This window comes from Cyrtonyx montezumae, unplaced genomic scaffold (genome assembly GCF_038088225.1).
Source record: "Cyrtonyx montezumae isolate F1298 unplaced genomic scaffold, pur_monq_1.0 scaffold_41, whole genome shotgun sequence".
NCBI classification, from domain to species: Eukaryota; Metazoa; Chordata; class Aves; order Galliformes; family Odontophoridae; genus Cyrtonyx; species Cyrtonyx montezumae.
In genome coordinates, this window is record NW_027072047.1 from 2,263,205 (window position 1) to 2,334,244 (window position 71,040).

The 71,040-nt window shown below is 43.8% G+C and overlaps 3 protein-coding genes across 4 annotated transcripts; all 3 read right to left on the bottom strand.

Moving 5' to 3' along the window:
* Positions 1-567: 567 nt before the first annotated feature.
* On the bottom strand, positions 568-2,180 carry RAX (retina and anterior neural fold homeobox). Of its 2 annotated transcripts, none has more exons than XM_065747092.1 (3): positions 1,856-2,180; positions 1,545-1,762; positions 568-1,160 (listed from the first exon to the last, which is right to left on the bottom strand). In XM_065747092.1, exons 1-3 carry the CDS (start codon positions 2,124-2,126, stop codon positions 708-710), a joined length of 942 nt encoding a protein of 313 aa, XP_065603164.1. In that variant the 5' UTR covers positions 2,127-2,180; the 3' UTR covers positions 568-707. The 2 variants fall into 2 exon arrangements, with proteins under 2 accessions (XP_065603164.1, XP_065603163.1); XM_065747091.1 differs by having other exon boundaries at positions 1,533-1,762.
* Positions 2,181-7,054: 4,874 nt separating this feature from the next.
* CPLX4 (complexin 4) lies at positions 7,055-22,471 on the bottom strand. Its single transcript, XM_065747115.1, has 3 exons — positions 22,305-22,471; positions 19,460-19,547; positions 7,055-7,655 (listed from the first exon to the last, which is right to left on the bottom strand). Exons 1-3 carry the CDS (start codon positions 22,469-22,471, stop codon positions 7,428-7,430), a joined length of 483 nt encoding a protein of 160 aa, XP_065603187.1. The 3' UTR covers positions 7,055-7,427.
* Positions 22,472-24,570: 2,099 nt separating this feature from the next.
* On the bottom strand, positions 24,571-44,354 carry LMAN1 (lectin, mannose binding 1). The gene is made up of 14 exons (XM_065747114.1): positions 44,164-44,354; positions 43,214-43,368; positions 43,022-43,129; positions 40,530-40,591; positions 39,727-39,826; positions 38,157-38,280; positions 37,707-37,765; positions 36,980-37,112; positions 36,493-36,686; positions 36,305-36,375; positions 29,973-30,126; positions 29,146-29,267; positions 27,484-27,552; positions 24,571-25,172 (listed from the first exon to the last, which is right to left on the bottom strand). The coding sequence occupies exons 1-13, from the start codon at positions 44,351-44,353 to the stop codon at positions 27,516-27,518; spliced, it is 1,509 nt and encodes a 502-aa protein (XP_065603186.1). The 5' UTR covers position 44,354; the 3' UTR covers positions 24,571-25,172; positions 27,484-27,515.
* Positions 44,355-71,040: the final 26,686 nt, after the last annotated feature.

The window sequence follows — 71,040 nt, forward strand, 5'->3', positions numbered from 1 at the left end:
TACTCACTCAGCCCCGCAGCACTCAGCCTCACAGTGCTCAACCCCAAAGCACTCACTCAGCCCCGCAGCACTCAGCCCCACAGTGCTCAGCCCCATAGCGCAGCCATTCCCCTCCCAGTGCAGCCACCAGGTCAGGGGGACAGGGCTCACAGGACCTGCTAGTCCTCTTCTCTGGGAACGATGGGGCCAGAAGCACAGCGTGGGGTGGTGGCAACGTGCATTCAGACCTCAGGCCACCCCGCAAAAACATGCAGGGATGGCAACCACCACTGGGCCACGGCCCCAGCCCTGGTGGAGCACAGTGCTGGGGGACAGGAGCACCCCGTAGGGTGTCAGCCCCAGCAGCCCCTAAGTGTGCAGACCCTGCGTGCTGGCGGTGCCACTGAATGGCACAAAGCATAGAACCACCCCGGACCTTGCGGGCCGCAGCTCCCAGGCACTCTGCACAGCTCTGCACCCTACTGCAGCTTTTATTGCGACTAAAGCATCCAGCCAACGAGAGAGAGCTTTTCCCAAGCTACGTCCCGGCCCCAGCTCCGCGGGGCACACGGCCAAGGGTGGGGGGGGGCAGGGGTGGTTCAGAGGACCACAACATACAAAGCGATCTGGGGCACGGGGCGATGCTGGCAGCGGAGCGGGTCGGGGCGATCCCACAGCTTCCCGGCACCGGCTCTCTCGGCGTCCGCATCCCAGAGCCGCGAGGGAGCTCAGATGGTCTGCCACGGTTTGCCGATGGACTGGATGTGCTCCTTGGCCTTCATGCGCAAGGCGGCAATGCTGGTGTTACGTGGGTCCCCTTCGTCTAGGGGGAACTTGTCCACAAAGGCGGCCCCGCACTGGTAGGGCGGCGGCGGCCCCATGGCCCCCAGGGGCTGCAACGCGTGGGTCACGGCTGGGGAGTTGAGGAAGGGCGGTGGTGTGTAGCTAGAGGGCAGACCCTGCGGAGGGGCCGCGAAGCCGGGCAGGCTCTGCAGGGCCGCTCCGCCGGGCACGGGAGGACCGAGCCACGTCTCCAGCGGCAGGCTGCCGCCCAGCGCGCCCACCGGGGCCGCCTGCGGGGAGCGGCTGAACGAGAGGATGGGCGAGTCCTGAAGCTTCATGGAGCTCACCTCCAGCTTCTCCTGCCGCCGCCACTTGGCCCGACGGTTCTGAAACCACACCTGCAAGCACAACCGCGTTACCCGGAGCGGAAGACGGAGCGGCGCGGGCTCGAGGCCCGCAGAGCGGCGCGAGCCCCGCGGCGGAGCCGTCCCGCCCGCCCCGACCGTCCGCCGTCCCGGCACGCATCGCCTGGATCGGGACACGGCGGAGAAACGGCGGCGGCCGGGCCTGGGAACCCCCCCCAGCCGCGGCTGCCCGGACGGAGAGAGGCCCCGCGCCTCCTCCCCGACAGCGGGGACAGCCGGGACAGCGGCACCGACGGCCGCGGGTGCTGCTCCGCGGAGCGCCCTGACGGAGCTCCCGGGTCAGAAGGCGGGGCAGAGCCGAGCTGAGCAGGGCGAGACCGTCGGCGGCCGGAGCGCGGGCGTTACCTGCACGCGGACCTCGGGCAGGTTGACCTTCATGGCCAGCTCCTCGCGGCTGTACACGTCGGGGTAGTGCGACTTCTCGAAGGCGCGCTCCAGCTCGTGGAGCTGGTAGGTGGTGAAGGTGGTGCGGTTACGACGGTGCTTCTTCTTGGGCTGCTCTTCGTCCGACGGCTTCCCGTCGCCGCCGTCGCCGGCGGGCAGCTCGGGGCTTGCGCTGCTCGGGCAGTACGGCTCTGTGGGGGGAGACAGACGGCTAAGCGGCGGGGCGGCCGCCTCCGGGTCCTCCCCGGGGCGTGGGACACGCGCCCGCCGTCCGCCGCGCTCACCTTGGAAGCGGCTCTGGTGCTCGGCCGCCGGCGGCTCCGCGGGTCCCTTCGGGAGGCAGTGGCGGGGGCCCCGCTTGTCCGCAGCCTCCTTGGTGCTGCCGACGCCGCCGTCGGGCTGGAAGGGACCCAGGAGGCCGTCATCCTTGGTGAACCCCAGGATGGCCTCGATGCTGTGCAGCCTCGACGGGTTCCCCCCGGGGCTGCGCGCCGCCGGAGCCGACAGCGAGAAGGCGCCCTCGGCCATGGCGAGCGGGGCGCCGGGAGGGTGCATGGGGCGTCCGGCCCGGGGCGGCTCTGGCACGGCACGGCGCGGCGCGGCGGGCTGCCCTCCTCAGGGCGAGGGAGGAGTGCTGAGGGGCGGTGGGCGACGGGGAAGGCGAGGCCCCGCACCGCTCCGTCCCGGCGGGGGTAGGCAGGGCATCCCCAGGGCCCCGCCGGCGAAACCCGCCGCCCTCCCCCCCCCCCCCTTTCGCCGCCACGCCCCGCCGGCTCCGGGCGGCCCCGGGCGATGCCATCCGGGGCCCGCGGGGCGGGGCGGGGCGGCTCCCGGCTGCCGATGTGGCTGGCCCCGGCCGGGCAGCCCTCCGCGACCCGCGGCTGAGGACCCGGAGGCGGTCGAGCGCCGTCGGAAAACGTCGGGGGACGGCAGACTGCGGGGACCGACCCGGGAAGGGAGATCCGGGACGGTGCTACTCTGGAGATGGAGCCCCGGGTTGCGTGGATCAGGGGCCGGTGGACAGCGAGCTGTGCGCGGTGCCGCGGCCTCACGGGGTTTAAAGAGTTCCTTTCCCCGACAGCCCCCGCTTGCACCTGTCCTGTGGGTTTGAGGGCACGTCGGGCTCGGGGCAGTCACGCAGTGGCACTATCAGGTGATGGTTAAATACACAGAATAAAACATACTGCGGGAAAGAGCTGCTGCTGTTGGGGTACATCCCCTGTGTCTGACTGCCGTCAAAGTGGTGAAAATGCACGTGGATGGGCGCTGCAGGAGCTGGGCTCAACCTTTCAGCTCTCCTCCCGAGGAAAGCTCAGAGGGAGGGCAGTTTCCAACTTGTTGGTATCTCTTCCGATAGAAGAATTAGTTCTACATCCCCATTCCCTGTGGAGGACATGGGGCTGAGGACTAGGGGCTGTCACTTCAGGTTTGTGTCCTCCTCCCAGCACACAGTGTTTCCTCCTGCCCTTGCCCACGCCTTTTTAAGGTTTATGGGATGATGTCCCAGAGTTAATTCCTTTTGGGATCGCTCAGCAGCTCCTTCAATAGTTGCAGGTGAGGTTGGCCGTCTCAGAGTGCTGCTTGAAAGATGGAGGAGGGAGGTGGGGGGGAGGGGTACAGAAAGAACTCAGCCATCCATTGGCAAAGAGGGAAGAGGCCAGCAGAAGAGACAAGAAAAGGTTAGTGTGGCTTTTGTGCACAATATAAAAAGCAAGTCAATACCATTGGAGGGGCATTGGAGGGTACTCAAAGCAATCAGCCAGGGGCCATTGTATTCCTTTAATCTACATGTGTATTTCCCAAGAACTCTATTAGTGAAGATGAATGAACTGTGCAATGTCCCTAATTTCTTCTAATTTTGAGCTGGGTTTTTATGGCACTCACAACCAGCACAAAACACGCCTGGCCCTCCAGAAGCTCCGGGCATGCTCAGGAGCACTTTTTGCCTTCTGTAGTTAAAAAGGAGGTGGACAGCAAGGTGAGGTGGAGCGGCAGAGCCCTGTGGCTGGGCTGGCAGTCAGAGCCATGAAGGGGACCGGGTCCTGGCACAATCACTGTCTTATGAGCACCTGTCAGTGCTGGCAAACACAGGAATGAGACATATGATTTTTTCTATTAATCACAATGTGACATACAGCAAATTACTACTCCCAAAGTGGTGTGTGTATATCCTGTGCCACTTCCCATGGATGCTAATGGAGACTGAACAGGAACAATTTTGTTGCCACTGAGATGAATGTATGGCACGGGGCTTAGAGCCATGAAATTGGCACTAAATAATGTGTTGGGTTTCTCTTCCTTTACCAAGGTCTTTTCTGTATGTTAAATGGGAGTAATGAGGTCAGCCTGCGGGTAGGACATGCAGCAAGGATCACTGCCCTGAGCGATGAGCAGGACAGCAGATTGTGGAGGGGAAGGTGGGAGCAAGGTGAAAATGGGAATGTCCATTAGCAGGAGCCTATGCCCTGTTTGCATGCCCCACATCCCCCAGCGATGCAGACATCACCTTGCTGATGTGCCCCTCCAGAGCAGAGAGTGGAGGTTCATGCTGTAAGGCTATATTAATGCAATCCTTCTTTACTTGTTTTCCAATTAGCCTAATTGAATTCAGATTGCTTAAAAGTGGGCACCAGAGACATTTATCTTGATGGGATGACGGCCTTGAGCTCCAGCGATCCTATTAACTGTAAGAACACAAATCCCAGGTAGGGCCCATCCAGCAGTATCTCCCATGTGACCTAATGCCTTTAATCTGCTCCTCTTCCGCGCAGCACACACACACACACACACACACACACACACACACACACACAGGCATGTGCACACGTGCACACATGCGCACAGGTGCATGCACGTGCGTACGTGTGCAGTTGTGCACACATGTGCACACACACATGCAGTGGCTGACTGTCAGGATTAGAAGTATTCAGTGCAAGGCCTTGGAGAAGGGTCTTTTATTCTCCTTATATGTTCACAGAATGGGAACCAGAGACCCATTGACTGGTTGGGGTGGGCAGGGCCCTTTTACCCCCAGTCCCATGCTGCCCCAGCGCTATGCCCAGCCCCATGCTGGGGGCTTTTGGGGGTCCCTCCAGCCCCTTGTCTTGGTGCAGCTCTGGCACTGCCCAGCACAGCAGTGCTGCTGGGGGCAGGGGCAGCTCCTGGGCTCCAGGATGTGTCCAGTGCACTGGGCAACACTGAAAAGACCTGGCTGCATTTTCATCACTTCATCCCTTCAGGTGTTTATGTACGTTGGTTGAGATATTCATAAACACAGATATGTATTTATATGGAGTTGGAGCAGTCAGTGTCCTTCCTGCCCACTCTGCTCCGGGCTCTCCCACTGTCTGTCTCTAGGGCTCAGCACTAGTTAGCTGTGCAGAGCTCCGTGCTGAGCTCTGTGAATGCACACCCCTTCCACTCTCCCTAGGAAATGCTGTGCTGCTGCGGCTGACAGCTGAGCCCAGTCCTGCCGGCTCTGTGCCCCCAGCTCCATGCTGGCTGCTCAGGGCTGCAGGAGTTGGGTGTGCTGCTGGCACTACTGTTGCTGGGGTCCCCTGGCTTCACCCCAAGCCAGCTGCTGCTCCCTGCAGGTCACTGCTTCATGGTGGTGATAGGGTTAAGGTCGCACTGCGTTGCATTGCACTGAGTTGCACTGCACCTTGTTTCATTGCATTGCATTTGTATTAGGGTTAGGGTTGCACTGCATTGCATTGTTTTTGGGTTAGGGTTAGGGTTGGTGGTGGTCGTGAGGTTTCGGTGACCACAACCACATGCTGTGAGCTCCCACCACCCAGGGACACTGCAGCCAGGATGCTGTCCAACACCTCGTGTGACCTGGCCCTGCCGTGCCAGGCTGAAGCTTTTTATGTCTTCAGCTCTAAAAATGGTGCCTAAGGCAGCCCAGGCGCTGCCAGCAGCAAATCAGCTCAGCTGTGCCCAGTGCTGGGCCCGGCAGTGTCCCTCGCTGTGGGCAGGGGGCTCTCGTACCACCCATCCCATCCCCCAGCTGCCTCCAGCCCTGCTCCCCTCTGCTGACCTGGACCATATTTTGGAAACTCAGTAATCGCTCGTTTGGTGTTTCTGACTGTACTTTCTTCTTTGACCCCTTAAACCACAAAAATGCTGATCCCGTATGTGCTTACGAACTTAATTAGCTCCTTTAAACCACCAGATGCTTTCAATAAGATTTTCAGGATGTCCCAGGCACATTTTAATTCAAAGGTCAAAAGTCTTAGGCCTGTTTACCGTGGTGTTTTATAGACAAGATAACTCAGCCTGAAAAACAGAACGGCACGGATACACCTAATAACCTTAAACAAATGCAGGGAGAGATGGGTGTATCCTCACTAATCAGAGGCCAATGGAGCTGGGCTGGCTGTTCTAACTGCTCTGTGCAAAGGCCTCCTTTTCCCATGTCTTGGTGTCAGCTGCAGTTGCTGTCCCCGTGAAGAGCAGTAAAACACTCAGCAAAATTCTTAACTCACTGGGGATTGGTAGAGCCTCCACAGTTCTATGGGCTGTGAAGGATATGACCCAATGCAGGCAAAGGGAACTTGGAACCGGGGGAGCTGTGTTTGGAGTGCATTGTAATAGTAACTTCTGTGCTTTGTAGACATGTAGAGTTCTGTATCTTGTGCTTTGGAGAAGAGGGAAGGAAGAGGATGGGAAGGGGAAGGGAGAAGACGGAAGGGAAGGGAAGGGAAGGGAAGGGAAGGGAAGGGAAGGGAAGGGAAGGGAAGGGAAGGGAAGGGAAGGGAAGGGAAGGGAAGGGAAGGGAAGGGAAGGGAAGGGAAGGGAAGGGAAGGGAAGGGAAGGGAAGGGAAGGGAAGGGAAGGGAAGGGAAGGGGAGGGGAGGGGAGGGGAGGGGAGGGGAGGGGAGGGGAGGGGAGGGGAGGGGAGGGGAGGGGAGGGGAGGGGAGGGGAGGGGAGGGAAGGGAAGGGAAGAAGGAGACAAACCACATTTACTGCAGTTATTCATTTTGAAGGAATATTTTTATTTGACTGGGTGGAGTCTGAGAGAGAAAGACACTTACAAACCTGTAGGAAGGTGCTACATATCCCCATTTGCATATTTCATTTACAAGCCAGCTCTTGTAGAATTTACAAAGTGCTTTATTTTACAGAATAGCAGGGCTCCGTATGAGTGCTTTTATATTATGAGTGTCAGGCGTGCGAGAGGGTAACGTAGGTCCTGTGTGGAATTTCATGTGCGATATCTCATTGCTGTGGGTGACCTGCAGGTCCCCACTCACATCCACATGCAATGACATGATTGTGTGGTAGCATTTTACGCTTCAACTTTTTGCCTTTTGCTTTATTTACAACAGAGGTGATCAAAACCAATTTTTTTTTCCTTTGTTTTAAAACTCTTGCAAAATGTTCAACATTTAAATATTGATTTTGCCTTAAAATGTTTGAAACAAGGTGCTTTGATTACATATATATACGCATATACTTCTGAGAGCAGTATTAAATGAGTGATTGCCTATACATCATGCAGTGGGAGGACAATAGTAATGGACAATGACACGTGTTCAGTAGTATTTTGGACACTTTGAAAAGATGGAGAAAGGCACGCTTTTCCCCCAGCATTTGCTTTTGTTGTTGTTTTGTTTTAAGCCATCTTTTCCTTGTGGAAACAAATGTTACATTAAAAATAATAATAATAATAATAGAATAATCTCTGCCACTACACTAAGCAGGCACAGCAACTAAATGCTCCCCCCCAGGAGGTTTTAAAGTCTGTCTCTCTCATGTTGACATGCACTGCTATAGAGCTAGGTGCACCCCCTGCCTGCCCACAACCCTGTGAGATAGAGTTGGACTGACAGCCCTGGGGTGGTGATGTCTCTCCTACATCACAGAACATTTCTGCTCAGCAGCCTGTTTGATCTCAGTGAAGGTGGCTTGTGCCTTTTCCTTGATTGCATCCATGTCCATATTCTGAATGTTCTGCAACTGTCCCAGGATAGAGTCCTTGTCTTCTTCTTCTATCTGATCTTCTGCCACCATCTTCTGGAGGTCTTCTGGCAAACCCACATCATCTCCAGCCATCTGTATCTGGTTCTCATCCAGTTCGCTCTGACACAAGAACAGAAAACAAAAACAGTGTGCTATGGGATTTCAGGACCTGACAGTGAGACTCCTTTGTGTTTGTTTGGCTTTGTTTGTTTGTCTTCACAGAACTGTGGAATCACCAAGGTGATCCAATACCTCCAAAATCAATCAGTCCAACCACCCACCTACCACCAATATTTCCCACCAAACCACATCCCTCAGTACAGCATCTATATGTTTCTTGAACACCTCCAGGAATGGTGACTCCACCACCTTCCTGGGCAGCCGGTTCCAGAGCCTGGAGAAGAGATTTTTCCTAATGCCCATGAGGGTGGGTCAACAAGTTCACTGCACAGATATTTCCATTGAAATATGTTGTTGCAGCAGAACTGTAATCATAAATAGGTTCTTCTGCTCCAGAACTGAATTATCCACCACTGCTGTGCAGTGTCTGCCCATAACAAATCAAAGCAAACCAGAAAAGTCAGGTGCTTTATATGTATATATGCAAATTGATCTGCAGAAAGAAATTGCTGTGCTGGGGTCTACCACAAACCCACAAGAACAGCCACAGTGCTTGGTTCTATATTCCAGTGTCATTCAAGTCACGCTAGTTCTGGCATCTGTTTCTCTGTTCCTGTTTTGGAGTTTCACCCTGGAAAGTTGCTCTCAGTTTTGCATTTCATATACTTTCTATTGGGAAGCAGTAAGGAAAAGATAATGATCCAACTGCACATTGAGACAGCTGTCTGAACAGCTAGATATACAGAAGAGAACAGGCCAAAAACTGTCTGCAGCAGATGCAGTAATTCCTAAAAAAGGATGCAAATAGGGTTTCTGACACTAAGGTCTGAATGCTTTTCTGAGTTCTTAGTGAAACCTGAAAGAAACCTGATAACAAATTGGAGGGGTTAGTCTGAAGTGTCTCCTACCTACAGCCTCACAAAAACAAAGCTCACACATTATGAGAAAACCTGGAAAATAATTGCTGGAAGGAAGGTCTGCATCATCACCAAACTACATTTAACCCATGCCTGTGTGGTTGGCACTCGGAGTCATGATGAGGAGCTGCTTGGCACGCATTCAGAGCAGTGCTGGTAAGCAGGGAAACAGGAGGGCTGCGGCAACCAAGAAGAGGACTGAGGTTTGGTGTGAGGAGGAGAAAGTGAAAGGAGAGAGGAGAAGGAGCTGTCTGAGTGGTGGGAAGCATTGGGGTGCAGGGAGCAGGGCACATGCTCCTTCCTGCTGCCAGCTGCAACGCACTATCGCTGCGGCTCCGTCGGTTTTTCAAACAATGGTGATTTTGTTCACATTTTGTGGTGGATTCCGATGCAACCAGAGCTCAGAAGAACAGGATATTTTGACACAGTTCACACATCAAAGATAAGCATTAATGCCTCATTACATCTCCAAAATGAAGCATGACAGCAGCAAAGGCCTGATATGAATAAGCAGCAATGCTGTCAGCAGGAGGTGTTCTTGAGAGTGAGGGGTCTTGGGTCTGCATGAATGAATGAATGTATGAATGAATGGAAGGATGTATATGAGCAATGGCTGTGTAGTTTCAGGGCTTTGCAAGGACAAGGCAGGTTGGTATGCTTGACTGCATAGACATTATTTTAATGTTATATTTATTTGCACAGCATTATGTTTGCAGCAACTCTATTGCTCTTTAATCTGATTTCTCCCTGTACCTCTTGTGAAAAATACGGACGGTTTTTCATAATGGATACTACTATGTGGCTAAAATGAGTAAGGGTGTTGCCAACAGGTCTAGGGGAGCTACAGGCAGTATCCCAAGCAGCACAAGTGTTCTTGACTGGTGGTGACATGGGAGCAATTCTTTATGCTTTCCATCCACAAGCACTGGCTATCAGACGAGTCGCTCTTTTGAAATGCTCAGTACAGGGAGATGAAAAGAGATGAGGTTAGTTACTGTAGTCCCCATTAACCACCCTACACTCATTTTCTTTCTTTTAGAGAAACTTACTGAAGATATCATCACTGCATGCTAGAGGATATTATGTGTAGAAATGGCCATACAACACACACAGTCCACTCTGGCAATGCCAAGCACTGCTTGGCAAGGCTTTGCAGCAAAGTCCTGTCCTGCTGAAGCTTGAGATGTGACGCACAACACTGTTTGGGGTTTCAGAGGGATCTCTGACCCCAGATGAATGTGCTCAGATTTGGATGAAGGTAGAGCAGTTCTGCCAGAAGCATTGGAATTACACTTGCTTCTGCATTCAGCCTGGTCCTGTTCTCAGCAGCCCTAACATGAGCTTCAGCAGTGGGGGGCTGTTCACCAGCAAATGAAGAAGCCCACAAAAAGTGCATGGCCTTTTTCTCCTGAAGTTTGCCAGATCTGGCTCTGTCACTTGAGTACTTAAACAGAAATGTTGCATTAAGCATCCAATTAAGTGTGGAGGTTTGTGTTTGTTTTTGTGTGTCTGACTTTTAAAGCCTGGTGGAAATAAGGTCTATTTTCATAGAGGTGAGATTTTCCCACAGGACATTCTTAAAGTCAGTCTGACACTGCAAGCACCTGCATACGCAGTGAGCATGCAGCTCCAAGTGGTTGCTCCTGCATGCAGTGTTGGTGATGCACTGCTGTGCCTGTCCTTTGTGACTGTAGCACAGATCAGAGTACAGCTGGGGCTGCAGGTCTAGCTAGGTCTGCCCCTCACCCAAAGCCATGCACAGCTCTGGTAGTGGCAGACACACTGCCCTGTGTCTGGATACACCCATCTCTGCAAGGGCTTAGTACCCCTTTAGGATCTCTGCTAGCACAGGAGAACATCTATTGCTAGTCCATTAAACATGCCTGGCACTGGCCTCTTGCCCCAGGGCCAGCTGGCCTGCTATTGAGCTCTCTCGCCCTACAAAACATCCAGCTGCCCATTGGGAATGCCTGTCCTCGCTCCCAAACCAGCCCCGTGAGCTGCTTGGGAGGCTGCCCAGGCCAGAACTGGGGCAGACACCGCGCTGACAATTCAGCAGCACAGACGATGGAGCCCCAGTGCCTGGGAATATTGTTTGGACCTGACTGTGCTCCTGATGTAGTCAGACTCAGCTAGGTCCATTCTGTTAGTGATCCAACTGAGCTCCTGATAGGAGCATGGCACACAGGCATAAAAGTAGAAAAGAGTATAACCATCTGCTTACATCAGATCTGTAAACATAAACTTGCAGACTAATTTATCCACTGTGGATCCAGAGCTGTTCCACTTTGGGCTGTTAAGGAAAGATTTGGATCACCAAGAAGACTTAAAAGTCAGCAGGATTTTTTGTTTTCAGGCACTTATCTGAAGGCTGCATGCATTGAAGTACTCCCGAGATAAGTTCCTCTTCCTGCCTGGTTGATATTCATCCCCTGTGGTCTCTAGATAGAGAGTGATATTCATTAAAGTGGGGCTTCACAATATTCCCATCTCAGTGCAATAGAGCAGAAGCTGCTTGAGATGATGTGACTGCATGTTCTGCTCATGGCGAGATGCTTTCCTTTCAGAAGTCTTTATCAGCATTTGCTATTGAAACAGCACCTGATGGCATCTGAATACTCACTCCCTCTAAATACCAAAGAATGACAAACATCCTGCTGTTGAGCAGCAGATGATGGTGAGGAGCAGTGCCCACATCAGTGCTTTGGGAAGGGGCAGGGATCCTCCACCTGGAGCAGATGGCACAGCCACTCCCTGAGGTATGCGAAGTTCGGCCATCAACACAGCCCCCCATCACTGGGGCAGAAGGTGTGCCCTGGTGCAACCATGCTGCAACAGAATTCCTGCTTTCAAAGGGACACAGTGAGTCTATGGTGCAGGTTGGTGGCTTGAAAAAGGCAGTGAGGTCATGGGGAAGAGTTGCTGTGCTGTGGATGCATTCTTTGTACAGGTTGGATGGGGGCAAGGTCAGATGTTCCTCTCCTGCATCACAGGCACCATCACCTCAAGCCCCTCCGCTAAAACCTTGAAGAATTCAACTGATTCCAGCTCAGAAAGAAGGCAAGAACTGAATAAAAGTCTTTTTCTGGGTGTTTTTGTATGTGTGTGTGTGTTTTGTTTGTTTCCTTGTTTATTAACACAAGTCACCACTTGCATCACCATGCATTGAGTTTAGTATATACATCTTCAGGCAACACTTCTCCCACCTCATGTGGAGCTCCTCAGCCGACTGCAAGGGGATGGTATGAATGCCGAGCATGGAGCAGAAAGATGCAGGAAGCAATCTGTGTGCATCCCGAGCACGTGCTCACCTCTCGTTTCCCTTCTGACCTTCTCAGTTGCATTCACTCGCTGTTACCGATATCTCTTTCCTGGTTCTGGACGTGCAGTGTCCCGAGGCAGTTGTGCAGTTAGAGGGGTTGCTCCAGGCCCATGCTTCTGGTGTTTTAGATGAAAGCTTTTCATTAAACACATCTGAACTCGATCAGTTCGGATGACCAGCTTTCAAGGCATATCTGATGGTGGAACTTTTATTTTTGCCCTATGTCAGATTTTAGATCTGTTCTTAGGTGACCTTGTGTTGAAAGCTGCTTACAAGAAAGCAAGCTGAATGAAATCAGCTGGTAGTATCATATGAAGAGCAGTAAAAATGCACTTTCTTTTGTATGGAACTTATGCGCTGAGTACTCTGCAAAGGCAAAATTGTCCATAGACTGAATCTCTCATGGCTAACAACATCTTTCTGATGACAAACCTAAGTTGACAATTCTGTTAATAGGATTAGGTTCATTAAGGGACTGCTTTCTCTTATAAATCTGTCCCAGATAGCATGGAGCTTTAGATTTTGCACTGAAAAGGGGGCCCTGCTCAGTCCTGAGTTTCATGCTTTCTCTGTCAGTGTTTGCTTTGCGGGTGATACTGGCAATATTTAGAGCTCCTCTTCCAAGCTGCGCTACCTGAAATAACTTGCATTTTTCAGAATAACAAATATGTTTGGACTTGTTATCACAAGTCACAGCCCAGAAGGTCAGCCGTCCCCTGGCCTGCATCCAAAGCAGTGCAGCCAGCAGGGTGAGGATGGGATCTGCCCTTCTGCTCCGTGCTGTGAGACCTCACCTGGAGCACTGCATCCGATGGGGACTGCTCAGTGCAGGAGGGATGTGGACCTGTTGGAGTACCTAAAGGGGAGCTGTAGAAAAGAGGGAGACAGACTCTTATCTGAAGGGTCTGATCTGGGAGGACAAGGGGAAGTGGTTTAGTGGTTTCAAACCGAAAGAGGGGAGATTTAGACTGGGTGTAAGGATAAAAGATATTTGCAATAAGTGTGGTGAGGCACTGGCACGGGTTGGCCCAGAGATGTAGTACCCAAACTCTGCAGAGACCCGAGGTCAGGCTCCTGGAGGGACTCTGAGCTCTAATGGAGCTGTGGGTGTCCCTGTGCACTGCAGGGATAGGACCACATGGCCTTTAAAAGCCCATTCCAACATCTTTATGCCTTTGACAGTATCACTTCTGAGGATTTAAACCCACAACCTTACAGGGCATGGTGAGGCTGCGGGGAAATGCTGTTCAGTGGCTGTCTCAGCCTCCAAAAAGGAAAACAAAGCCTAACAACAACAACAAAAAAATCTAATGATATTTTACTGTTCATCCACTAATTAAAATGCTGGTGTTTAGAGATTTAAGCCTACAATCCAATCAACCACTTAAAATCTTGTACTTCCCTTTTTTACATAATTAATCCTTCTGTAATTAAAGTTGCCCTCAGGATATCTTTTCCTCTTTCTGTGCCTGTCACTCTGCTGAGCACTTGCAGCCTGGAACAAGCGGCATTTTGCCACTTATGAAAATAGAGGAGTATGGTGGATATTATTTTATGCCCCAGGGACGTCACCAGTCATGCACAGAGCTAGCATACATCCATGTTTCTTGCAGGAATGGGAAGATATGGTATATTTCTCCAGACCTACAGTCTGGAGCAGCTCTGGGCTCTGGTGGAGCTGTGGGAGACAGCTTTCTTCTACACTGTGCATTGTGAGGGCAGGGCAATCAGAGGTGACTAAAATGAGACCTTATGCACAGAATTATTTTGTTTGCTTTTTTTTTTCTTTTCCTTTTTTCCCAAATTTATTTTTTCCTTCATTTTTTCCTTTCTTTTCTTTCTTTTTTCTTTTTATCCCTTTCCTTCTATTTCCTTTTCCTTCTTTTTTCTTTTTTCCACTTTTTCCCTTTTTATTTTTTCTTTTTTTTCTTTCCCTTTCCCTTTCCCTTTCCCTTTCCCTTTCCCTTTCCCTTTCCCTTTCCCTTTCCCTTTCCCTTTCCCTCTTCCCTTTCCCTTCTTTCCTTCCTTCCTCTTTTTTTTTCTTTCTTCTTTTCTTTTCTTTTCCTTTTCTTTTCTTTTCTTTTCTTTTCTTTTCTTTTCTTTTCTTTTCTTTTCTTTTCTTTTCTTTTCTTTTCTTTTCTTTTCTTTTCTTTTCTTTTCTTTTCTTTTCTTTTCTTTTCTTTTCTTTTCTTTCTTTTCTTCTCTTCTCTTCTCTTCTCTTCTCTTCTCTTCTCTTCTCTTCTCTTCTCTTCTCTTCTCTTCTCTTCTCTTCTCTTCTCTTCTCTTCTCTTCTCTTCTCTTCTCTTCTCTTTTCCTTTTCCTTTTCCTTTTCCTTTTCCTTTTCCTTTTCCTTTTCCTTTTCTCCTCTCCTCTCCTCTCCTCTCCTCTCCTCTCCTCTCCTCTCCTCTCCTCTCCTCTCCTCTCCTCTCCTCTCCTCTCCTCTCCTCTCCTCTCCTCTCCTCTCCTCTCCTCTCCTCTCCTCTCCTCTCCTCTCCTCTCCTCTCCTCTCCTCTCCTCTCCTCTCCTCTCCTCTCCTCTCCTCTCCTCTCCTCTCCTCTCCTCTCCTCTCCTCTCCTCTCCTCTCCTCTCCTCTCCTCTCCTCTCCTCTCCTCTCTCTCCTCTCCTCTCCTCTCCTCTCCTCTCCTCTCCTCTCCTCTCCTCTCCTCACCTCCTTTTCCTCTCCTTGTCCTCTTTTTTTTTTCCTTTTCTCCCTCATGGTACCTGTTTCAAAAAATCCTGCCCAACTCTCTAGGGATAACAGTCCTCTCTTCTCCCTTCCCCTTGGGAAGTCAGTCAGCGAAAAACGTACTTTTCATCCCAGGTTCCGAACTAGGGCTCCCAGACATTTTCAGTACAGGCTTTCTCTCAGTCACGAGGCGGGTTCGTTGCTCAGCCCGAATTGCAGCTTCGCCTCTCGTTCAGATGTTTTTGCAGAGAAGAGCGGTGCAGTTCTGCGAGAGTGGCACTAGAGGGCAGCCGGGGGCTCAGGGATGGGCTCGGCACCTCCAGTACGTCGGGGAAAAAGAATAAAATTCAGCAAACCGGGTGATTCGTGGCTCGTGCTTATATCGTGCAGGCACTTCTTTTCACAGCCTACGTGGCTCTGCTTTCTAACGTGCTTCGTTGCCTTTGCTTCTGGCATTTCTGTGGGTGCTTCAAACAGTGCATCGGGGGTGGATGCGGATGTCCTAATATTCTCTCGTGCTTGTCGCACACAGGCAGACAGACACAGCGACCACAGAGCCCAACATGGAGTGATGTGGTTGAGGGAAACCCAGTGAATTCATCCTGACGACAGCAGCGCGTGGCAACGGGAGGAGCGATCTGGACCGGCTCACGGCTGTGGGAGGAGGTGGCATATTTGGTGGTGGACTTTCTGAATATGTGGTCTCCTGCGAGTGAGAGTCCAAGGAATTAGGAGAGGAATTGAAATAAATGCCATTTTCAGACCAATGCTTGATGAATGTGAGCAATGCCACATCACACTGCTGGAACAGAGCAACATTGAGGTCTCTCTTGTTACTCAGGTAACATCACAGAGGCATTTTTCGTAGCAGAACTTTCACTGATCTCAGGCCCACCTACAACATCTGCTCCTATTCATGAGTTTCATTGGTCTTCCTCCCAGCTCTCAAAACCTCATCCGAGCCAGAATAACATCTTTCTTCTCCTTCAATTAGGTACAGGGAAATAAGGCCAATCATCTCAATGTGAAGGAGATTTTTCTGCACTGAACACCATCAGCCTAAATTAAAATGATAGGCTGATAGCCCTTAACGACTTAACAGGACAGCAACCACAAGGTCACAGAGCCAGAGCTGCAAAGAGATCCTGACCAGCTATTCCACTCATTTTCTCACGTTCCTTCCATATCAAGGATAAGAAGCTACATAAAACATCTTCAGTGCCTTTGGCCAGGAAAGATTCCTCCCACTGTTTGAAACAGCAAGAGCAAACTGTCAGCTCAGACAGGTTTAATATTGCTGCTAGGGTTGGCAGAAATTTTCCAGAGACACAAAACCCCCTTGTTTCTACAGAAATATGTCAATGGGGTATTTTTAGTGCATGGAAGTTCTAGCATCAAAAAGGCCCACCTCTTTTAAAATAATATATATATATATATATATATATATTATTATGTGTATATATATATTTATTTTTTTAACAGTATCTTTTGGAAATGTTGTTTCCATAAATAATGATTTTACAAAGTTTTCTTTTAAATGGAATTGTTATAAAGTTGTCATTAAAAGTGTTGTGAATAACTTAAAGAAGAAAAAAAAAGGAAAAAAAGAAGAGAAGGAGAAAAAAAAAGAGAAAGGAAGAGAAGAAATGGTTCTCTTCAAACCCCGCAGGGCAGTGCAACAGAAGAAATGCTTGTAGAGCTCTTTTCCTTGTATTTAACTACTGACTTGTTAATTTTGGGCTGTGGATCAGCCCTTGTAACACAGCTTAATTAATCCTAGTGAAACCAGTACTGAGGTGAAATGAAGAGTAGCTAAAACTGCAGATTTTTTTTTCAGGTAGTTGATGGTCAGTGAAGGACACAGCATTAATTAGGACAGCAGCAGCCATCAGATGGCAGAGCCTATCCAAGTACCTGGACAATCTGGCATTTATCTTCCTGACTCTGTAACAACACATCCCTCTGGTGGGTGTCAGCAGGCAGGATCGATGCTCTAGCTTCACACAACCACTTTGCAAGGCTTGTGCTCTGTCAAAGCTAAAATCATGAGAGCTGACAGCTCCCGGAAGGGTTTCCCCTTGGTTTTGCTTCAAGTTGGGTCACAATGGGGCAGATGCCCACAGGCTTTGGGATGACTTTGTATTCCCTGCTGTGATAGCAACCCTGAGCCTTTATGAATGAAATATAATGTGGTATTAATAATTTGTTAACTGAGGATATCTTGAATGTGTTGGAATCCCTCTTGATAGTTAATTTTGTTACTGCTGCTGAATTAATATAGAGAGTAAAAAGTTTTGTGGATAGTTCTCACCCTTGACTTGTGCTATCACTCCAATCACAGAATAGGAGGGGCTGGGAAATATGAGCCGTGTAGTACTAGAATACTGTAATTATGCTGAAACAAAAGCCAGGATTCTAACTACCTGGGCTCCAAACTGACAAGAAATATGGGCTTTCTGTCCCACTCACTACAAGGAAGACATGGAGTCACCAGCCCTGGAAGTGTTCAAGAAACATTTAGATGTGGTACTTAGGAACATGATTTAGTGGTCAGTATTGGTGGTAGGTGGATGTTTGGACTGGATGATCTTAGAGGTCTTTTCCAACCTTGGTGGTTCTATGATGGTGGTTCAGCACATGAACACCTTTGTAGTTATGCACAACAGAGCAGGAACACAGGACTTAAGTTAAACACATCTCAGTTCATCCTATTTAGAACAGGGCTGATATGACAAGGCCCACCATGAGACAGAGAAGCCTACATTTTCATGTGGCCACTGGACCAGCAAGACCTGAACTGAGCTGGCTGCAAGAAATGAAATGAAAAAAACAAAAAAAACAAAACCCTCACAGAGACCGCATGCATCACAAGGTCATAGAGTTATCTGCAAATGGAGAAGCAAACAGGGAGCTCCAGAAAACAGATGTTATTTCTGGGAGGCATTTGCTCGAATGAAAACATTTCTGTAAATCACTGTAGTCACATTTCAATAACTATACCTGAAGAACGTCTTAAAGAAGCTGGAAAATTAGTCTGTTCAGAAATCCTTTGTAAGAAATGAAAGAGTATCCAGGATAAGAGCAGTTCAATGACATATAAACCACCTCAGCTTCCTTCATTTCCCAGCAGATTTGCCAAGTCATCAGCAGCAAGTGGAGAACCTCTGTGGTGGTGTACATCGTTTGGCTGAACCAAGGAAGATGAGCCATCAGAACGTGGAGTGGATGAGGATAAACCTCTCTGGAGGTTTGGATGGATGAGGTTCAAGATGTTGGTCTCTTTGCACTAATGACAGAGTCCCTGCATGGCTGCTTTGGGTTGAGTACTCTGTGTTAGAGTGCACAGTATACCATGCCTAAATGTTTGCAGATAACATGGAAAATGGCAGGAAGCAAAAAACAATGCCCTTTTGGGGCTTTAGGGGAAAAAGAATAAATAAATAAAAAGCCAGAAAAGATGTGGGAGAATTATTTCATATTTTTCTATACTTCCAGAGCGGTCAGGAAGGGGATTTCTCTTCTCTAACAACTGTGAAGCCAGGCACATCATCTGATGTTAGCACTCAGACTGCCACTGCTGATGGAAACTTCCTCTGGAATACTTCTGATTTCAGCTGGTGTTTGGAAACGGTGGCATAATTGTTCCCTATTTACTGCCTTCATGACACTCATGAGCTGACACACATCCATCGTATCCCCTCAGGTCTGACACTGCTGTGCCAAGGCCATTGAGTACTCCATCACTTTCACTGTTCCCTTATCATTATTTTGAGACAGAATGATTAAAACTGCATTCCAACTTCAAGCTGCTAAAGACAGCAGCTTTCATCTAACAACATTTTCTGCTTCTGCTGTCTATTCCTTTCCTAATGATTCTTTAACCACTCCTCTCCCCTCCGTGGCTTCACTGACATTTCCAGCATCCCACCTGCAATGACTTTGAGGCCATTTCCTGAGCAGCAGTAGTCCTTTTGGAGCCACTTACCCACAGCCCACAGGGACAGGGAGGGCTTTCCATCCTTTCTGTCCTGGCTCTCTGCCCTGGTCTGGGAGCGTTGCAGCTCTGCTTGCTGATAGGAAACCTGCAGGTTGGTGACTTGTCATTCTGCTCTCTGTGTTTCTGTTTCACTAGGAGTACTTTGCAGCTTCAGCAGCTCTAAAGCAAAAATGAATGGGCAGTCTGCTTCCACCTCGGGGAGGACAATGGTAGAAATGGGCCTTCCGAATTTTGGAGCATTAAACGTAGAAGAGTTCTCAGTGATTTTCCCTCTTTGCTTTCAGGGTGGTTTTGCTTTGTTTTGTTTTTAAATCGGTGTATGTCACTGAGTTACAGCCAAGCACACTGACAGTAGGGCTCGATCCAAGCAGAGATCCAACTTGTCTGCTCTTGTTTCAGAACTAATGTTACAGAGATAACTGCTGGCATCTTTCTGTTTGTGGAATGGAGAAAAACGGATCTAAAGCTGTGACCAGGCAAAAGAAAAGGCTCTAGGGAGACCTGAAAGTGCCTCAGTATCCAAAAGGGGTATAGGAAAGAAGGGGACAGACTCTTTAAAAGGGTGTGGTGTGAGAATACAAAGGGAAGTGGTTTCAAATTGGAAGAGGAGATTTAGGGTGGATATAAAGAAGAAGTTCTTTACATTAAGGGCAGTGAATCACTGGCATAGTTTTCCAGAGAGGTGGTGGTGCCCCATCCCTGCAGGCACCCAAGGTCAGACTGGATGGGCTCTGAGCTCCTGGTGAAGCTGTGGGTATTTCTGTGCACTGCAGGGAGTGGGACCATGTGGTCTGTAAGGGTCCCTTCCAACTCAAACTGTTCTGTGATGACTGCACAAGAAGTGTTGCCTGGGCCTCTTTGGGGCCACAAGCTGCACCTTACCTTGGGGAGCCTGTATTTCTCTCTCAGGTGAACCCTCAGACAAGCTCTTTCTGCCTTCTTCTGTGCAAATGCTGCATCTCTTTCCATCCTGGAAAAAAGAAGGAATAAAAGAAGTTTCTTCAAGATATTGATTTAATAGCTCTCTTTTCACCAAGGCAGCTTCTGAGCTACACAAATTTGGGTGCAGCAGTTACTCCCAAGGCAACTTGCCCAAAGGCACAAAGGAGAGATAAAAACAAAGTGATGTCAAGGGGCTTGAATTCTCCAATCACCAAACTCTTTCTGAGAGAGCTTTCCCTGAGTTCTCTGAAGAGGAAAGGAGGAACCAGCACTGCTGGTCTGAAGGTTTTGCTGTTCTTACTCACCATAACAATTCAAATGAGCAGAGCAGACAAGCTGTGTTTGTTCCTTGCTTATCCCACCCAGGGCGTTTGCAGTGATGGCAGTGTCCTGCAAACATGGGCTCCTAGTTTAAGGGTCCACAGTGGCAAAATGGCCTTTCTGGGTCTGACCAAAAACTCAAGCATCCCAGAGTTATCTGTCCTGCAGTGGGCAGAGAAAGGATGTAAGAATAGGATAAGCATCCTCTGTCATAACTGCCCAACTTCCAAACATCAGCAGGGAATGGTTTTAAGCTCGAGGAGGGAAGGTTTAGATTGGATGTAAGGGGAGTTCTTCACAGAGGGAGTGCTGAGGTGCTAGCACAGCTAGCTGCCCAGAGAAGCTGTGAATGCTCTGTCCCTGGAGGCATTCAGGATCAGGTTGGATGGAGCCCTGAGCAGCCTGGTCTAGTGCCAGATCTGGAGGTAGGTGGCCCTGCTGCAGCAGGGGAATTGGAACTTGATAATCGCTTCCAACCCAAACCATTCTATGACTTTTATGAGATGATGCTGACGTTCTTTCCACCCCCCCCAAATGCTTTTTTTTTTTTTTTTTTTGTAGAAGTTCTCAGCCAAAATTTGTTTTGTTCCAGACAATATCAAACTTCTTGCAAGATAAAATGTTATTTTCCCTCTCCTTCTGTGACTGAGTTTTTTTGGGTTTTTTTCCTCTTCAGTTCTCATTAACTGGAAGCCAACTTAAACAGCATTCAGTCATTGATTATGGGGATGGTTGTGAAGAGATTGTTTGTGTGCTAGTGGCATGTTTTCCCATTCTTTCTCAACCCTTCTATTCCCCAACCACTCCTCTGCAGGAGCAGTCACTGGTCATACAGTGTTGGGAATGTCCCCACTGGGTCAGCACATCCCTTCCAGTGACACTGCTGTGTACCCTATGAGATGTGGAAGGGGGAATTCTCTGCTCAACCTGAGCTTTTCACTTGCCCTAGCATCACGGGATGACTTGGCAGCCTTCCATCATCACCCTGGCCCTGGTTTGCTGTGGGGTTTAATTATTCCCTGGAATACAAAGTGCTGCAGCTACAGGGAACAGGTGTAGGGGTCGTTGCATGACAGCCAGGGGCAGATGTGCAGCACTAACTGGTGGCCCCTTCTTGCCCTTAATGCTGGAGATTGCCAGCAGAAATCACCTGTCTGCTCCTCCATACTGCATGTTCTCCTGAGAAACAGCAATCCCTGCATTTCTGGTGGGTTTTGTTGCATTAAAAAAAAAAAAAAAAGGAATAAATAAAAAGGCCAATGAAGCACAGAATCCTGTCCAAAGCCAGGGCAGCCCTGTATCAAAGGCCATGACTCCAGCAGAGCTCATCACCTCTCTGACCTCACTTACATAACCGCAGAGCATGGACTGTTCTCAGCAAATTTCTTTTTGAAAGTACTTCCCATCTCCCAAACTGATGTGCTCCTGCACTGATTCCTCAGCACATTTCTGTACATAAAGACACACAGCACTGGAAAATGTGGTACAAATAATACTCTTTCCAAGAGTTTTCCCTGTCCCAGGGACCCTGGTTTGTTCTCCAGTGTCAGCAGAGACCCGTTCCATCTGCAGGTGATTATTTATAAGTCTTCCTTGTGACAAAAACATGAAGCAAAACATCCTGTATTTTGTTCCGAAGCAAACGATACCTGCTTGAGGTCTTATGATAAAAAGGACTGCTACTAAATACAGACCTGGATACCTTGGATTCCATCGGTCATTAACCTTTCACCTATAATCATCTTACAGAATGGATTTACACAATCATTATGTAATTGATCATTAGAAGAACAGATGCATCTCAGATTTAAAAGTCAATTGTTTTCACCATAATTATGCATGCCTTGAACTCCCACGTGGTAGAAGTCCTCTATTTTACTTCTGTTTTCATACAGAAAACAAAAATAATAACACTCATGGGATTTAATCGATTGCAAAGCGCTGCCTATTTTAAGTTGATTTTAGAAAAAGTGACCAAAAACACAGCTATAAAAGGCAACCACTTAAAAACTTCTCTCTGATGTATAGCACATGTTACTTTTTCTATGTCTGCCACAATGAACACAGACAAAGAGGAGTTTACACCTGCACAGGGCTTTAGGAGAGCAAATCATACAGTGTGAGAAGCCACTCATTCCTGTGCCACAACCATCCTTGCAACTGTGGGAAAATGTGACGGATAAAGCAAGTCCCGTTAGGATTGGATCCAGCACATCATGCTGCAGAGAGAGCAGGAAGAGTGTAGTAGAGAGTCAGAGAATGAGGGAAAAAGGGCAGATGCAGCATTTTGTCATCTGCAGTTGGTGAGCTTCTGTTTTGGAAAGCCTCTAGCAAGGATCTCTCTATGTTAAAGCAGAGAGGTGGAGGGGAGAGCTGTCATCTGGGTTTCTCTTGGGATATTTCTACCTGCTCAAGGTCACAAAGATGCACCCCCCATGCCGCTAATAAGGGAACGGGTACTCACTTCTCCTCAACCATTTGCTTCTGGTACTCCTCATACTCCTCTCTGGTCATTCCTGCAGCAGCTGCTGGGTCGGAAGGAGTGCTTTCTTCTTTGCTTTCTTCTCCTCCACCTCCAAGCCCCAAATTCTTTACCTGGTTGCTTAACATACTTTTCATTAGGAAGGCCATCCTCAAGAGGAAAGGAGCTACAGGCAAACAACTATGAGAGAGCCAAAACAAACAAACAGAAGAGTAAATTTCAAAATCAACAGTCGTGAGCAAGAGGGTTTCTACAGCCACGGCAGCGCCTCAGGGGCACAGTGCTAGTGAAACGTGAATGCCAAAACCAGTTTGTCAGCCATAATCTGGATTAAAGAGTGAACTCCTTAATATCTAGAGGCAGATGGTTCAGATTACACACACACAGACACACACAAAAATCATTAGATGCAGCTACCTACTTTTTATATTAATACCTTAAGCTAATTATAGTTAAAAAAAAGAAAGCATACAATGGCACTTTGACTTCTTCCATCTGAAAAGTCTCACTTTCCCAAAGACCAAAACATGCCCAGGGAGGCAGTGGATCTGCAATACAATCCTGTGTGTCCAAATGGTCATCAGAAAACTGCAAAATTTGGGCAGGACATCCTCTGGGATTTACACAGCCCAATGAGATTTGACCAGTGGAACTCTTCATTAAACAAACAAAAAAAAAAACACACAAAAAACCCAACCCAAACCAAAACAGAACAAAACACCCAAGCAATCCTTTTAATCCATTGACTTGTTATCACATTGGACAAAATTGCTCTGCACAGTTGTCTTCATCCACTTTCCATAGGGTTTCTCAGTCTCACAGGTAAATGAGGCATTACTGCCATCATTACTTTTTTAATGAAAAGCAAACATCTTCCTGCTTTATCTCCCTATGGTTTATTTCACTCTTGCCTGTCCTTCTCCATGGTCGATGCTGCCTAGAATACCTGCTGTTGTGGATATTAACTCCCAGTAAAGGAGGAATAAATCTGAGCTACAGCTCATCCTTTCTTCTGCAGCCTCCTCATCTTTCCAACTTTCATTCACATCATTAACCCCACCGGCTCCCATCAGGTGAAGGTTTGCAGGATGTGCTTCCTAGATCGTAAGTTATTTTTTGGGGAAAAAAAAAACAATCTAAAATATTCACCATTTAGGGTTTTGTTTGTTTTACTACACCTGAATGCACTTGGCTTAATGGAATATTCTGTACTCTTGATTATCTAAATGGTTCTCTCAGCACTCTCATAATTTCGCTGGGATGGGAGGATTTCAGTCTGCCTAATGCCTTAATCTGTATTAGAGCCTTTCTAATTAAAGCAGACCTGTTACTATTTAAAAATGAGAAGAAAAAAGAAGTCAAAATAAATAAATAAAGAGGGCCTTCTGTAATCCTGGATTATTCATGATTAAACGAGAAACTTGGAATTTATATTTCAGATAAGTTCTCACTGCAGCAAGAACTCCAAACCACAGCAGAACTCCTTTGATAGACTACAGACAACGAGGAAGTTGTGTTTGTAGCTGTTTGTTTGTTTCTTTAATCAAAACAGATTTTGGTATTCATTATGAATGGGTCCCATGAACTTGAGAACAAAAGGCATTCTAACGTTTGGTTTGGTAATGGGAAGTGTTATAAAGGGAAACGACCCCACCAGCACTGGAAACCAACGAAAGGACTGGCAGCAGAACTTTGTAAGGCAGAACATAGCCAGCTTTTTGTGTCAGGTTGAGGTACTTATACATCATACAACTGTGCACACAAATCATGAATAAACACTCAGGTAAGGGACCAAAGCTTTACGCACTCCCATGTGTCAAAGAACATCACTTCCAGAGGCATTCCTGCTGGTGATGGGTGCTCTGGCTGCTGCCTATGCTGAAGTTACACACTCCTTTCTGCTCACAAGGACCACTGGCTTAATGAAAACGTACAACCAGCTGCTTATTAAGGATCTATGGGAGTTTTGGGTCTTTGTCAGCTTGAATAGTTTCCAACTAAAGATGCACCTGTGTATCTGTTTTCTCCTCGTTGAGGAAAGCCAGTGGTAAATGAGATCCCTCATCCTCTTGCAGGTTGCTGCACACAGTTTACTGGATAGAACAGTATAAATGGAACTGAAACGGACAGGCACACACAAACCACCAAGGAGACTGGCTGTCTTGTTATAGCACACAACTCTGAAGAGCACAGGGACAGCAGCGCTCCCTGAGACTTGAGTGACACAGAACAAATTACAAGAATGGAGTTTATTAAAAATATGCATCTTTATTCAAATAAGGTTATCTCCAAGCTCCAACCCTCCACTTACATCAGTCAGAAATAAACATCAGGAAATGTCAGTTGTGTGGTTTTGTGTTTTGTTTTTTTTTTTTTTAAACAATAGAAAGTCTTCATTGTTACAGTAATTGACATATTGATGTCATTTTCTCCCAACGATCAGCAAAGTAATTCACAAATGACTGAGATTTGCTTGAAAGATTCATGTGTGATTATTTATTTAATAAGCTTTAAGACAACGAGATCCCCTTGACACTGCCAAATATTTGCTACTTCAAATACTGTTACTTTCTCGGTTTCCTCCACATTGTCAAACTGGATTCCAAGCTGCCTTCATCTGCGAGTCCTGAGACTTCACTTGACAAAATGAAATGCCCTATCGGCGTTGAAAGAAAATTCCAGTAGCCCACCACCACAAGAGGCTACACTGACCGACAAATAAAGTCCAAATTTGTTGCTTTGTTTGCTATCACTTCAAGAACAGACGGGACAAGATTTGGGCGGGGTAACTGAGTTTTCCTTTGATCCAGTGAGTGGCGAGGCAATTACTGATGTTCCAGGGAGCGAAGACTGTGAAATGAAGCAAAGTTATCACTTTTAGGATGGTGCACTTCATACCTCCTGCTCACTAACAGATGATTCCCAGTTGCACATGGACACAGGTCAGGTCTACTAGCAGCATCAACACACAAACTGAGCCCCATACAGAGGATACAATTGCAGATTCAAGTATGTTGCTAGCCTCTATCCCCAATTTTCTTTACAAGAAAAGACAACAGCATTGTTTGTCCAGCTTTGAAACAGAGTTGTAATTGGAGAAATTCACAGTAACAAGAAATGCAGGCTTCCTCCAATTAATACATTGGAGCTGTTCATCATCATGCCAGATATATGCACCTAACCCTTCGGAATACACTTGTTAGCCTTCCTGCACAAAGGGCCTTGCAAAGCCTGCGCTGAGAAAGGCAGTTCACTTAGGTGCAGGAAAGCCAGCTATTGACAAGAACACTATTTTCAGAGCAAATTAAGAAAATACATTAAGTTGTAATAGCTTAGACTCAAGGCACCTGTAAATATTTGCTGGTGTTAGAACTGAATAGATAAATTCCTGTGCTATTCTGGGTTCTCTGAAAAGGTTCTTTCATTGAATTATCCTGTGTATCCAGCAAGATGAGCCTGAGGCAGTAGTTTCTCCAGTTAGTACAGCAAAGTCTCAAATTCAGAAATGAATCTATAAAGCTCTATCATTTACAGCACGCTGCATACACTAAGTAGGTGAACAGGTGTGCATGTAGTATCCATTTATTGGTACAGCACAAACACACACTTCTGGAGCACTGTTATTCAGTAACGAAACATATTGCATAGATTTATCACGTCCTCAAATTGTCAGGCACAATGCTAGAGTGTTCTTCACTACAGTGAATTTGGCAGCAAGTGCTGCACTCCGAAAGAACAGACTGTGTAACTGCACGAGCAGTATGCCAGATTACAGACACATTCTGCAGATTTTCAGACAGACTCGTTAAAACTGAAACACCCGGATTCATTTGTGTGTTTTATAGAATAAGAAAAGCACAATATAGTGATTCTACACATAATTCAAAGGACAAAGTTACCACAGATATGTAAACAAGTTAAAACAAATTCATTTCACGTTTCTAATTTGAGCTTTCTCGTTAATTTCACTCCTGAAGCAAAATGTTCACCTCAATATCAGAAACACATGATCAGTTTTATGCTCCTGATATTAAACTGAGAACTGACACACAATACTGCTGCTACAATAGCTGCTGGGCTAACAAACATGCCTGAATCAACAGCTTGTGAAGAAACCGTTTCACAGTCATTATGTGTAGTTTGCAATACTTGCCAGGTCAGTATTTAAATCAAAGCATCTGTATTTGATACACAAAAGACACAAGACAAGCTTCATAACAATAAAGGCATATTCATCCATTAAATACACCCTTAACAAATTCAGATTGGAAGAGGTATCAAGCTATGGCCCCTTCCCTAGAAACGTTCCAAACATCTCTAGAATTAGAAAGACTTGAAATCAACAAAAAAAAAATCTTTCAATAAATCAGAAGAAACTACACTGTGTCTTCTTTCACTGCCTAAGAACAAAACCCAAAATAAGGAGACAAACCTCTGCTAGCTTGTCCCATAGAGCTTGTATTCTATTCCAGATATTACCAGTCTGTGGAAGGCCAGTCTTTGTGTCCAAGCAATGAAGATAAATTAAAACCTACACTTCATGAAGAGCTAAGATTTCCAAAAATCATTCTTAAGCTATTGATCCAAATCATAAAGAAATGAAATGTTTATAATAAATTTTCACCAGAAAAAAAAAAAGTTTAATTTCAGAGGGTTTTGTTTGTTTGTTTTTGTACTTTCATTTTTAATTTTATTTTGTTTTAGAGGATTTCAGAGAGGAGTGGTTTTCATTGTTGTTTGTGCTGGGTTTTTTTTTTATTTGTTTTTTTGTTTTTCTTGTTCTTGCTTTTTCCTAATCTGATATGGATTCTTAGGGGCAAGTTTTCTGCACAGATCACCACTTTGCAAACTCTCATTATCAACAGCCACCTAACAGGGGTCTTTCAAATCCCTCCTGTGAAATTCTAAGCAAATAGGAAGAATACAGTGTTTGTCTTCCAGTATTCATCAGAAATCTCACTGAAAGCAGAGACCTAGACAGGGTCTGCAGTCCTCCCCTACCTTGCTTCCCTGCTCCCAGGTCTGTTTTAACTCTAGAATTAACAGCCTAAATAAGAACACATTTCGTTTGACAAAATTACGTAATTCACAGTACTGAAGTATATCAAACACTAAATTTTCCCTCATGTACAGAATTGCATGATTTTCTGTGCATACATACTGCTGTTATGTACACACAAAAGGAAGAGGTCATCAAAAGAACTTTTTGGCTGCTGCCTCCTGTTGACTCCTGAAAGAAAAACCAGAAGAGTATTCATTAAGCATGTAGAAAAAAACCTAGCTTCCTTGTTTAAACAAGTATTTCTTTTGTCTGGGGATAAAAAAAAAATATATCCATTCCTCTTCAACAGAAACTCAGGGAAATGAAGTGTAAGTCATACTGTAAAAAAAACAGAAGTTATCTCTGCTCACAAAAATACCAGCAGCGTGACTGCAGTTCCAATTCTGCATCACAGACAGAAACAAATTCTGGGTAGAAAACAAATGGTAAGTATTAGAGTTTTAAAACTAAATTCTTTAAGGCTTCTCAATATCCAATTTTCCTTTACGTGACAAGAAGCACGCAATCAAGAAGTGTATGAACTAGCTTGAAATGAGTCTTCCTTTTCTCTCTGACACAGAATATTTTTATTTTTCTCAGTGGATATGGATGCAGTGGATCAGTCATGCACAGAACCCAGAATTACAGAGCACTGAGAAGAACTGGAGGGGGCATGCTCATTTAATCTTGAAAGCCATCTTCCCAGTTGATGGCATAACATGACATATTTAACAAAATGTATTCTCTCCACTTTGTGGAGAGGCAGACATGCAAACAAAAGCACCGCCAGCTATGTTAGTACCATATTAATAACAGTTATCCTTCCACAGAAATAGCAAAACAGCATTTTCTCTTCAAAGAGTACTACAGCTATTTTGGTATTAATCTTGATAGGATCATACACAAAAGAAATAGGAGAGAGGACCACCAAACAAGTCCTTATTCTCAGTAGGATTTCCTTTCCATCAATAATTAATTTCAACATCACAACATCATAGGGAGGAAGAGGGTAGAGGAAACATTCCAATTTAAAAACAAACAGACAAAAAAAAAAAACCCACACAACTCTTAGAGCTCCATAAATCACCAGTGACCCTTCTATCTCTCTCTACATAGATCTAATATCATTAAGAAAAAGTTAACTGAGGAATTGGCCAAACGGGGCAAATAGCTGGCAGATGTAATAAGAACTCAGATCACATTGGATTTTGTTAGAATATTAATAAACTTCAGTAAATCCAGTGGAATGACCACAAGAATGATCAGGGATTGAAGTGCAGGCCTCAGGAGGATAGGCCAGGGGAGCTGGACTTCATGCTGGACAAAAGCAGCCTCAAGAGGGCTTGACACAGCTTCCTAGTGCCCGTGGTGTATCATTACAGAGGTGAAATTTCTTAAGGGAGATGCACATTATGAGACAGGGAAACAACAGTCAAATTGAAACAAGAAAGATTTCCACTAGATGTACAAGGAGGAGGGAAACAAAATAAGTTTCATTTCACTAATGAAACATTGAAAAAGAGGTCCAGAAGAACAGAGAGTTTTCCATCCTTTGAGGTTTTAAAAGATGTGACCAGTGTAAACCCTAAATGACCTGGTCTGAATTCAGCGCTAACTCTGCTTTGAGCACAAGGCTGAACTAAAGACCTCCCAAGGTCTCTTCCAATCTGAATGACTGCTTGTTTTAAAGAAGATTAACATACTCATATCATTGCAATTCCATTTCCACTCATAAGTCCTAAAAACACTTGCCCTGCTGGCTTCAAAGAAAAACATACTTACCTATACATGATATAAGCAATGAATAACACTGTTTGCACCGCTACAAATATGAAGAAGTGCATTGTAGATAAGCACGATGGAAACGGTGGCAAGTCTGGACATTTTGGTTTCTCACCAGGTGGCTAAAATGATAAGGAAAGAGTAAACAGGACACACCATCAAAAGACTGGTATGTAAGATACAAAACAAGGCCACTGTAACATGATCTAAAAATTAAAATGCAATCAAAATACAGAAAAAATGTCAACTGCTCTGAGAAAGTCATAATCTAACTCTGTTTCACTTTCCTCCTTACGTTTCTCAAGCAAGCTGAGTAACATTAATCTGAGGGTCAGAGGGGAAAAAGTAAATTATTACAGAAATTAAAAAGCTTGCATGGGATCATAAGCTAATACAGCTTAATTGTTACCTATGCAAGACTAAAGGTGCTCCTGAATGCTAACACTGCTATCTTTCACACTTGGAGACCTTAAGCAGCGTTTGCCTAAGTTCTCCCTGATTAAACCTTTCCCTTCTGTACACAAGATGAGAAAGTCTCCTCTGCGCAGAGCTGTTAAGCAGGGGGACAAACCCAAAAAAGCACCTAGAAAAACGAATTGCATGACCTTGCTTCCACAGGAATTAAGACTAAAAATCCTGTTCTTTGTGCAAAACTTCTCATCAAGACACGGATCATACAGTTGGGTCAGGGCAGCGCAATTTTAGCAAAGCAGCTTAATGAAGGATTAATTGCTCTGTAAATTGCATGCTGGTTCATCCCAGCTTTTTACTAACAACAAATAAAGAAGTATTACAGTTATGCTTTACACTAACAGCACATAAATTACCATATTTCGTTGCACTAGATGCTCAATGTCCCTTTTTACTACATGAAGGTGTTCTTTGATGTCATTGAAATGCTGTGTTGTTTCGTAGACCCCCGCGGCAGAGCCAGGATGCTGAGCTCCACTGATCAACCTCAGAGTATCTGCCATAGCATTTCTGAAATGAGAAAGACAACAAAGCATCACTCAATACAAAACAGTTTTTGTATGACCAGCATTTATGCTGCAAACATTTTAGCCCATTAAGACTGGTTTAGAATACCTAACAAAAACAAACAAACAAAAAAATGTCTAGCTTTCAAGAATACCTATCAAGAGTAATTCCTTAATCAATCACATTAAATACTTGACTCCACAGACAGTTTCAATTTGTAGTGCAGCATTTCCTAAAGTCACACTGAAAACAAGATCTGGCAAATATTCTGTTGCTAAACATCTGCTTTGCCTGTCTGATGAAGCCCAAAGCAAGTCTTTCATCCAAGGCTCCTGCCAAGGCTTTAGGATAAACAGAGTATAATACAATCTTTGAAGAAAATCAAAGCTGTTTTAGGAAAATAAATAAATAAAAATGGTCATGTAAGAAATAAGAATAAAGAAGAGGCTTTAGGGATAAGAAAAGATTTAGATACAACCTTGTTTCATGATTATCATTTATATGAGAAACTCATTTCCCATATGCATTGTCATAATGCTTAATATTGCCTTCATGTGAATTAATTTTCCTGTTACAACAAATCAAATTAAATCCCTAAAAAGTTCAAGCTCTGTAACCAGTTTACCTCAAACAAAACTAATCAATGAGAGAAAAATGCTTAATCTTTAATCGATACATTTATATAGGGTTTTTTTTTTGCCGGCTGTGATGTCTCTTTTCAGTTGCAAAGAGGATTATTCTGCAGCTAAAATATTTATCATGTGAATGTTAATCTCTTCATTATTAACAGAATAATGAATCCAAATGTATCTTTGGATTCCTTTTTAATTCACTTATAACTTTACATTTTTGCTCAGAAGAGAGCTTACTTTGATGACTCTGAGGTGAATTCCTATCTCCTTGAGCAGAGGTCAGCATTTTAATATTAAACAAAACCAGAATGTCACTGGGTAAATCAAGTAACAATACATCATCTTAAGTGCTATGTATTATACCATGGTGATTTTAAACAGTTTGTTGAAAAACTCCAGGTCAAGTGCCAAAACCTAGCTGTTTTATAAAGCATCTTCATAAAAACAGTGCCCATCTTTCAGCTTTGCATCAGTTGCTCTTCAGGACAGAATCACAATAATTTAAAAAGAAAAACCACAAAACATCCTTTAAGGCATGATGCATATTCAAAGGCACAGTGACAACAATAAAAACTGTAAGCATCAATATGTTCATTAGTTTACAACTGCAGTCTCATTGTGGTAGAAGCAGTAATTAGGCATGCTGCATCATTACCTGTAGCTACAGACTAAATCAGAGTTGCACATTGATTTAATCTACATTGTAATATCATGCTGCAGATATAGCACGAGCACACACACACACAAAATCAATGTGAGGCACTTTGTAGTTTAGAGTTATTAAATGCTGGATTAACAATATGTTTTCCTCCAGACTGGAGGTAACTATTTTATTGCTTGCATGTATCACACGGAGAAGTGAACCTCACACACCAGGCTGTCAGTATTCTGCATACTTCCAACGTTAACAAAAACACTTCTCCTCACTCCCAGTAACATCCTACAAATTTCCTCTTTCTTGTCATGCTTCTGAAAACTCAATCTCAATTCCTACACATCAGAGAAAAAAAGAAAGCTTCCCAATTTTATTTCTATTAATTTGAGGTAAAGTGCTGCACTCCAGACACACAAATTTATGGAAAACCCTTAATTTACCTCAATAGCTTTGCTGCAACATTACAGAAGTTATCAGAAAGATTTAAAAAATATGGCTGCTTGCTCCTACACACTACTGCCAGCAAAACCACATAAAGCATCTCTCACTTGCCCTCAATCTATGTGTCTAGCTTTGAACCAGTAGTACTTATGCGGACAAAATGAATGCAAAAAAAATAATAATACTCACCAGCTGCCATGAATTAATTAACACAGCCTGAACAGCATTAGCATATAACCCAGAAATTATATTCTTATATTATGGTATAGATTAAAGCAGACTGATTAGCATTTACCCATACTTTGAAATAGTTCCGTAATAACTTATTTTAGAAGTTCTTCACTGGAAGAGTTTCTTAAATGACCCATGCAAACCCCAACATGAATTCTGCCTTACAAACACTGACAGCAGTTCTGTCCATCTGCATCACTGTTAACTTGGGCCACTGTTCTCAGTGCTAAAACAGAAGTGAGAGTGACTGGGGACATCTCCCTCCTAACTGTGCAATGTAGTCAGGCACAGCCGCCTTCTCCCAGGCTGATCCACTTTCTCAGATAAAACAAAATAACTTCCCTAAACAGACACTGCCTGTATCAAATTTAATTTACATTAGTTCTGTGTAGACAATATCATGCTGTTAAGTTTCTACTGTATGAACATACAAGATTCTTCTGTAATCAGATGATTGAGAAATCCACAAATCTTGACAAGAAAATTACTTATACCGTAAGTCCTTTTCCTCCGGGATGACCAGCAATACAACAGCAGGCTGTTCATTTCTATCTATAACATTTGTTTTTTTAATCTAAGAAAAATATTAAGATGGTGTTACACAAACTCATACCTAGTAAGCAGTCACTGAAAGGGCAGACTGACGATGTTAACAAAATCTAATTTGCTTGCAAGGTATAAAGATTTGTCAAGAATATTAAAAAAAGCTTTCGTGGAAGAACAAGTGCAAAAAAAAAAAAAATGGAAGCACTAATCTTTATTCTACAAGACGCTGACCTACTTAGATGAATTACAAGATCTGCCCTTGAACTAATACTGGAAAAAGCAACAACAGAAAAAAACAAACAAAGCAAAACAAAGAACCCTCAGTTGCTTATGCACCACAATACCAAGTTGTTGGAATTGTTTTCCTTTGGGTTTTTTTTTTGTTTGCCTGCTTGTTCTTTTTTTTTTTTTTATACAGCTGAAGAAATGTTTTCACCACTGTGAGTGAAGTGTTAAACCAACTTAAAGACATGCCAGCTAACAACAGCAACCATTACATATCTTGGAAGCAGTATAGAAACATCACCATCAAACAGGAATTTTCTCAAACCCATTTTAGCAGAACAGCACCTTCAAGACAAAGATTTTTGCTTCGTTTGGTAACTCTGTTTGAAAAGAACACTTCTCAATCAATTTTGAAGGCTTCACCTTAAAGAGCAGAACTATTCATCACTTGGGAACTTCACAAGTGCCCCTATAGACACACAAGTTTCCTGAGAAAGATAACTGGCAAGAGACCTCTGATTAAAGACAAAGCAAGACCAAAATAAAACTCAGCCTTAGCCTCTGAGTCACACAAGCCCCACAAAACTGTCACACAACTGAATTCAATCAGGCAAGGAAACAGCCCCAACTGTCAATGTCTCCCTTACTGTGATGATCTTTAGTAGCAAAGGATACTGATGTATCAGTTGAAAGTCACCATCTTCACACAGTAAATATACGCTAGAACATATTTACACCATTAGAATATCCCAAATATCTTCAAATGACAGCAGGTGGCCCATACACAAAGAACATGCACTTTTATCACAGCTGAGTCTGAAATTGTTTAAAAATATTCTCTTGTCTCTCCCCTAACGCACAAGAAATGAGGGTAAGATGACTAAAATAGCTTATACAATAAAGTGTACATTAAAAAAACATCCTCACTGTGCCTACACATCCTAAGTGACAATTTAATATATAGAGAGGGGAGGTTTTTTGGAAGTATTTCTGAGCACTATACAAATCGAAGCATCTTCACTCACAGTAAGATCTCCAGTATCTCCAGAGGTAGAGGCTGTAAAACCACTTTTGACAACCAATAAAAAAAACAAAACAAAAAAACCCCTTTATGTCTGAACATAATTTCCTGCGTTTTATTTTGTGCCCATTGCCTCCTGTTCTGTCATGCAACGGGTCTGGCTGGCTGTCTTCCCTCTCCAACCAAGTCACCCTCACTCCCACCACTGTCAAATTCAGGTACTGATACCCATTGGTAACATCCCCACCCTCTCCCCCACGAGCCTTCTTTCCAGGCTTTACAATCCCAGCTCCCTCACTTTCCTCTGTATGACAGATTCAGGCCCTTAAACATTTTCACGGTCATTCAATGCGCAACTTCCAGCATGCCCATGTCATTTCTATCTATAACACTGTACCATTGTCCCTTGTACCAGGGACTCTCCCAGTACCCATGACTCAAGACATGGTGCCACCTGTGCTGAGTAAATAAAACTGTCTCCCTTGGCTCACTAGCAATGGTCTGCCTAAGGCAGCCCAGGGTGCTGCTGGTGGTCTTTGCCATATGGGTACACTGCTGTTCCACATCCAACTCCTTGCCCACCAAAGGTCAAGTTCGTGTCTGTAAAAGCTGCATTCCAGCTGATCAGTTCCCTGACCATACTGATGGATGGGAGTTTGCTTCATGGTTGCAGCACTTTGTAAAGAAGGCCACTCCAAAAGTAACGACTCCTATTTATTTCCAGGGAAACTACAACACATACAAAGAGCACAATAATACCACTTGATACAGCAAATTCTCACCACTATCAGCTCTGCATTTTTTCCAGAAACGCAGCACACTATCACTGTGTATCACTCTTTGGTCTTCATAAACACTCAGCAATCACTGATTAAAGTCAGTGGGTGCCAATTTTTCCCTGAATGGAGGAATTCAGTTTCATACCTCTGCTTCATATGCACTTCCACATCAGACACCACCCTGTCAGACTGCCCCTCTGTTGCCATGTGTTGCAAGGTGACAACACGTAAGGGAGTACTGGCAGGAAGGTTCAACATCTGCTGACAAAGAACCACCTCTGACATCTTGGACCAACATCCTAACACAGGAGGTGTTACAAAGCAGCCTTCGTAGTTGCCTGGGCTGAATTCCATGCGGTTCCAGAAGGAATTTCATGAAATCCTTCTGGAATCTCATGACTCCAGGTCCTATGGAAATGGAGCACAACCACTCCAGATTTGGATTACCTGTAAAATTTCTGAGTGTGTGCACCCATTCCTATTGCACGCATAATTAATGAAGATGCCTGAAGAGTACTGGCCCCACTAACAACCCCTGGGGTCCACCAGTAGTGACTGGCTTCCAGTGTTTGCACTACCAATGACAGTCCTTCAAGCTGTAATTTAGCCAGACAATTATTTATCTTTTTAAATAACACTGAAGTTTTTAAGCTCTCAGGAACAGAACTGCTTTTTCACATACACTGTGAAAAAGGATTCACAGTGAAAATAGAAATGGCACTTTTTCCCCATTTTTCACCAAAGTTCAGGTCAAGGGAGCAGATTATTTTTTTCCAGATACGCCCGTGTTTCAAGTGCTACAAATAGACAATGCTCTCCAACGGCCTAGCCCTACTTCAGCTGATTAAAAATGGTGAGTCTACAATGGAAGTGAGGGAGGGAAAGAAGAAACTAACAGTAAAACAAACTTCTCTAAAAGGACATACGGAAATAGTTTGCGATATCCAACACAATGATGCTAACAGTTACAAAACGATAGCCAATATATGAGCTTTAGGCATCTGTACCAAATTTAGGAAAAAACCCAAAGCCAAAAATGACCCAGCATTCTATTTATGCAGCTACGTTAAAATAAAAAAGGGGCTTCACTAAAAAAGAAACATGTTAAGAAAATATGCAAAAAACCTTAATTCTTATCACAAGCACAGGCATTTTAATTTGAACAAACCTATTCTCAGATGGGTTTTGTTCACACAAAGCAAAAACCTGCTTCTCACAACACTGTGTAACTCATATAGCCATTATATCAGGAGTGATGTGAACAAGTACAGCATTTTTACTTAAGGTTCACCAGCTATAAGTCGATGGCATCTGCATGCTGCAATCAGTGCCCTAAAAATCAGAGCAGTGAATTTCCATGAGGTAGCAGGTTATCAAAGTAGTCATTCTGTGGAAACAGATTGTTTTCAAAGGCACTATACTTACCCTTATCACTGCAGTGAAATCTCACGATAAACTGAAGCCCATTAAGAGTGACTTAATCACCCTGCAGGTACAAACTTACTTCCTATTTATCACAGGAATGAAACAATCACCACTAAGGAACTAACAGACAAATTTCAATTTTTGTCAATATTCCCATACTGAAATAATAAATATGATTTAAGAAGTGGAAAGTGTAAAATTCAGAACATGTTTAGAAAGCACTTACTTCATTTCATTTACTTGTTTAATGACCTCTTCTTGAGTTTTCACAACTGTATCAATCTCTTGCTGGGAAACCTGGCATAGAGGTGGGGAGGGAAAGGTGAGAAAAACAAATCAATGTATCTTGGAAAAAATAACTGTGCTTTTGAAGTTAGGCTGAGCTACCAATTGTAGTGCATTTTCTGAATGTACCTGTCCTTGTTGACCTGAAACAGCCGCTCCTCTTTTGGCAATCTCATCTGTGACTATAGACACGTATCTCCTCTGCTCATCAAGAATCATATCCAACTGCCTATTGAGCTGCTTGATTTCAAGATGAATTCGATTCTGCCCTTCAAAGATTTGCCTCAGCTCACGATCACTTACAGTTTCAAAAGGATCATCCGCTGGCAAGAAAAAACAAAAGCATGGGTATCTGTTACACATATGCATTCCCCATTTGTTGGACTGTGTCATTCGTGTATTGTTAAAGTTCCCATTTGAGATCAGTGTAGAAACTCTTTAAATCAATACTTGCTGAGAGCTGCAGATGCATGTTATAAGTATGTAAAAAAGGGTTATCCCCACTCCCTGCAATCATCTCATTCTGTCAGTATGCCACAGGATCAGGCTCTACTTCTGAATATTCTTGAAAGTAAACATTTTCCTTGACAACTGAAAAACCGCTCAAATAACTTGCCTGGTTGTCCTTGCACATCAGGATGTTCCTTTTGAAATTCTTCTTTCTTTTTATCCAGTTCTTGTTGAAAGTGTTCAAATTCCTCTTGATACTTTTCTTTATCTTTTTCTGGGATTTCTGCATCTGGTGTGGGCTTTAACATATTACCAAAGGTAAGAAGGAAGGAGGGAGAAGAGGATTTTAATGTTCTCTACCACCCACACTGACTCACTGTGCAGCAAACACTTGTCTAGACTTCAGGTTTGATGACATGATGAAATTAGTGAAGCACATTAAAGCTGAAGTGAGGAACCAGACATTCTCATGGAAACTCCCAGCTTTTTCCTGACTAGTATACTTTCTAAAATTACAAGAGTCAAGTTTTACAAGGACAGATGCTGTCTAACAATAGGAAAGCGTTCTACAGGAATGGGAAGCTGAAAGCAAAGCCAGATTATCCGTCCATGTTCTGAAATTCTACTTTTAGTTCATTTTCATGTTTTGTTTTAGTATCCCTGCTTTTGTTTGTCCAGTCCTAGTTCAAGAGTTCTGGTCTCAAATGTAAGTAAAATGGTACTGAAACGTTGCAATGTTTATCTTATTTTTCCAAAACAGATAACAGCATAGCTACGTGCAGAAATTCAGAAACGAGGATGCTACATACAACTGCATAGCAAATGCCAAGATCTGATGATTAAATATTAAAATATACTAGCACATTTTACAAACTATGCATAAAAACACTCACTACTTCCTTGCCAGGCTCAGTCAACTGGAAGGTCAGGAAAGATAGGACATCGTGGTCATCTGGATAAAGCAAAAACAAAAATAAACACTGCAAATTGATATTGTCACACACATTCATGAAGCATCCTGCAACCCAGGTCAACCTTGCACTTGCAAAGGATCTTCAGCTAGAAGTATCCTCCCACAACCCTCCACCAAAAGATTACACACTAGTGAATGAGGTTGATTAACACCACTCCTAGGACAAACTGAAGGTATTTCCATATATAATATATTTTAGCTAAAAAAAAAAGGTCTGATCATATCAGAAATTTGTGAGCAGGAGCATTAGTTACTTTATCACAATTCAAAATAATGGATCAATGCTAGCAGCAGTAGGAAAAAAACCAAACAACTCTTGTAAGTCTTCAAAGTCTCCATACTGGCTAACATAATGCTTAACATTTTCTACCTGCAAGTCCCCCTGTTGCTGCAGATATTCCAAAATATCCCTGTGATGGTAACACCATGTCTTCCACTTTAGCACAAAATTCATAGTCTTCCTTATCAGGAGTAAATCCGTTGTTAATTAATACCTAGAAAGAAACACACCTATAGTTATTAACCATAACAATCTATTTGTGCCACTAGGTTTGCTTGAGGAATTTCTGCATCTGGTTTTTAGTTTATAGTAATGGTCACAAATACAACTCAGCAGATAAACCTGTAGCTGATACCAGAATCCAAAGACTATTTAATCACTGAAGAAGTTTCCACTAGGGAAATGCATAAGCTGATTCAAAGTTCAGCGTGAACAAAAATTCCACATTTTCTATCCACTACTTAAGAGGACATGCTGTACAGAAATCAGATGTATATTAAAATGCATTCATCTCAGTTACAAGAAGCAGTAGAACAAATTAATATATGGAAATACTCATCAAGATCTAAAAATATTAACTCTAGTTCATTAAATCACTGACCCAAAGATCACTAAAGGTTAAGACTCTCAAGCACATATCCCATTATGATTCAGGGCAACACATATTTGGTTCAGTCTAGTAGAGTCTCCCTTACTATTCTTCAGTTAATTGAAGCTTAGAGAGATTCCCTTTTTCTCCACAGTTGTATTCCCAGAACTGCTAAGGTTAGCAGCACCACTCGGGTCAGGAGTTCCTAGATAAAGCACCAGGGACCAGGCACATTAAGAAGTGAATAGCCTCAGAGTCCAAAATTTAATTTTCACTGAAGATGGATGCACAGCCTTTAAAATTACCACACAGTACAAGGTCCACTTTCCTTCAGGTGCCTTCATGTTTATTTTGTGGAGAAACTTTTACTAAATGATACATGCATGTTTTAACTGGCTAATAGTATGAGTAGCATTTGAACTACTAGGAGTATCTATCTTTTTAGTAGAAACCAAAAGAAAAAAAAGCAGTCTTGTGGCTGTCTCAAATCAGCATGTTTGTGTTCTTCTCTCCTTATCTACAAGGTGTTCATAACCATCTGAATAGCATTTAAGAAGTCCTTAGCACTCCCTTACAGTAGTGGTTTTCTACCTTCTTTAACATTCTAAGCCCTACTACTTCTCGGAGATGGGAAGCCTCAAACAGCAAATTTAAGTGTGCTTTTAAAAAGCTTTTTTTTCATTAATCATATTTCAATAATCTTCAACAATCAGTTGAAAAACCCTCTGTAGCTCACCGATCAGCTCGATAAATACTGTTTAATGGCTGCTCAACCTCTTGGAAGATGAGGCACATACACTGCATTTGAGATACTGGGCAGGCAGGAGTACACTAACATGTCTGACCTCTAAGTAAAATCAGAAAAAATCAGCAATACTTCCTAAGTCAGCTCAGGAAGCCTCAGATGCACTCTAAGAACCTGTCTAGTATTTGAACATACAGAACCTCATTCCAGCTCCTGAGCTGCTGAGTTAAACATTTAGGATAAAAGATGGGGAGGAGTTGTTGAAAAAATTGCAACCATCTTAAAAGCTGAGAACACTAGTAATTACTTTGTTTCAGAGTACTTACAGTGAGTGTTTTTTGGTAGTATGTAACTTTAGCTCGAACAGGATAGGGCTTATTTCGGAAGTCCCTCTGACAGGAGGCCAATGCTTGTGTGGAACCATCACTGTACAAGAAGACAACCTGCATGAAACTGTATCTTACAACTTATCAATGAAAGCAAAAAAGCATCAACGTATCACTAAGAACCATCACACTATTTTTTCAAAACATAAATGCAGTAGCAAAACGTTTCCATTGTACTTAAGTCTGGGCTCGATGGTGTTAGGCATTTTACACAGAATAGTACAGACAGAAAATAGTAATGGGGAAGTCTGTTCGCTTTAAGGCATTCCCACTCTCACAAATAAACTATATTCTGGACCAACACCAGCTAAGCTAAATATCTCTCCTCTCAGAAAACCACAAAATATGTTAATTTTACTGAATTTTACCATCAGAAATTGAAACCAAACATAACAATAAATGAGCAATTAGTTTTCAGCTAGACTCTCCTTTCAGTTAATAGCTGTGCATGGAACATATCCACAGCAAGAAAGAAGTAAGAAGTCTGTATATCCATTCATCTAAGCTCACCCATCCCCAAGGCCACACACCACTTAAATATCCACTGCCTGTTTCTGTGCTCTTACTGCTAAAAGAGCATTTTAACAAAACAAACAGAAAAACCCAAACGTAAGATGAGAGGTGGAAAAAGAAGTTTCATAGCAAAAGAAACTCTTAAAACATTTCTCAAATAGTCTCAGTCAACACTTCATCGTTCAAGAGAAAACATTCACAACTAAGCAAAACGCTGAACATAAACTTACTTCTGATGGTCATACAGAAGCTTTCCATTGTTGCCCACAACAATCACACCAGGATTGTTCTTCTAAACAGCAAATTAAAAAAACCAAAACAATTAGCAAACAAACTGAATAGGTTAATTCAAAGTGAAACATATGTAACATCACTGATGGCCGTTTGTTGATACAGCACATAGGGTATGAAAACACTACAGCTGGTTTTATTCTGATTTCATCTTAAAGTACAGAAAGCAAGATGACTGAAGCAGTGCATCACGCAGCTTGCTTTACAAGAGACTGCTACATTCTTCGTGCCGCTGGGAGCAGGGAAAAAAAGTTTTTGCCTATGCTGCCTATCAGCATAATTCCACAAATATAAATACAAAATTTGTAGAAGGAACAAATGTATAACAAGCAAATACACAGACCTTAAAAAGCATAGATAATTACTACATCTGACTCTGCTACATAACTTGGAAAAACATCCCAACAGGCAGCATGCAGACATCACATGGACCTTATCAGTCATTAAAAAACCACAACAGCTATCTGCCAGAGACTAAACACCCAACACATCCCTAATTACTTAGACTGCTAGAAAAATGAGAACAAGCTGAAGTGAGAGAAAAACAGATTTTTAGTGTTGTTCCTGTTGAGCTTAGAAAGTTAACTCTTCTTTTTATAGGAGCACAAGATTTCAGAGATAATCTCTCCTCCAGCATTTCCATTCATCGTCTCCAGAAGGAAAACACTGTCCAATTAGACTCACAGTTCTAAAGAAAAGAAGACAAGCCTTGCATTTCAAGAGTTCAAGAAAACCCTAACTCTCAATTCACAGTGTGGAGGAGGGTGTTCCTTTAATACTGTAATAAATCAGCACAACTAAAGTAAGCGATTGCTCTACTTCATCATGTATATTGTGACAACAATGGAATGGCAAACAATGTCGAGACATACATCAGTTTCTACTTCTCAGCCATAGAGTCTGCCTAATGCACTGCTTCAAATCAGTATTACAAGCTCTGTACAACACTTTAATGTCATCTTCTTAAAGTCTGTTTTAGTGTAACAACAACACTGCATTAGTTCAGAACACATTAGCACATACTCTGCATAAAGTGTGTAAAATCAGAACAATTATTTTTCCCCCTTTTAAAAATCTTGTTACCATGTCTACAGAGGAGTAAAAGCCTCAAATCCAGCACAGTCTACAACTTTCTTCAGAAATGCAAAAAATAATAAAAAACCCTTTGCAAATTTTACAATGAAGATTACTGTGTGCTCTGAGTCAGCAGCACTAGATAAAAGTCTGCTTCTGGATGCTAATGAGTTAGGCTGATGTCCACACATGCCCCAAACGTATTTCAAGTGAACACACTTAAAACAGTACCAAGAAAAAATAATTTCACCACATTGTGTTGGAAGAAAGTAATAGGCAATCATTAAAAGCAATGCTCACATTGTTAAGACATGTCAGACCAACACAGGCATAGCAAAGCCTTTTTTGTTTTAACTGGATGTCATCACTTTCTTAAAACATAAGAACAGGCAAATTCATAGCACGCTGACTAAACTCACGACTGGAGACACAGTTCTAAGGCCCTACCACACAGTGTTGTTTACATGAAGCTTTGGACAGATGGTGCCTTTATCTAGCCAAACTATGCTGGGGCAGGTGGAACAATATTCCATTTCTAGCCTTTATACGGTCAGAAATAGGAATGCCATCCTCAACCTTTCAACCTCTATAAATGATGAAGTTGATTGCACCCATCTGTAGGAAAAAAGAAAAAAAACACCCTAAAATCATTATACCTACAAAAATAGAACTAGAACACTGAGGGAAAAAAAAAACCAGCCAAATTAGTACTGGAAAAAGCAAAGTAGACAAACTATGTTTTATTAAAAGTTTCTGAAGTTCTTCAAATCATTGTGGAACAGGAAAATGAAAACTGAAAAGCAGGTGGTTACAGCAAAGCTACCGCGTTCTCGGGGAGGGCAGAAAAAAAGCAGAACACGGCCATCCTCACCACCACTGACTTTTTGCTGCTGAACTGCTCAAGTCAGATCTGTTCCAAGAAAAAGAGCGTTTCCAAAGAAAGACATGGAAATGTGTTTCCCTGTAGCATATTTTGTACAATATGTTGCTCCCAAAGCATAAATATTCAGTTTTATCAGCATTCTGAACTCCATATGGAAATTCCCAATTTTAGCATGTTGAACTGCATATGGAAATTCCCCAATTTCAACTTCTACATATGCTCAAATCATTTCCCCTCCAAAGCTAACAGACAAACCAGGACTCAGTAGTCTGCTTATGAGTTACACTTCAACTTTCAAGCTTGAAATGGTCTAGATTTAATTGTATTAGAGAAGTATGATGATTTTAATACAGCTCTTTTAAGCAAGAGGTGCAGGAAACAGGAAAGCAATGTTCTTTTTTCCCCAAAGCTGTATGTGCCAATCAAGCAGGAAATTAGTTTTATCTTTCGTAGGAGAGTTTGCTTCCAACTAACCTTCCCATCATTGTCAAAGGAATCAAAGAAAATTCCAACACCGTTCCACTTGTCAGCCGCCCCAAAAACAGGACCTTCCATGCCTTGCTCCTCTGTAAACCAGATTGCCTATTAAAGAAAGAAAGGAAGAACTGTCACCTGGGTCCAGTTTTTCAAGCACATATTTTTTTCAAATTATATCAAACTCAGTACCAGCCCATCGGCTCCAACGCGGCCTCTGCCTGTAACTCGAAAGGTCACTTCGACTTCCCAATATTCAAATATTGACTTGTTTTTTGTCCACACCGACCCTTTCTGGCTTTTCAAAGATGTTGTTATACGAATCTGGTCTGCGCTTGGTATGGCATCTGGAAAGGAAAGGAACAAACAATGAATATATCAAAGAGCAGTGAATTCCCAAATGCAGTCACCTAATAAATCCTTTCTAGCCACCTCAGCTAGAGAATGGTTTCCAAAGTAATTTTTAACTAAATATTCAATCACTTGAAAACTGTAGGGTGCGGAGCCATGAAGGAAACCCCAAAAGCCAAAACTTGAGGACAATAGGGGCAGTTTCTTTTAACAAGGTAATTACCACAGCTTCCCAAAGCATTTTTCCACCTTCCATCTGGTACAACAACGTGCACCTGAAAGATAAGGTTGATCTGAAGGCTGAAATAGGAATATAATTAAAAAATAATAATAAAGTTTGGTTTACCGTTTATTATTTCTCGGATTTTTTTTTTTTAATGTAAATCGCCGTTTTCTCGGCTACTCTTTATAAACACGTTTGGCGGTTTAAAAGAGAGGTGAGCCTTAAAAAGGCTTTTAAATTCGAGAGGGGAAGGGAGCAGGGAAGGCAGCCCATCACCGAGCGCTTCCCTGCTGACACGTGTAGACAACGACACGTAACTCTGCAAGTCAGAACCCGGCACTCGCGGATGGACCGCAACGGCTTCAAACTTCAGGCAATATAACAACGACAAAGCATTAAAAAACGAATGCAGAGACACTGGAGCAGAGCACTGCCTGCAGTGACACATCAGCACCACGCGCGGGGACGGCCCGGAGCCCACACTGCCGGGAGGAGTGGGACCGCCGCCGCAGGGACACGCCGCCCCACTCCGCCCGCGACCCGCAGCCCCGGCCCGGCCGCCACTTACTGCCTGTGTGCGCCCAGAACGGCACCGTGCCGTCCGCCTGCACCAGGTGCGGCCCTTTGAAGCTGTACTTGTACTCGAAACGGCGGTGCGGCCCCACCGAGCCCTCCGCCGCTGCCGCCCTCCCGAGGGCCAGCAGGACCCCAGCCACCAGCGCTGCCAACAGCATAACCCATCGCGCGCGCGCCGCCATCTTGCGCCGTACTGAGGGACAGCGCGCGCCGCCAACAGGGCGCCACGCGATTGGCCGAGGGAGGGGGCGGGGACAAAGGGCACGGCGGAGAGCGGGGCGGGACTTCCGTGAGGGGCGGGGATTCCGCTTGGGGGTGGTGGCGGGGCGGGACTTCCGGGCTGGTTTGTCCGCGCCTCGGCCTCGTGCTTCCAGATCGTTTGGAGTTAGCGCTGAACGTGTTTGCTGGGAAGGAAGGGTGCGTTCTCATTTACTGATATACACGCTGCTCTGATGATGTGTGGCAGCGAAGTGCTTCTGAGATGAGTGTTGGAAGAGCTTAGGTATCCCGTTGTTGCATGAAGACTTGGAAGGGTGCAGTCATGGAAGGGTGCAACACAGAATCCATATAGCTGGAAGGGACTGTGGATGTCAGGACCAATAAAATAATTAAGCCACGCTGTAAAAAGCCAAAAGCAGCAGCCATGGGACAGATCTCTTTATTGCCCCCACACGTAAGCATGTCTGAAATGATACAGCTTAAAGGCACGAGCATGGAACAATTCATAATCCAAGAGAACAGACACAGGACTGCAGAACGTGACATTGCGTTTTTTCAGTGTACTGATAGGTATACTGATAGGTACTGATAGGTACTATGCTCTACAGCTGCTTTTATCATCACTGCGGTCAACTCATCTGTCATTTGATTGCATCCCTTTGTTGTATATGGTAATTCATAGTTGTTCCAATGTGTGAAACTCCAGGCTGCTTCGTGGTGGTCCGCAGTCAGGGAGTAGGATTTCCTACATCACTGTATGGGCATTTCTTAATTACCACACTGTCAGAAAGGAAAACTCCACTTAGCTTGTACAATAACCGTTCTGAAAGTTCCTCTATACTGCAGTGACTGCCACAGTTCAGCTACTCCTTTCCTCTGCTTGATGAAGAAATGAAGTAACCAAACTATGTACAGTTGTGAACAGGGTTATGATTGGTGTCACAGAGTCCAGTTGGAGGCCTGCAATTAGCAGCATTTCTCAGAGGTCGGTGCTGGATACGCACCAGTTCAGTATCTTAATCAGTGACCTCCATGAGGGGATAGAGGCCACCCTCAGCAGTTTGCTGATGGTACAAAGCTGGGAGGAATGGCTGACACACTGGAAGGTTGTGCTACCAGTCAGCAAGACCTGGACAGGCTGGAGAGCTGGACAGAAAGGAACCAGATGAGGTTTAACAAGAGCAAGTGTAGAGTCTTGCACCTAGGTAGGAATAACTGCGTTCATCAGTACAGGCTGGGGTATGAGCTGCTGGAGAGGAGCTCTGAGGAGAGGGACATGGGTGTCCTGGTGGACGACAGCTTGACCATGAGCCAGCAGTGTGCCCTGGTGGACAAGAAGGCCAATGGGATCCTGGGATGCATTAAGAAGAGCATGGCCAGCAGGTTGAGAGAGGTGACCCTCCCCCTCTACTCTGTGCTGGTGAGGCCTCACTTGGAGTACTGTGTCCAGTTCTGGGCTCCCCGCTACAAAAAAGACAGGGATCTCCTGGAAAGAGTCCAGTAGAGGGCCACAATGAAAAAGGGCATGGAACAACTCCCTTATGAGGAAAGGCTGAAGGACCCGGGTCTGTTCAGCCTTGAGAAAAGAAGACTTAGAGGGGATATGATCCACATCTATAAATATCTAAGGAGCAGGATGCAAGGGGACAAGGCTGGACTCTTCTTTGTAGTGGACAGGACGAGGGGAAATGGCCACAAACTGATGCATAGGAAATTCTGCACAAATGCGTGTGGGAACTTCTTCACAGTGCAGTAATGGCGCACTGGAGCTGCACAGAGAGGTGGTGGAGTCTCCCTCTCTGGAGACATTCAAGACTCACTTGGACGTCTACCTGTGCAACCTGGGCTAGAAGCTGCTTTGGCAGAGGGGTTAGACTCGTTGATCTCTGGAGGTCCCTTCTAACCCCTACAGTTCTGTGATGCTGTGATTCACTGATATATATGTAGGCACACAAACAAACTTGCAGATACATACGCATAACTGTGTGCTTCACATCTAAGTTGGCTCAGTGGCATAATCTTCACAGATGACAAACTTCAAAATATTTTATTTGGAAGAGTAGTGAATGACCCATTTTCTTCATAGCTTTCCTTTGTGACATTTGCATTTACACTGTGAAACTCAGTGCTGCAGCACCAAGGATGTTTGGTTAATGCCTTGAAGTTTGACCCTTCCTTGTGAACATGTGTGCACCAATGCTGCTATTCTGGGAGGGCTCCATCAGAGCAACAGCTAGAAAAGTCTTCATGATAGGCCATGCTTGTTGCAAAAACTACTGTTGAGATCACCATGGTCTCAGTCATAACTTCTGTCCCAGAAAACATCTTTGCTGAAGATCTTTTGTTCTACAACTACACATTGTGCTTTGTGTAACGTTCTGGTAACATGAGCTTATTTATCATCATACCAGTTCTGCAAAGGTGTTGACATCTAAGTTTTTCTACAGTGCTATGCACAATTTATACCAGCATGAAGAACTCTCACTGATACACATCCGGCACCTTCTTTAACAGCATAACCTGTCAGTAAACTTTGCAAGATATTTTTGCACTTTATAACTGCACATACACGGCAAAGTTGGCTGGTGTAATTTAGTTGAGGACATGACCACTTCATATTTGTCACAGTCACAGACTGACTGAGGTTGGAAGCACCACTGGTCCATCTGGTCCAACTTCTGTCCTTTAAGTGCCATCCAGAGCAGGGTGCCGAGGTTCCTGTGTCCAAAGACGGTAAAGTAGTGCTTCCTGTCATTAACACAGGCAAAATTTGAGGTTGCGGACCCTAAGATAGTTAGTAATTGGCTTGTCTGTGGTTATACAGTAGATTAATAACCTGACATAACTTCTTGCACATCTACATCTGCAAGACAGGCATTTACCTCTGCTGTGACCATTCTGGATTCCTTGTATAGCAAGCATAGTGATGTGAGCAAGGATCATCTCATCTTCAGTAGGTGACATCAAAGTGTACCTCAGAAGTACTGTTTTCCTCATATCAGCAGTAGAGAAAGTTAGGTCTTCAGTAGACATCTCTGTCACACATGCCTTCATTTAATCTGACACTCACATCATGTGGCTTGATAACTGATCTCCATCTCCTTCTTCTCACTGTCCTTCAGCACCATCATCTGTTTCTTGCTTGATGCAGTCAGGAAAATGCTTCTCAGCATCGTCTGTATTTGTTCAAACACAAAAGGATTCTGTTTTATCAATTAGATGAGCCTTTCAATCACTTTAAAGCAGCCAAAGACATTCCAACAACTAAGCTTTAATCACGTTCCAGTTTTCCAAAAGGAAATCTCAGTTTACAGATGTCTACATTTGAAAACGTTGCAAAGCATGCACGTTTCAGTTACTCTCTGCCTCTGGCTATGGTAGTGACTGAAAATGATGTGAGAGGTCCCAGCAAGCTTTTTATGCATTGTCGTTCAAAGGCAGAACAGATATTGCTATGGTTATTTACTATTTTCTACAAAAAAAAGAAAATCACAGACTGCATTTTTATACAAGCATTGCTCTCACTGCCCTTTCCAGCTTTCCCCCCAGTGTAAAGCTTTTGTCTACACAGTCCAAAAACAGAAACAACCCCTTAAACATTACGTAACCAAAAAGCAATACTTAGAACAGCACAGCTAAGGATTTAAATGCTCAGAATATGGAGTATCATGAACAACCAGTTTTTCTCTATTTACCCAATACACACTCCCATCAACATTCTTAGTATGATTCTATCTAGAAAGTCTGTTTCTATAACAGTAACTAAGGCTTGTAACTTTGTTAAGTTAAGGCTTGTAACTATGACTCTGCTTCTAGAGAGAAATGGGCCAGCCTTTTTCCTTTTCTGAATTTCAGCAAAGGGAAATGCAAAATCCTTCATCTGGGGCGGAACACATGCACCAGGAGAGGCTGCAGAGCAACTAGATGGAAGGCAGCCCTGCTGAGAAGGACCTTTGGGTCCTGGTGGACAACAAAATGGATGTAAAACAATAGCTCCCTTGAAGCAGAAGTGTCCAACAGCACTCTAGTGGAAGAGTGTTACTAGCTGGTCAGGGGAGATGATTTTCCCTCTCTACCATCTAAATAATAACAATTTACATTCTCTTCCTACAATAAGCAGGGCAGTGCTCTTGCAATCTATGGCTTCCACATCCTTCCTTATGCATAAGTTAGATTACTAGCTGTCAAAATGCAGCTCTTAGCATTAGTCACAGCACCAACGCACTTACTTCCCAGCAACTTTCTGGGATCAATACTTACCAACAACATAAAAAAGTATTGTGGACCAGAGCAGGCTTCCTGTGAAATCTATGAATTATTTTTCATTCTATTTTATTTTATTTTATTTTATTTTATTTTATTTTATTTTATTTTATTTTATTTTATTTTATTTTATTTTATTTTATTTTATTTTATTTTGTTTTGTTTTGTTTTGTTTTGTTCTATTTTATTTTATTTTACTTTATTTTATTTTTTTACTGTTGACTTGTAGAAGGACAGTGAAAGATAACAGTGAATCCTAGTTGTATGTTTTAGAAAACAGAAATATTCCAAGGTCTGTGGTCTGTTTCAGCCTTGAAACAAAGGAAAAGCTCCAGCCCTCTAGGCAAGCCTGCTCTGGTGCTTGGGAAGGCTATAATGGTGCCAGAGGAACTGACCAGAAGGAGGGCGTACTCCAGCCACTGCTAAGTTTCGTAGTGGAAACTGCTGACAAAGCCACATTTGGAATTATATGCTGGGCTATGAACTGGAGCAGCTGACATGCCAGCACACAGCCTTTGCTGCTCCCTACTGAGGCAGTAGTGATCACAGAAGGCCCAGAGAAATCCTTGTGATGACCGTGGGTTGAAATGCCCCACCAAGATTCCCCAGAGCTTACCTGTCATACCCTGCAGTCCAGGAGACCCCATTGGCAGGGTCTGTTGTTCACCATGAAACCCATAAAAGTCTTTTTTGTAGGTGAGTTAATTGCCAGACTGGGGTTACTAAAGGATCTTGCTGCCTGGCTTCCTAGATCTCTCAAGCACTCTTCATTTTGTTATTCTTTCTTTCAAACTAATTCAAACTAATTTGCTCCATTTTGTCACAGGGAACTGAAAAGCTTTTCCAGACTGAACTAAACTTAGACTGAAACTATTGTTGAATGTTTTCTGATCTTTTGTTAGGATCCTGAAATGAAATATGCTGTAGGCTACAAGACATTATTGTATGATGATTTTCTGTTCTTTTCTAAGCTGGAGATCAAAAGGATGTAAAACAAAGAAATAAACAAGGAATGCAGGTTGCTTAACAGCAGTTGGACACAATCTCAAATGTTTAAGATATCTTTTTTTTTTTTTTCTCCCTCAAATTGATTATCTTCATTCCTGATAGTGATGTCAGTCCAAAGACAGAAGAGAATCAAGGGATCAGTTATTCAAATACCTTCATTCCCCTGTTTGTCTTGCTATGAGAGAAACTGGTCACAGCCTGCTGCGGCCTTGCAAACTGGCATTTAAAGAGATTATTTTCAGTAGTAGCATTTCCTTCCTTTCTATACTTCTGTCCTCTGGTCTTCACAAAGGGATAGCAGAGGATGTGACTTTGCTGGTTCCTTTACATGTTCTAACTAGACTGAGAAAGAAAGGTAATTGTGTCTTCCCTTTGTCCCCAGGGGAATCTGTGTCACCAGTCCCCATGGTCTCCATTCATTCATTTATGTATTTAGTCTGTTTTCTTATGGTAGCCATGAGGTTCCTGTAATGAGTGTGAAAATCTGGCCCACATTTCTGAACTGACCCTTCTCCAAAGAAGGCAGTGGTACCAGAAAGTTCCCTGGCTTTTTCCTAATGCTTTATGGGAAATTTGAAGGCAGACGGAAATTACTGAATGCTGTTAATCTTGTTTTCCATCCTCACAGTTTGAATGCAGAAAATGAAAGAAGGGAAGCATGGATTTCTTAAGAAAATGCTTTCTTTGTGCAATGTATGTGTAAAATATATATTTATACATTTATTATTTATCTGTATTTTAGAAAGCGTCTTAAAATTCTATGCTTCTGTGAACATCAAAACTTTTGGGAGAAGCATTTGCTTGGAAAGCTTTCTTCAACCCCTAAATGTCATAGGGCTCAGTGAAGACATAGTGTATGAAGTTTGATACCTGGATGGATTTCAAGGATCTGGATGGCATCTGAAGATTTCATCATGGTTACTAGGCTGTCTCAATGACTGTGCATGGAGGGTTTTGAATGCTTCACATGCAAATGGAAACTCATTCCTTTAAAGACCATTTTTCCAGACATAGGAGGTTGCTCTGCAGTCTGCTGTGATGCATGGAAACCATCCAGAAACTTCCAAGTCATGCAGATCAGCAGCTGAGAAAGGGAGCAATCCTTTAAGCTGTTTTGACTACACGAGCTCGGTGTTGAGCTCACACAGTTCCTTCCTGATAAGGAAACAAAAATTATTTCTTAATTCTAAGACCTTTCTTCAGTACTGTCCTGCAAATAATGTGCAAATTCAAATACAGTAACAGAGAAGCAGTGATTCAGCAAAGAAAAAGAAGGAAATGGTTTACTGTCCTGAAACCTTGGATTAGCAGGGACTGACATCTCTTTCACTGGAGAAAATGTTAGCCATGATCACTCCAGCTACCAATGTGTAGATGCTCACTCAGAAAAACATGATCATAGCTGTGGAAGCTTTGGCAGAAACACCAAAGAAAGTGTGAACATATGGACAGCACTTTGTGAGCACTTTCACGCATCTAGAAATGCACCTTTGTAACATACCCTCTTTGGGCAAGGATCTGTTGGCAGGATCCTGAACTCACCATTATCATAATTAATCACAGAGCTGCCTCAGATTCCACCAAGCAGTAGGTAGCACACAGTCCTCTGTCCTTCTTTTTAGAAAATACTTCTATTCATCCAACTGTTGGAAGAAAGGCAGTGTCAGAAAGCAGGAACAATGTTTTTTACAGACCTACTCTGTTTATTCTCTATGAGGACATGCAGAAGTAGTAAAGTCAGTTTTCCTCTTATGTGAGGAATACCTTTAAATGTACCATGATAATTAATATTTGACCCTCTGTTATTATTTCCTTACTTTCCCTGTGACAGCCTTAAGGATTCTCCAACTTGGTTTCTTTTAGTCTGGGAATCCATGTATAAAGTGTGTTACTTCATTTCAATGACCATGTTAATGGTAGAAGACAAGCAGTTACTGAATCTTGCACCATAATTAATCAACCTGATATTTACTTACTACATTGTTCATACCAGATTAAGCTGCAGCTAGACAAGCAGGACAAGGAAAGTGAGTGACAGAAGCATTATCATGGCACACTGCCTCCTATTGGGAAAGTTCATCTTCCTTCTGAAAGAGACGCCTTCAGGGATCATGTAATTTGAATTCCCTGTGAATTTAGTGTCATCTTAGCTTGACCAGCTCTGGAAGAACATATTAACCTCCCCTTGTGATTTTCAGAAAACCATTCTAATTTAGCAAGTAATTAAGGGTCACATGTAGGATAAGGAGCTGGATAAGCTTGGATTACGCACAGGAAGCTTTGTCTCCAGGGTAACCCGAGCAGAGGGCTGCTGGAGCTGGGGGGGCGGGAAGGGGGGGGGGGGGGGGGGTGAGCAGGCTGCACTTCCACCCCGCGAATAGCAGCGAGAAGCAAACGCCTGCGAAGCTGGGCATTACCGGGATGCTGGGCAGAAAGCTGCGACCAGCGGGAGCTCGGGCGTCACACTGCACTCACAGAGCTGTCCCACGCAGCAAGCGCCGAGTGTTAACGTCACCGGCTCGGCCGGGAGATCCCAGCCGCTTGGCTGGACACGCAGCTTTCATTTTTAACTTGGGAACTAGGAAGGGAAAGCCATGTTTTTCTTTTGCGTCTAGAGATTCTTTTTTAAAATCAAGCTCTCTTTAGAAATTCCTTCTTCTCACCCTCTTTCATTTCCATAAACATATTCAGATTTTCCAGTGGAGGAAGCTTTAATATTTCTGTTAACGTTTTCTGTTAACTTGCTGATACCACTTAAGGTAAAGAGGGGATCTGTTTATTGCTCTGTAAAGCAGCATTACAGAAATTACAAAATCCAAAGAGTAGAACCACAGAATGATCAGAATTATTATGGGAGGAAGAAACACAGAGATCACCTGGTCCAGACATCAGTGACCGCTTCGGACAACGTCCTTCAGAGCCACACTTACCCTCTTCTTGAGCACTTCCAGGGATGGCAATTGCATCGCTTCCCTGGGCAGCCTGCTCCAACCTCACCGCTCCTTCTGAGAACATCTTACATCCTGAATAGGAGTGACCTATTAGATATGAAATGCTTTCTCAGTTCATTTGTACCTTACTGAATTTCTTATAATCTCTGAGAGAAGCAATCATGGGTGTTTTTCAGAGCTTTCTTTAGAACAAACAAGAGTTTTCTGCTGTTTACTACGGTGGGGTGACATTGTCATGCAATGTATTTTAACAGTTGGGCCATCCTCACATCTGGAGTGCAGGTACATCTACCGTTTATATCATGCTTTTTGGAAACGCTCGTCCACCATGGATGAGTAAATGATTTCTGATTCCACCTGCCCTCTGCTATTTGCATGTGTTGCCTTTGCACAGAGGCAGGCTGTTCTGCATCACACCACCACTACAGCCACAGGGGGAACTGACGCACTTCACTCTCTCAAACCCATACCTGCCATAAAAAGCCAGCTGTGCTGAAGGTGAGCTGACAGCCTGTGATAAAAGCTGATCAGGACTGCTCGTGCCAAGTAGCCCAAGCAAATCTCCAACGTGCATTATGTATATTGCTGCTTACATAAAACCATGGTCAAAGGAGAGCGCCAGAATGAGGAAAGAGATAGAAAATTGTCAAAAAAGACTGACTTCTTATACCAGCAGAGATTAGCTGAAGGAGCACACCATAGCCCATCAAACATAAAAGTGATTCTGAAACAAGCAAACAAACAAACAAAAACAAACCAACAAACCACAAAACAAACAGTACAGAAAGGAATTTATCTTCCATGTTAACAGATAACTGGTAAAAAGGGTCATTAATGGCCTTTAAAAAACTGCTGGATTTAAACAATTGCAGAGGGAACTCATGCAAAACACTACAAGCAATGCTGTATTTCTTTGAGTACCAAAAGAGAATGCTAGCAAGGCCATAGTATCTCTACATGCATTTTTGGGAGCAGCCTCTATGCTGCAGTGCCTGCCGGGCACTGAGCATGGCACATCACCCCTCTGAATCCCTTCATTGCTGCCTGCTTCCTGTCATAAGCCTTGCTTTGCTTTATTCTTCATATTCCACAGTTCCAACTGAAAGGATCACAGTTGTATCTTACTCCTCAAGTTTTGTTGTTGTTGGGTTTTTTTGGTTTTTTTTTTTTCAGAGTGGTTAAAGGACTTGAATGGTGTTGTGATACTTTGCATGTGAAAGTGCCAGACAGAATGAGATAGGAACAAAGAAAGACAAAGAAAGTTCTTTTCTCTGGCAATTTTAATTGCAAAGAATAAAAAGTAACTATAAAACACTTAAATAATTAAGTTCATCTGGAAAACCCAACATTCACACTGTGTTTTTGGATCCCCTGGCCTGGACTGACATCAAAGCCTCTAGAATAGCATATCCTGGTTCCAACATTATGCTGAGGCCATTTTGTTCCAGAAAGTGTTCTGTGGTGCTGCTCTTGGCTGCACGTTTCCCACACAGTGCTGTGGTGTATAGTTCCCTATTGCACGTGACTGCTGAGTGGGCCCAAAGGAAGCTTTCAGATGTGCCAAAAATCTCTTGGAGGTTCACTGGTATTATTTTTTCTTGGTGTGAAGCAAATAAAAACATCCTGCCTGACTGAATAGAGCTCAGGCTGCAAAGTAATGTTGGTACTTATCTTCTTATTTATATTGGTTGTTTTAGGCAGTTTCAGAATCTCAGCCACACCGGAACACTGACACATCAGGAAAGCATTTAGCTTAACCTGATTCTCAGATCAGCATCTGGTCTGGCAGATGTACCTGTCAAAATTTTACCAAGGGTAACCAGTGAACCCTGGGGTTAACTGGGATGTTCCACAGATTAAAAGGTAGAAAATATGCAAACAAGCTTATGATGAAGCCTTGTAGCTTCCATGATGGGTATCATATACTCTTCTGCACGCCCTTGACTTCCAAAATGATTGCAAACCTTCTCTTTACAGCACTTCTGTTACGGAAATACTTACTGTTAATGACACAGTGAAAAAAAAAATCCAAAAAAAGGAAGCAAATGCTTTTCACTGTTCAGAAATGTTTAGGTTCCTATTTGTTGCAAAGTTGTGGAGATGAGGTAAAGACAAGGCACATCCTTCTCAGCCTCAAGTTCCAAGGATGCTATCTTAGACACAAAAAATAAAAATAAAAAATAAAAATAAAAAATAAAAATAAAAAATAAAAATAAAAAATAAAAATAAAAGAGGAGTAAATAGTATAGTATATAAATAGAGAATAGTAAACTAATTACTATTCCCAGTTCAAGACTAAACCTTAGAAATAATGCTTAGTCATCAACTGTGACCTGCTTTGTAGAAGAGGCTAGATTTCAGAAAGATGCATAAATTGGGTGGCTAAATGCACAGACACAAGAATTAATGAACTGCCGAGAGCTTAGGATGTTTCAGAAGTCAAATAACTTTAGTCTAGAGCTGTAGAAACCCCACGGTGGTAATTAATATAGTTTTAGCTTTCATAAACATCTGCTGGAAACCAGTGGGTGCATCTTGCCACACAAGAATCCTTTTCAGTCCCCAACAGGCAAGTGGAGTAGCACAGCAGTTCTGACTCTCTCATTCTCCTCCCTTTGTGCTTTATTCAGTTTTAGGACTGCAAGGTAACAACATTCAGTCAGCTCTTCCTTGATTTTACCAAGCATTTTGAATACTGAGCAGAACAGATTTGGAAACACGTGAACTGCTTTGAGAATCAGAAGTCATCACATTTAGAATATTCTAAAGCAAATGAGCTGGAAGCAATTCATGAAAAACACTGAAGCATCCCCAGCTTTGGTCCTTGGCTGCCTGAACTCGCATGACCCTTGGTGCAGCTCAGCAGTAACCACCCACTCCTCTCCCTGCTTCTCCTCTTCTGCTCTGTGAGTCCTTTTTTATCTGCCAGGTGTCTGCCTCATACTTTTAATCTCACCTCTGCTACGCTCCTGTTATTTATTTTGCTTAACCTCTCTGCCTGCCTCATTATATTTGTCTGCCTCCTGACAACAGGCGCTCCTCCAGCAGCTGGGCATGTTTTAGTTACTTCATTGTTTCTCTAATGCAATACAGCTGTCAATTGTAATGGAGAAGATAATTTAAGGAATGATCAGTCCCTGAAGCATTACTTGTATGATGGAGGACCATCCAAATAATTTTCACTGCACACTTTTGTTCTTACGTGCAAGCAGAAAGAAATTCTCAGCAATGCTGGTACCCACAGGGATAACTAGTCAGATAAGAGCCCTGTTTAATTTTGTTTCATTGAGGTTACTGCCTGAAGCAGAAGCAGTGCTCAGAATTCATAGAAAAAGATATGCTCACACCCTGAGACATGCTGGCAGCATCCTGGTCACTGGACTGATTGATGGGATCCAGAGACCGAGGAAGTAAGGGCTCCCAACAGCAGTAAGCTGATGTTATAGCAGTGGGTTGATGCAGGAGGGTTCCAGAGCACGCCAAGCTCTCCTTTCACTCATTGGCTCTCCTCAGTTGCTTGCATCCCTTGCAGGCAGAGACCATGGGAAAGCATTTTTTTCTACAGCAGGTGCTGTGGCACTCTATTGGAAGCATGTAGAGACAGCTGACAAATCCCCTCTGAGGTCAGAGATGGCAGGTTTATCATCAGTTGGAGGTGGGAGATACTAGTTTGGACCCACAGGTGATCTGACCTGAGAGTACCCCTAGCAACAAGTCTCAGCAGAAACAGAAAGATACTTCTGCTCTAGCAGGTGCAAGACTAATGTGATTTACTATGTGCATTTTGCAACCACAAAACTACTCACCACTTCCGGAGGAAAAAATAAGGTTTCTAGACCCAAATGGGGGCTGGTTTAAGGCACTTTTAGCCTCCTCATTAGCAGAAGGTAAGATATAGTATCCTATGGGCTGAGGTAAGTGGCTTCTACTTTTCTTCCTTCTTCCTAAGGTGTGGTAGGCATTCATCCTCTGCATGTATCCCTAAGCTGCAGCAGATGAAGCAGCAGCCAGAGCAATGAAAGTACCACCTGGTAGGGTTGGGAACACTAGGAACTGGAGAAGTACCCCAGCCTGCTTGTCTTTGCTTATTAATAGGAAAGAATAGGATCACCTTCAGAAAATGATGGTAATTTCTATTTAGACTGACCACACTGTGCACCAATTTGTGGCCAAGCTCATTAGTAAGGGAGGGGGTCTCTGGGAACCACCTTGCCCAGCAGCAGCAAGGCTAAAAATGAACTGGAGGAGGAAATGGAAAGAGGGTAGAATATGTTTAAGGATTACATCTTTGCACGCACAGCATGTGATTTTACAACCCAAGTCATACTGGCTAGAGGTAAATCAGCAGCTATTAATCCCATGGGAAACAAAGGAAACCCAAGGTACTACCTCCTGCAAGGATTCTGTGAGAACTCAGCAGGTAACCGTGATGAGAATGCAGATATCTGCAGGCACAATTATACCTACCATGGAAAACACATGAAGATTTTTAAGTGCATAAATCACAGGCAGGAGGAAGATAAGGTATTTGTTCAATTAGACCTAAAATGAACCAGAAGATTTTTTAGCACTGCATCTTTTGGGACCCCCTAAAGCAGAGAGCTCAGCTCCACTGAGCTTTCATAGATGGATAGCTCCAGGAACAAACGTTCAGAGGAATTAATCCTAACTTCATCCACTAGGAAGTTTCTGTCTACCAGCCTGCAAGAAATACCAGGTTTTCATGACAACAGAAAGAAAAGAGTGTCCATGCATAAGAGTGAATAGAATTCTGTTTAGAATCTGAATAGGGGTACAAATTACCAAGCATAAACACATATTCACTTAACTATCTGTTTGCAAACTAATTGGTTTTTCTAACTGTGGTTACACATTACAAAAAAAAAAAAAAAAAGTTGTGAAAGGGGGGCCTTTGACTTATTTTCTCTTCAGCATAAATAACTATGAATCGTCTTAATAAGAGATTTTCAATGCAAACGTGCATCATGTTCTTGAACTGACCATACGTTTTAACTACTTTGAATTTTGAAGGGTTTAGAGACTGTGAAAGAGGGGAGAAGAGTTTGCAATGTCAGTGTCAGCTCCTCTGCTGGAGTTCATATACCAATGTACGGTTTCATCGTACAGCAGTGAAAGTGCTGGCTAAAAAAAAATTATCATCCACAGATCATGGAGGTATGCAGAATCCACCTTCTAAATTACTGCGTCAGACATGCTTCCATAGTGTTTGAGCCACAAAGAGCCTAGCCCTGATAAATCTTATATATAATGAAGTCTTTGTGGTATCTAATTCTCTTTTCCAAACAATTCTCATTTCAAGTCTAACTATTTATGTCCATTCCTAACATAGGATAGTAAACATCAGTTTTACATTCAGTCTAATTATCATATAATATTTAATTACGATGTCATATTCAAAGCCTGGCTGGGGCCCTGGGCAGCCTGACCTGGTGGGGGTAACCAGCCCATGACAGGTATTGGAACTGGGTGATCTTTAAGGTCCCAGCCATTCTATGATTCTGTTTACTACAGTCACTAAGTACAGAATTTAAAGCGCTGCATGAAAGTTCTTTTTTGTTATTTAGGTTCCAGCACTCTTGTGATGGGTAAAAGCAGGGAGTGCCAAGCAGTGCAGAAACTTAGCTGAACATCAGTTAAATACGTGTTTTAGCACAACTGACAGAATTTTCATTCAAGAAGTAACATATTTAGAGCTGCCCAGGGAAGTCCCCCCTCCTTAGGGGTGAGACGCATGGAGGTATTTCCGAAGTATTTTGGAAAGAAAAGCATTATCGGGTGCGGCAGCACGGCCGTGCCAGGGGTACCTGCCATCAGCAGGGCTCTGCTGTGCCTGGCACTGCCCCTTTTCTCAAAACCCTCTCGTGGACATTTACCTAAATTCAACCATGTCCCTTCACGTGCTCGTTTATACCGACAGGAAGGCATGCCTATACATGGCGGTGGGGCTGCTTGAGGTCTGTGGGGTGCTAAGCCCTCATTAACTCCACTCACGCTGTCTTACTCTGCTTGCCAGTGCTTAAGCAGTGCTTTTTTTAAAAAGCAACCAATTAGCACCTCATCAGCTCCAATTAGAGGAGACAAAAGCAGTGTAAAGATAACTCAATGAGAGGGGGTGGCACAACATCATGTAATCTTTTAAGACAGCAGTGAGCATTCACTGGGCGAGCTGCGCTGGGCCTATTCACCTTTTTTACTTCCCTCTGGATGCATTTAAGTCCTTTTTTGCTGGGAAGCCGGGCCTCCCAGGAGTCCCAGAGTCTCTCATTCAGGGCTACCTGTTTACAGCTCACCGAACAGAAGGACCTAAACAATCCTATATTGTACGCCTGTTGCTTCCTTAAACTTAGGCCTCCACAATGGCATGTTTTCAGAAGCTGGGCAGAATAAGTTAAAGGCTGGCTTTATACTCATTAAGTGTTCTCCTTGTACTGTCTTCTAATTACATGGCAGGGCAACAATGTATTTTTTTTCTTCAATGGAGTTCTTTGGAGCAGTTAATTTGGTGCCTATACTAAATGCCCCAAAACATTAATTAGTGTGGAAGGAACCCTAATTTCCTCGGTGGCTTTCCTCTCCATTTACTTCCCTTGTTTTCACATAGGCTTGGATGAGCCTCTATAATGAAATTACCTCATTAATGCCTTTATTCTTGCAGAGTAACTCATTCAAGATCTACCATTTAGTTTTAATTTAATGCTGTCAAAAGCAAAAGGTGCATTCATGTCTTTGATTAGTGCTTTTTTTTCCCCCTCTCTAAAGAGTGGACAGATTTAAATTATTAAGATGGCAAGTAGTGAGTTATAATTGGATACAAGCAGCACTTCAGTGAATATTAAATGCTTTCAAAGCCTGGTCTATGTGGTCTGCTGACTATTAACTGTGTCCAGTGAGTAATTTGGTGGGTTTTGAATTAACGGCACCTTAGCCACTGTGAAGCAAATTAAATTTAATTTTGTTTATAAAAAACACTGAAGCTGCATTTATCAACATGACGGTCAGTCGTAATGGAGTTCCGTTTTTCCCATTGTCCTCATCGCTTGGTTACTTTTGCTAACACAGGGTCTCATCCTGAATGTCACAGTCACACAAAGTTTAGCTGGAGACCTATTTTTGTACAGCCAGCAAGACAGAGCCTTTCACTTGCAAGAGCTACTGAGGTCTTAACACTGTCAGGAAGAAACCAGCCTGTCCTCACATGGCCACAACTCTTCCTTTCCTCCACACCTGTGCAATAGTTCCCAGGCGCAAAACTCATAGCATTTCACAGAGATGGGGACAACTTCACCCAGAACAGACCTAAATAAAAAAGGGAAAGAAGAGAGAGACTGGAAAACTTCTGTTGCAGTGTGGGAAAACAAACAACCAAACAAAACAACAACAAAGAATGCATTTCCGCAGCAGTGATTTTCTGTACACAAAGTGCAGTGAGGTTTATACAGAAGGTGGTGTGCAGTGGTTGTCCTGCATCTGCACTGGCAACCTGTACCCTGAGCTGCTGCAGTACTGCTTGCCCTCCCTCTGTGTTTCAACCTTGTGCCAAAGGGGTCATTGCTAAGGGCAGAAGTGTGACGATGCTAATGTTTCCTCTGCTCTTCTGGAGCAGAGAAACTGGATCTCAGGCTACTGAGGGCTTTCATTAACTTAACAGATTTAAATCAGGCTTCTTATTTTTTTTTCAATAAATTGTGTTTATGTACTGACAAACATGCATGAAGTGCAAAGTTTCTCTAACTATGAGGATTACCTGTATCTTTCACCTCAGGAAGGGAATGTAGGAGAACTCTTGAGCAAATAGAAATCTTTGGGTTTTGGACTAGTGGTGTTTGCAAAATACTGGGCTTGACCTGTGAAGCGCACAAGAGAAGTACAGCATCTTTAGGGAGAGATTTTTTTTTTCTTCAAATAGGATTTGGTGTAACATTTCAGTCTGACTTTATCTACAGCCCTCCTTCAAGGCTTAAAATATTACAGTACTTTATTCCATATTTTTGTAGATGCAAGTAATTCATGCTGCAGGTTTTTGATTTGCTTACAGGAACACTTAGGTTTGGATATCTCCCTATTATTTGACCTCTAACTTTGGGTGTCAGCTGGGATGCATGACAGCCCTCTCATAACACATGGGGTTTTTCCTGCTTGTGTGCTTCTCCAGTTCATAGTGTCTGATTCAGAGCAAGCACTACAACCTTGGAGAGCATGCACTGCCTGCTGCATGGTGTGGCACTAGGGTGTACAATACGGTTTGAAGTATAAAACCTGAAGAAGGCCAAAAAGAGCTTGGGAAACCAGTTCTGGTGCAGTTTTGTGTGCACTGTGCTTTGCCAGCTCTGTGGCAGGCTAGATCTTCCTAATAAATTGCAGGGTCGAGAAAGTTGTGCAGTATTTATGACAGGTCCCAAAGTGGAGCTAGTTCTCTGGCTTATTTTGCAGTAAGAACATGACATAAAGTCCTGTTCCTGTTCTAGGTCAGCTCAGAATGGTGTGGGTGGTTTATGAAAAGCTAGTTTAAGTCCAGTCATTGTGAAGATAGCAAGTGTTCCTCTGAGCCACAGGAAGTCCCCAGTCCAGGTATTTTTCTCAGTGTAATATATGTTGCCAAATGTGTGTGTTCCCTAACATCCAGCAGCATTCACTCCTGGGTCTCCATTAGTCTCAGTGACTGAAGCACTTGCACAGGAAGGAAGATAACCTGTCCAATTCTCCTTTAATCTATAGGAAGTATGCACATTTCAAATCACTGTACCATGTATTTCCAGGAGAAAGGGTAAGGAATGATTCTGGCCATTCACTTATTGCCTTTTGAAGCAGAGCACTGTGCAGAAACACACAGGGCAGATGAGCCCCTTCAGCTGGGAGCTGTGTTTGGTCTCTGCCCCAAGAACAGTCCCCATATTTCATGTTCGTGCGAAATTCAGTGCTAGAAGCAGAGATTGGGAGCCTTTTCTCCAAGGTTCATGGCTTTTCTGTAGGATATCATGATTGCAGGAGTCACCTAAAAAGCTTAGCTTCTTCTCCCTCTGGTCCAGGGAGTATCAGACAGGGAGAGCAGCTAAGGAGCCTGTTCACCAAAGGGGCTAATTGCACATGGCAAACCCAGAAGTGCAACTGCATGGCTACAGACAGTGGCTCTGTGAAAATCTGGACTTAGCATGAGTGCTGATCCCAAACCTTATTTGCCACAGCTTGAAGACCCTGTAGGACACACTGATGTAACCTCTGATGGGTGCCTATGCTCAGGCAGAAGACAGGCACAGGAAAGGAAGAGCTGGTATGATCAGCAACCAAAAAACACAACAGGGATCAACTGAAGGGACACACCATTTAATTCCTCAGCAAGTATGCAGTGAAAAAAAAAAAGAGCAGAATCTGTGTGTACAGAGCAGATGCAAGAGAAGTGAGGGAATGGTGCACCAATGGCAGAAGGTTGGCAGAGTTTTTGGGCAACGGGCTGGGCACAGGGTTTTCTAGGGAGGCTTGTGCTGAACTAAGAAGCAAGCACAGAAGTGTTGGCTTGGTTCTGTCTTTGCTGGCCCATAGACAGGACCTTGAGGCAGCAGAGCAGGCAGTGCTTCACTGTACAGATGTGCCATATTTAGCTGCTCCTCTGCAGCTGCCATGTGCTTGCACTTTGTACCTGATTGTGGGGCCAAGCAATGTCATATGTGAAGGAACTGAGAGACTAAAAGCAATGGTCCCTACTACTTTGACAGGTTACTTTCAAATTTCCTGATGAAATTCTTCATGCTGTGCCCTCCTGTCACTAGTGCTGCTGTGCAGGAGGAAGCAGAAAGAGCAGTAGAGAAGGATGAGATGGGACGAAAGGGTCTCAGCTGCTGACGGAATTGCTAGCCTGTCTTGAGACAGAGACAGCACAGAGCAACTTTAGGGAAGCTCACACATCTGAGGAGCACATCTTTGCTGTCCATTTTCAAGGAGTATTCTCAGCACTGGCAGTCACTGGAGAACTAACCACACGGTGACAAATGATTGCTTGCCATAGCTGATAGACTGCAGAGACTGCAGTGCGAGAGTGCCCCCTGTTGCTCTAATGAGGCTTGTAAGAGGTCTGAGGGAATCACACACGGCCGAGGCTTCAGTGTTGAAAGGTGGCTTTTACAGTGGGGAAAAATGGCACATACTAGGAGGCTGACAAAGCCAGGAGGGTGTGTGACAAAGCACTAGAACAGCACAACGAGAACCACAGAGAGATACACCAACAGGGCAAAATCACTTATTACTCTGGCAAAAACATGGCTGTATGGTTATGAATTATTCAAGCATAGAGAGGAGTTTGAGAAGAGGTGGAAGATCTTTATTGCATTACATAAGATCATGAGAAATACCACTGCAAAGTAATGTGTCTATGTGCAGCCCACACTTTGCTCCCTGGAGCACAAGAACTGTCTTACTTACGCACACACAAGTACCTCTCTCTGCCTTCCACTCAACAGAATACCTTTGAAAGGCTTGTGAAGGCAGATAAAGTCCTCCTTTGGCAAAATCTTTCCTCCAGTCTGCCAGAACCCTGGACATCATCTACCCTGCATATTTCAGAGAGATTTTATTTCTTCGTGTCATCCTCGTGCTGGTGAATTCCTTCTGATGACCTGGGGCTATGAGGAACACCTGGTTAAGTCTTTTATTCAGTTCGATCAAAGGAGCGCTGACACAACCAAGCATTTAGCTGAATGAGCGCTTCGCTATGAATAGCACAGATATTTGGACTCAAGTGTATGTTAGCAGCAATCAATGGAAATCTTTATAATGAAGGCCTGTGGGAACTAAAGGTGGATGAAAGAAGAGGAGAAGATGCTTTGTAGGGCTAGGTTAAGATATAAAGACTTGCATCTTGTAAGCAGGTCAGCTGTTCCACACAGAGCCAGCAACGTGCAGACACTGGTATTCTGCCTTGTTCCCCCATCACCAACAATAAGGTGGCTATGGCAAAAGCAGGCTGAAATTCACGTCACATACTGGTGAAATAACTGTCATGAACTGCTCAGGACTGGGTAGGCTGAGTGACTGCAAGGGAAGAAAGCTAGTGATTGATGCAATATTTTGATGGGGATGGTTTGCATGCCACCCAGGTCTGTAGACTATGTACTGGCATGTGAAATATAGAAGGGTTATTAGAGACAGCAAGTAAAAGCAACTGTTATCCTGACAGTGGCAGCAGTGACATGAATGGAAACTAGCAAGCAATGAGATGATGGTCCCTGTTTTGAACATACTTAGTGCATGCTGGTTCTGAAGATATGCACTGGGAAAGAAGCACAACTCCAGTGAAGAAAATGGGCAGCGAAGAGCTATCTGATTAAGCTGTTACATGGGCTTATTACTTTGAGGTAAAATAGGGATTTTTCCACCAGCTGTAATGCCTCTGTACGCTTTAATATTATGGAGATAAAGTTTTTAACACAAAACCTAACAGGGAACCACAGTCAAAGCTTAGGAAAAATGCTACAAAACTAGAATCATCCAGTTACGTTAGTAGTTTGATTCACTTGAGGACAATCTCCTGAGATCCAGCAACTTGAAGAGCAGCTGTTTGACTCATACTGTTGATTGCAGTCAAACTGTTTAAGGGAGAATGAACAGAAGGGTCTTAGGAGAGACACGAAAGGAAAGTTTTGGAAGAGAAGGAAAACGTGAATGCTCTAAGTAACTGAAGTTGGTAAGGGTGGAGAAATTTGTTTGCACATATGAAGGTCTGAGTGGGGATAATGCATACCCAGACCATGCCACTGGAGCAGACTGGTCAGCTCTTCCCCATGCAGAGTTCATGGATGTGAGAACAAAAACCACTGAGGGATGCAACACTGCTCCTGGCAGCGTAAACACACATTCTCACTGAACGACTGTGGCAACTGCTTATAGTCCTCACAAGAAGGGATGCAGGTACACTCCATGTTTGTAATCACAGTCAGTAACAGAAGTCTCACCTTCCCCATCAAGAGAAATATGGCTTCACTTGTAATTAGATTAAAGGGTTGACAATTTGGTTTACCTATAAAGTCCTCTAGTTCTTAAGTCAGCCCTCCAGCCATGGTAATTCACCTTCAAAACAGTGTTGTTCTTTTTTTGTCTTTTTTTTTTAAGAGGTTCTATCTGCAGTTTTTGTGCATGTGGCAAAGAAAAGGCAAAAAGAGCAAAAGTAGTTGAGTTACTGTTTGCAGTATTTGTTCTAGCGCATCTCTCCGTAGCTGCTTAGATGTTCTGGCTGATATTAAGGGCCCTATGAATTCCCTGTTGGGTGCTGTTCTGCAGAGAAGCTGTGATCCCTGTCTGCACCTCAGTACTGAGGTTGGAGTGAAAAGCCAAAAAGATAGTCCAGTAAGTTTACTGACAGAGATGGACATCTCTTTAGCCAGAAGTTTCCAAGGTATTCTGGAAGAGATCCATGCTCTGGAGATCTCCATGGGAGCCTGAGATATCTCTGATAAGGTACACTGGGCAGAAGCAAGAAACATGATGAAGAACAAAGCCAGTAATTGATGTCCTATGTCTATTTACATATGTACCTCAGAAAAGTATAAACAACAACTCACTTTCAGCCAAACCCAAACTCCTGTACAAAATCACAGAATCATAGAATGGTTGGAAGGGAGCCAAGATCAACTAGTTCCAACCCCCTGCCATGGGCTGGTTGCCAACCACCATCTTAGTCTGCCCAAGGCCCCATCCAGCCTGACCTTGAATGTCTCCAGAGATGAGGCATCCACAACCTCTCTGGGCAGCTTTTGCCAGGGCTTGCTCCTCTCTAAGTAAAAAAAGGTCTTCCTAACATCTCACCTAAGTCTCTCCTCTTTCAGTTTAAAGCCATTTCCTTTTGTCCTATCACTACTAAACTGTGTAAAAAATCAGTTCCCCTCCTGCTTGTAAGATTCCTTCAGTATTGGAAGGCCACAGTGAGGTCCCCCAAGTCTTCTCTTCCCCAGTTGCAAGCCCAACTCCCTCAACCTTTCTTCAAAGGAGATCAATGAAAGCCCCTTTGCAGATCTCTTGGACACATGGGAGCCTCACATGGGATGCCCAGCACATTCCAGACTCCTTAATGTGGATCGTCTCTGGTGTGAAACACTTGCTGCACTGGTTAACCCTGCTCTTGGGAATGGCTTGGTGTTACACTGGTGGCACCATGTGTATGGATGTAGCTCTACACACACGTATCCATCCATATATATATATATGTATATAGGCAGACGTAGAGGTGAAGGATCTTGAAGTATAGACTTGTTTCACCAGCTGGAATTCAGTAGTAACTTGAAATGCACACATGCTAGAGCACCTGAGACCACACTCAATAGGTCTGGGATGTGTGTAGGCTGCCTGAGAGCTCACTGTGGGGCCCTGACAGACCTCTAGGTCACAGCAGAGGGCCCTGGGACCTATGGACTATTGTAGGGTGCCTTAAAGTACACTGGGACCTTTGGCAAACTTATTGGAAAATACGGGAAGTCTATTTGCTGCCCTGAAATATAAGTGGGGAGTGAAGTGGTGGAATCTGATTGTTAGGGAGGTGATTCCCTGAGAAAGTTCCATAAAGTGCACTGGGAGGTTACTGTGATGCCCTACAGTACACATGGAACTGATAAGTTCATAAGTTCATAAGTTCATAAGGTTGGAAAGGACCTATAAGATCATCTAGTCCAACCATCCTCCTATCACTATCTCTACCCAACTACTAAATTAAGTCCTTAATGATGAGGACATGGGGTGGAGGGCCCTGACATACCCTGTGGGAATACACAGGAGAGTGTGGGGATAACTGGGGGTCCATATGGGGAGAGAGGGAAAATGTGAGGGACTTATATGTGTTGCTGGTAGTAGGAAGACTTGCTTCAACATAAGATAAGGGAGAAGGTGATAGGGATCTGTAGTGGCAAGTAATATGCTATCCAGTGTCAGTGTTTCTGTTGAGGTTATGTGGTGTGGTTGTGCTTGTTAGTTTAAAACTGATTTGTTCATCTTCCTTAGAAGCACTTACCAAACAGCTTTTCAAAGAAATGAGAGAGGTTAACTGGAAGGCTGCTGTGGTGTGACTGTCGCTCACAGGGTCTTGGCTGCAGCATCACCCTGGAAAGAAGAGTGTGAGGTGAACCCCAAAGGATTAGACTAATGTCATGGTTTTATGATTTTTGGCATTGGTATTCCACATCATAACATCATGTAGTGTATTAAGAGTTAAAGAGTTAATGCTCCAGCTCCGTGGATCATCAGTAGTTATGGGTATAACCTGTCTCAGAAGAGAAGAAGAACTCCATTCCCCAGAGGACTTTGCAGTGCTTTGCATTTTTACATGTTTCCACTCAGAGGGAAAGATAAAAACTGTCTGCGGTCACGGGACACTCTCTTTCCTTTGGGATCAACTCAGCAGTGGGTGCTTGCTGCCGTCCGCCTTCAGCGTTATCATAAGGCCTTACGGTTTATCGAACACTCTCTCTTGCTCATTTTATTTGATTTATTAGCTTTAATTCCAATTATATTGTATTATATTGTGTTATTTTGCTTTCCAATATCTATTTAGTAAATTAGCTTTCCTCCTCAGATCGTTGCTGCTGTTTTATTTCTAGGCCCATCTCCCTTTTCCCTTTTCCCTTTCCCCCTTCCCCTTTCCTGGGGAGTGGGTCTGTGGGTCCCCCGCACCAATTGTCGCGGAACTGGGCCAAACCTGCCCGTAAACTGTTGACATTTTTGGTGCTCAACGTGGGGCAAAATCACCTGCCTTAGCCATAAGAGACATACTTTTAGAATGAATCTCACTTTGCTCTCAGAGAGAGCTTCGTTAGGAAGCTTATCTGTACTGCAGGTGCTGTGCAGCAAAACACGACCTTGAAGTCTGGGCGTACTGCCAGTTGTCCTGGGATATTTGTAAACTTTTTGGGTGCTGCCAGCTTGTTTTAGAAAAGAAAAATATGCTTTCTCTTTTTAAATTGCTTTTAAAGGGACTGCATTTCATCGTTTTTCCCCTTGTAATGCTCAGAATGTACTGGGACTTAATTAAGTTTGCCAGTCTGATCCATGGAGCTTGGTCTCTATATGATAAACTAAAAACACTGATGGAAATACCTTCCTGGCTTTTGTATACAATGTGGCAATAGGTTCTAGAGGGAGCAACTCCAGATGGAGTTGTTAATGCTACGGAACTTGTGATTTTTAAACAGTCTCCTGGTCTCTCCTTTGAATTCATGATGCGTTTTTTTGAATGCTCATCTAATAATTGTGGTGTTAGTCTCCCTGAATGTACTCCTCATCCTTTTACTCAGTATCTGTATTTATTACATTTTGAGAAAGCCTTCCCAGAGACAGAGAATACTGACTGGCAGGGAGTTTGGAGGGACTTAGGAAAGACTTTAGAGAAATGGCCATCACCAGTATCATAGAACTTTTCTCCTGAACACCTGCAAGATCCTTAGAACTTAAGCAGATATTTGAGACAGGGATGTTGCAGCTCAGACAAATCCGAGGAGGCCCAAATTATTTGGGGTCTGGCTTATGCTTACCGGGCCTTATTCAATACTATTCCAGAGAGGCATAGAATTTTTGAAATACAGCAAGAGAGTCTCTGAGCTGAAAGGAACAGTCTCCAGATCCAGAAAGAGAGGCTTTTAGCTGACAATCAGACTCTCCAGTCCAATCTAGATGCTCTCCAGTTCGAGCAAGACAACTTCCGGTTCGAGAGAGACGCCCTCCAGACTGAGAGAGACACCTCTGGTTTCAATGAGATGCTTTCCAATTCAACATGGATGCTGTCCGGTCCGAGCGAGATGCCCTCCAATCTGAATTAGACGCCCTCCAATCTGAGCGAGACTCCCTCAAAGCTGATTATCTTTCCTGCCAAGGTACATTATTCCGTTACCAAAATGAACTAACCCATGTTCGAGCTCAAGAAGTCAAGCTCCAAGGTGAACTAAATTCCCCCATAGCTCAGCAAGATGGACATCAAGCCAAGCTAGAGAGAATGATCATTAAAACTAACCAATATGATCAACCACAGGTGACACCAGAATCGATGTCAGTTGCCCCTGTAAGAGGATGGAGAATGAAAAAAGTCTCAACTCCCTTAGAAGAGGAGGAGCTGAGAGTGGAAGAAGCAGACTCTGAAAGAGAAGAAGAGAAAGTAGAAGAATCAGACACTGTAAGAAAAGAGGAAAGAAGAGGTCCAGAGGAGTGGTTCAAAGCTCTAGAGTTTCCAGTAGGAGGGCTGAGACCCCCAGCAAGATCATAGTCACCAACACCTAGGAGGGCAATGAGTCCTGATAGAGTAGGAGATGAAAGAGAGATTGTTACTGATGTTACTCGGCCTCTGAAAATGAATGAAATTCGAAGTTTGAGAAAAGACTTTACACGCCACGCAAGTGAACCTATTGTCACCTGGTTACTATGCTGTTGGGACAGTGGGGCCAACAGTGTGTGGCTAGATGGTAACAAAGCTTGCCAGTTGGGTAGCATTGACGGGGACTCTGCCATTGACAGAGGCATTTGTACATGCCACAATAGACCCTTCACTCTCTGGAAGCGGATGCTGATAGCCATGAAAGAAAAATACCCCTTCAGAGATGATCTGTTGCCTGAGGAGAAGAAATGGTCTGATATGGAAAAGGCCATAAATTATTTGAGAGAATATGCTGTGGTGGAAATGTTACATGACCCTGCATTCATTCATGATGAACCAAACCAAGAGCATGACCCTGAGAGAATCAGATGTACACCAGTTATATGGCGTATATTCACAAGGACTGCACCAGACAGGTATGCCAGTACATTAGCAGCAGGGTATGGCAGAAGACAAAGAAGACCTCTTATAAATGACCTGATTAACAAACTTCAAGACACTGAGTTACATTTAACCCCTCTATGAGCTTATGTTTCAGCCTTGGTAAAGGTAACTGAAAGAGTGGACAGCCTAGAGAGCAATCAAGAAGATATAATGGACGAACTGACTACTGTGCCTAATTCTGATGAAACTGATGGATCTGATGGGAACCAGGATTCCCAAAACAGTAACATCTCAGCTATCAAAAGAGGACGTTCTCCTGCTCGAGGAAGTGACAATAGTAAGACTATATCATATATTGCCTTGTGGCATTACCTATGTGACCAAGGGGAAGATATGAAGACGTGGCATAAAAAACCCACTTCTGCACTTCAGGCACAGGTAAAAGAATTACGAAACAGATCAACCACCAGGGTGAACTTCTCCAAGAAGGTGACTGCTCCAGTAACTGCCGGACACAGCAGTAGCTGTAAAGACAACAGAGGTAACAAATAGAGGGGCCCTGCCCCCAGCCGGGGCGGGGGGGGAAAGGGATAATAGAGTGTATTGGACTGTGTGGATTCGATGGCCTGGCACATCAGAACCACAAAAATATAAGGCATTGATGGACACTGGTGCACAGTGCACTCTAATGCTATCGAGTCAGCAAGGGACAGACTTGATCTATATTTCTGGGGTGACTGGGGGTTCTCAAGAGTTGACCATGTTGGAGGCTGAAATAAGCCTCACTGGTAAAGACTGGCAAAAACATCCTATTGTGACTGGCCCAGGGGCTCCATGTATACTTGGTATTGATTACCTCAAAAGGGGATATTTTAAGGATCCCAAAGGGTATCGATGGGCCTTTGGAATAGCTGCTGTGGACACAGACAACGTTTAGCAGCTGTCTGCTTTGCCTGGCCTGTCAGAAGATCCGTCTGTTGTGGGGTTGCTACAAGTGGAGGAGTAACAGGTACCAATTGCTACAAAAACAGTGCACAGACGGCAGTACCGCACCAACAGGGATTCCTTGCTCCCCATTCATAACTTGATCCGTCAGCTAGAGAGCCAGGGAGTGATCAGCAAAACTCACTCACCTTTTAACAGCCCCATATGGCCACTGCATAAAGCCAGTGGAGAATGGAGGCTGACAGTAGATTACCATGGCCTGAATGAAGTCACACCCCACTGAGTGCTGCTGTGCCAGACATGTTACAACTCCAGTATGAACTGGAGTCAAAAGTTTCCAAGTGGTATGCCACCATTGACATTGCTAATGCCTTCTTTTCAATTCCGCTGGCCACAGAATGCAGGCTACAGTTTGCCTTCACCTGGAGGGGCGTTCAGTACACCTGGAACCGTTTGCCCAAGGGGTGGAAGCACAGCCCAACCATTTGTCATGGGTTGATCCAAACCGAATTGGAACAGGGCAGTGCTCCTGAGCACTTACAATACATTGATGATATCATTGTGTTGGGCAATACAGCAGGGGAAGTTTAACATGTTGGGAAAATCAGTTTGGGTTCTTCCAGCTTCTGGAAAGGGCAAACATCTCTGTGGAACTGTCTTTGCTCAGGGACCTGGGTTCATTTGGTGGGTGATGCAGAAGAATGGGGATGTTCAATGTGTACCACAAGGGAATTTGATGCTG

Bases quoted from the DNA above. Each gene is read 5' to 3' on its own strand.
- CPLX4 (XM_065747115.1), bottom strand. From the start codon at position 22,471: ATGGCCTTCCTAATGAAAAGTATGTTAAGCAACCAGGTAAAGAATTTG. The intron at 19,548-22,304 runs GTGAGTACCCGT...TCTTTTTTCCAG, and splicing joins AAGCAAATGGTTGAGGAGAA to GATGGAAAGAGATGCAGCAT. The intron at 7,656-19,459 runs GTAAGGTGCAGC...TTCTTGTGTCAG, and splicing joins AGAAATACAGGCTCCCCAAG to AGCGAACTGGATGAGAACCA.
- RAX (XM_065747091.1), bottom strand. From the start codon at position 2,126: ATGCACCCTCCCGGCGCCCCGCTCGCCATGGCCGAGGGCGCCTTCTCG. The intron at 1,763-1,855 runs GTGAGCGCGGCG...CTCCCCCCACAG, and splicing joins GCACCAGAGCCGCTTCCAAG to AGCCGTACTGCCCGAGCAGC. The intron at 1,161-1,532 runs GTAACGCCCGCG...TTGTGCTTGCAG, and splicing joins TGCCCGAGGTCCGCGTGCAG to GTGTGGTTTCAGAACCGTCG.
- LMAN1 (XM_065747114.1), bottom strand. From the start codon at position 44,353: ATGGCGGCGCGCGCGCGATGGGTTATGCTGTTGGCAGCGCTGGTGGCT. The intron at 37,766-38,156 runs GTAGAAAATGTT...TGCTTTATCCAG, and splicing joins AGCAACAGGGGGACTTGCAG to ATGACCACGATGTCCTATCT. The intron at 37,113-37,706 runs GTGAGTGTTTTT...AATATGTTAAAG, and splicing joins CTGAGCCTGGCAAGGAAGTA to CCCACACCAGATGCAGAAAT.